This window comes from Athene noctua, chromosome 4 (assembly GCF_965140245.1).
Source record: "Athene noctua chromosome 4, bAthNoc1.hap1.1, whole genome shotgun sequence".
Taxonomy (NCBI): domain Eukaryota; kingdom Metazoa; phylum Chordata; class Aves; order Strigiformes; family Strigidae; genus Athene; species Athene noctua.
The window spans coordinates 32,960,700-33,032,604 of NC_134040.1; the positions used below are offsets into that span (position 1 = coordinate 32,960,700).

Consider the following 71,905-nt stretch of genomic DNA (forward strand, 5'->3'; position numbering starts at 1 on the left):
TTCTTCCATAATATTAATCTTCTTCTTAAATTATCATTTCGGTTTTACTTCTAGTGCAAAATACAATACAGTTTTGAAGTATCATAAAACTCAAAATATTTTCAATATTGAAATTTCAATTTTGAAAGGCTGGCCAGTGTTCTAGTTTGAAAACAAACTAGTGGGAGACACCAAGTCAGAATAACAATTTAATAAGGAAAAAAAAAATTATAAAGGCAGATAACACTGGGTTAAACTAACAGAGTCAGGATACAACCTGACACCATGTTAATCAGGGTGGTGGTAGCAGTCTGGTAGAAAGGTGGCTGCAGTCCCCCCGAAGCAGTGATCCCGTAGAGAAAAAAAAAAAAAAAATCTGCTCTTCCTCAGAAAAGTCCAGTGGTGGCTAAGTAGCTCCTGTCCTCTGGAAATCCAGTGGAAAAGAGAGCGTCTGGTATTCAGAATCTCAGGTTATATCCAGGATGGAATGCTGGTTTTCTCCCTCTGGGTGGAGCATCTCACAATGGGATAATGAGTCATGCTGCATGGCATTGATGGGCCATTAACAGAAAGATAGTCGGGAGGGGGGGGAGGCAAGGAAACACTGCCCCACCTGATTTCAACAGCTCATGAGGATGGTAATAGAATACACTGCAACCCAGGACAGCCAGGGATAGAAATTAGTAGCTTTTACCTCCTGACAGACATTAAGAACACAGAAAATGCCATTTCGCTATAGCACCACAGAAGAATTTTTAGTTCAGTGTCCCTGTTAATGAGAGGTGTTTAATAGGAACCTAAAACTTGCCCATTGAGCTAAACAGCACAGCGCAGTAACACCACGGGCTATGCCCACACTCCTGATCCCAGCTGGATGATCAGCTTGCTTGTGCAGCTATGAGAACTTGGTGCCTTTCTTCAGCTTGCCTTAATACTGCACAGGCAGTTGAGCTCCATGGCTCTTTCGTTGTTTTTGTTATTTTTTAACTTACCCATTTGTCTCAAATGCATGACTTGACATGAAGAAGAACTTGATAATTTGATTTGATGTAAAAAGGAGACTTGGGACAAAACTAGAAAAGGTATGTATGTAAAAAGTAACAACAAAAGCAGGATGCTTCAGAATGTGATAGTTGAACCAGAAAAAATGTGTGCCTTTTCATATGTGCTATCTTGGTTGCATCCTAATAATAAACAGGTACTGTATCTCTTTCCATTAAAAGCCTTTTGAGTTTGCCTGACTCTTGTTGCCATGAGTATATACAATTTGTACTCCTTTTTGCTTTTGAGATCGTTTTCATCTGTGGTGGGGAATGACAGCAAGTGGGAACTGATCTAGACTCAGTATGTAGAAGGCTGGCTCAAGGGGCTCTACACATATTATACATATAAATGGTGCAGATTGAAGTGGGTGATGCTGTTCCTGACAACTAATAGCACTATTTTTCAGCCTGAATAATTACATTATGGCCCCAAAAGAAGCTCTTCAACATACCAGCACAGGCCCTTTATGTTCTCTCTATTGCTTTGTGCAGGCTGCCCACATTCACAGTCCGTACTTAAGGGGGTAGCAGCTGACTTTGTGCCGATGCTCAAAGTCCTATGAAGATGGGCAAGGAGCAGTTCAGGAGTTTGGTACTGGCTCTCAATGCAATGAAAAAAGCAGAAGAGCCAGCAAAGGTAACAAAATGATCTGTGTCAGGTGGAGCTCGGTTGCAGTTCACTTTTTTCCTGGATCTTGCACTGCCCCAGCTTGCAGTATTCATCCTACACTAGTCAAACTGAGTGAGAGTGGTGGAACCTGAGGATTTGGGGCAAGAATATCATAGAAATGTTGTGGGATGTCTCACATGACAGGAGTGCCACAGTCGATGGCTACAAGTTCTTCAGGAGGTATAGACAGGGAAGGAGAAGTGGTGGAGTGACCCTGCATATTGGGGAATGCTATGATGGCTCAGAAATCAAGTATATTGATAACAGGGTTGAGACTGTTTGGATTAGGTTAAGGCCCAATAAAGAGGATCTCGCTGTGGGAGTCTGCTATGGACCTCCCAACCAAAGCGGTGAGGTGGATGAAGCTTTCTATAAACAGCTGGGGGAAATCTCGTGGTCACTTGCTGTTGTTCTTGTGGGGGACTTCAACCTCCCAGGTATCTGCTGGGAATACAACACAGCAGAGAGAGAACAATCCAGGAGGTTCCTGGAATGCGTGGAGGATAACTTCCTCACACAGCTGGTGAGTGAAGCAACCAGGGAAGGTGCCCTCCTGGACCTGATTCTTGTGAACAGGGAAGAGCTTGTGCGGGAAGTAAAAGTTGGAGGCCATCTAGGGTGCAGTGATCATGAGGTGATTGAATTTTCAATCCTTGGAGAAACAAAGAGAGGCATTAGTAAAACTGCCACCTTAGACTTCTGGAGGGCTAACTTTGAGCTGTTCAAAAGACTGATTGACATAATCCCTTGGGAGGCTGCCCTGAAGGATATGGGAGTCCAGGAAGACTGGACATACTTCAAGAGAGAAGTCTGAAAGGCACAGGAGCAGGCAGTTCCCCTGTGCTGGGAAACGAGCAGGCGGGGAAGGAGACTGGCCTGGCTAAACAGGGACCTTTGGCTGGATCTCAAGAACAAAAGGAGAATCTATTGCCTTTGGAAGAGGATCCAGATCTCTCATGAAGACTATAAAGACGTAGTGAAGCTATGCAGGGAGAACATTAGGAGAGCCAAAGCAGAGCTAGAGGTAAACCTGGCTACAGCTGTTAAAGATAATAAAAAATGTTTCTATAAATTCATTAACAACAAAAGGAGGATTAGGGAAAATCTCCCTCCTTTATTAGATGCAGAGGGAAACATGGTAACAAAGGATAAGGAAAAGGCTGAGGTGCTCAACGCCTACTTTGCCTCAGTCTGTAGCAGTGGAACTGGCTGTTCCCAGGACACCCAGCCTCAAGAGCTGGGAGATGGGGAGGGAAAGCAGACTGAGGGCAGCACAATTAAAGAGAAACTGGTCAGAGACCTGCTACACCATTTGGATGCACACAAGTCTGTGGGACTTGATGGGTTACACCCAAGGCTGCTGAAAGAACTGGCAGATGTGGTTGCCAAGCTGCTTTTCATGATTTACCTGAAGTCATGGCTAACTGGGGAGGTCCCATTGGACTGGAAGGTGGCAAATATAATACCCATCTACAAGAGAGGCAGAAAGGAGGATCCAGGAAACTATAGACCTGTCAGTCTGACCTCGGTGCCAGGGAAGGTCATGGAGCAGGTCATCTTGAGTGCAAATAAAAGTCATTTAATGGGCAACCAGGGGACAAGGCCCAGTCAGCATGGGTTTATGAAAGAAAGGTCCTGCCTGACAAACCTGATCTCCTTCTATGGCAAAATGACCCGATCATTGGACAAGGGAAAGGCTGTGGATATTGTCTACCTGGATTTTTGAAAAGCATTTGACACAGTTTCCAATAGAATTCTCACAGAAAAACTGGCTGCCCATGGCCTGGGTGAGCGAACGGTCTGTGGGTCAAGCACTGGCTGGCTGGACAATCCCAGAGAGTGGTGGTCAGTGGAGCTAAATCCAGTTGGCAGCCGGTGACAAGTGGTGACCTCAGGGCTCAGTGTTGGGACCATTTCTGTTCAACGTCTTTATTGATGATCTTGATAAGGACATAAGTGTATCATCACAGCAAATTCTCAGATGACACCAAGTTAAGCAGGAGTGTCGATCTGCATGAAGATAGGGAGGCACTTCAGAGAGACCTGGATAGATTGGATCGGTGGCCAGCGTTAATGGGATGAGTTTCAACAAGGCCAAGTGCCAGGTCCCGCACTTGGGCCACAACAACCCCCTGCATGGCTACAGGCTCATGGAGGTGTGGCTGGAGCTGTCTGGAAGAAAAGTATCTGGGGGTTCTAATTTACAAGCAGCTGAACATGAGCCAGCAGAGTGCCTGGGTGGCCAAGAAAGCCAACGGCATCCTGGCTTGTATTAGGAATAGTGTGACCAGCAGGAGTAGGGAGGTGACAGTCCCCCTGTGCTCTGCACTGGTGAAGCCACACCTGGAGGGTTGTGTCCAGGTTTGGGCAGCTCAATCCGAGAGAGATCTCGAGGGGCTGGAGCGAGGGCAGAGGAGGGCAGTGAAGCTGGGGAAGGGCCTGGAGAATAAATCCTGTGAGGAGCCATTGAAGGAGCTGGGGCTGTTCAGTTTGAGGAGGAGGAGGCTGAGGGGAGACCTCATCACTCTCTACAGTTCCCTGAAAGGACACTGTAGAGAGGTTGGTGCTGGTCTCTTCTCACAGGGGATTAGTGACAGAACAAGAGGGAATGGCTTTAAACTGCAACAGGGGAGGGTCAGACTGGACATTAGGAAAAAATTTTTCACAGAAATAGTGGTCAAAGAGTGGAATAGGCTGCCCAGGGAGGGGTGGAGTCCCCATCCCTGGGTGTGTTTAAGGGTCATTTGGATGAGCTGCTGGGCAATGTGGGGTAGGGGAGAACTTTGTAGAGTCAGGCTGAGGGTTGGACTTGATGATCCCAAGGGTCTTTTCCAACCTGAATGATTCTGTGATTCCGTAATTTTCCTGTACAGACATCCTATCAAACTGCTGCCAGATGTGCCTTTGCTGTGCTTTTGTTTCCAAGGACAGGAGAATTATTGGCTAGAGTAAGTTATGGCCCAGTAGAAGATAGCCTGGTGAGTGAACTGACAGTGAATAAGGCAGTGTTCAAATGCTTGTTTATTATTTGAGGAAAAGATGGCAAATAAATATCCATTATTTCATGTAATTAAATGATTGGTTTCTGTTTGGGAATTAAGAAACAATGCCATTTCCCTTGTACAGTCCCTTTTGTATGCCACAAACTTTATTATCATATCCACAGAAAGAGACTGCTCAAGATGCATTAGCATCATTCAGTCTGTTAATTAATTATAAAGGGGGGTGGTAAAATTGTAGTGAGCTCTGCCTGGTGATTTTTTTATGGGGATGAGAAGTTGCCTTTCTTACAAGGCAAAACAGGAGGATTTTTCTGGCAAATGGTGACAGAAAGAAAAGCAGGATCTCTCTTGGTACTTGCTGCACTCTGAACAACTGCTACTGTGAGCACGGCCTCAAGCCAGGACTGCAGCACCATCTCTCTCCAAGGAGAGGCGTGGGACGTGGTGTGTGTGGTGGTGGGACCGTGAGGGTGTCTGGCAATCAGGCCATGGGTGCTACACCTGGACTGTCGCTGATCTGCCAGACAGCCATGGCCAAAAGACTACTTTTCTGCCCTTTCCTTTGTCCCCACCAGCACTGGTGTGTCCTGGTTGCATAGACTGCAGGATCATTGAGGAGGAGGCATCTCTCTTGAATTTTTGTACACAGATAAAACTTTGGCCATATTTACAAAGCTGCAAGCAGAAGTGGGGCTGTAAATGCTCTAGGTCTTGTGGGAGGCTACTATAAGACAGATTAATAATTAGTGTCAATTGCCTTTTCAGGACTCCATCCCTGCCCATGTCTTCCAGTTTAGAGTGATCCCTGTAACAGAATTAATGTATTTTTTGTCTCACTTGGCTGAATTTGGTTGAAGGATGTTTGGTTGATATAGTTGAAGTGGAGAAAGCACCCATACATTAGGTTGTCTCCCTTCCACTTGCTTTCTTGCTGCTCTTTGTGCACCTACCTCTTTCAGCCCATGGATTTTGGCAGAACAGCATGGACCAGTCCATCCATGCACAGTACACACCCTGGGGAGCCTGGCAGCCTGAGGGCTCTCGAGTATGCTGGGGACAGTGTCTTGGAGCATATCCGTGATGGTAAAGCACTGGGGCTTCTAAATAAAAACTCAAAATTTTTATTTACTACAAATTTCCCATTGCCCACTTGGGTTATTTGCTGCTTTCAAGAGACTAAAGTATATCCTGAAGTTGCTGATAATTAATGTGGCTGTGCTCCCTATTCACATGTCAGGTACCAGACCTTTTATTATTTCAGATGTGGGGGTTATGACTTTGCCTTTATTTCTAGCCAAGAGAGAGAACAGCTGTGCTGTCTGAAATTCTGATCTCAGGTCTCTGACAAGTTCTGGTTTGAAAGCAAACAAATAGGAAAATGGACTTTTGAGTGTGGTACGACCTCAGGAAAGCTTAAGCGTCATTTGACCATTTCACTTGACAAAGTTTTTATGCTTAAGGAAATGAGGCAGACCATTAAAGCCAGACAGCCCCTGAAATCAGTGATGATACAGTACGTATAAATTTAATCCTTCCAATCATATTTTCTTTTTTTTTTTCTTCACAGCAGTAGAACTTAGATGATATATATGCTTTAGCTTTCAAACAATGTTTCTTTGTTTGGTTGGGTTTTAATTATGGGTCTGCTCCAAAGATGGTCAGTGCCCTGAGGTTCTAGATGAGTCAAAATCACAAAAATATCCCCACAAAAAACCTTTAATATGGGGGGGAGAAGGGACCAACCCAAAATAAAACACTCTTCCTGGGATTACAGTGGGCAAGTGAGTGTGTCATGTTTCAGATAGAAGTGAATCTTCTAGATTACTGATTCAACAGGCACAAAATAAAGAGCAAAACTCTTAGAATACAGAAATATTTCCCAAAGCATAAAAGAAGCAGCCTTGTTATTTTGTAATCCCTACCTATTTGATTCCCTTCTACAAGAAAACCAAAACCATTTAATACCATCAATTTTGCTCAGCTTCAAAACATGAACTCTGCAGCAGCAAGGCATAATCTAAAGCCCCATGTTTTCAAGATCCTGCTCCTTGATACTTCATGGCAATGTATGTCTCATCTATTTCTTGTTAAGAGACAGCAATATAAATGGAAACAGTTACCAACAGGACACTCCTGTTGTTCTTTGTAGGTTTATTGCTGCCCCTGCAGTTTTCAGAGAAGACCATGGGAATTAGAGACTACAGGGCTTGTGCAATATGATTCTACAGCTTTTTCTTTCAATACATACTGTCCAGGAAAGAACAGAAAGCAAGAGCTGAGTTACTTCAGAGCGGTTTTGGCTCCTTCATGTTTTTATTGTGAGAAGGCATGGCAATGCTTCTTGACTCTGTATGCTGATGCTTCCCTCCTGCACCCTTTGCTTCTCCAGGCTGTCTGTCAGCACATATCCCTGCTGGAGATTCAGAGGTTTTGTGCAGCTTAGAGGAACTCTATGAATGCCCTAGGACAACTAGAAACAGTGGAGGGATTTGCTATGTCCATGTTCTCCTCTTTAGGTCCTCAGGGGAGGCTGACAGATCACTACCTGCTTCATTACAAAGGCCCACTGACATCTGCAGGTCTGGTTAAAGTCTCTTTTTCTCCTTTCCCCCACACATATGCACTTCCCATGGTGGCCATTCCCTTTGCCTTCTCAGTTTCCTCCAACAGGTCTTCCAGCTGATTCCCATGCATCACTGCTGTCACAGTTAGCCAGGAGCACCTTTGGGTGGGGTGCAGCCCTCCACCTTACCTTTTAAGAAATCACAGCCTCTTAAGTCAGATGTAAGACATTTATTTGGACCCAGGACTCATACTGCACATTGCACAGCTGCTCATTCAGCACATTAGAGTTGCAGAAAATATATGATGCTGTAGTATATTTAAATTTGTGAGGTTGCTTGATATTCCTGTGCTGAAGGGAAAGAAATCCCTCTGTTAGAAGAAAAATCTTCTTTCTTCATTCTCCATGAAAACATGTTTGAGCCATGAATGCAGTTACAGTTTTTCTGAAAGGACCCACCTCCTGGTAAACCAGCTTCCACTAACATAGCTGCAAAAGGCTCTGTTCAGTTTCTTCAGCTTCATGCTGGCCCAAAATCTTTTTGTGACTGCTGAACTCGACAGCCTGGAGTGCTGATTTCAAGCTCCAGCTTTTTCATCAGTTTCCATCTGTTCTGGCATAGAAAGCTGTGTGTTCCTTGGTGGCTTTCAGGGGAGGCAAATCACCTACGAGCAGGTGATGCCACAGTACAGCATCTACCAAAAAATCCTGGGCTGTAGTGCACTCATACTAACCTGCTCAAAGAGAAAAAAGACCAATACAAACCAAACCACAATAAAACCAGAACAAGTACCAAGTTTTCCAGGTTTTTAACCTAACTAGTATCCAATGAAGTTCTAGTCTAGATTGACCAAAGCATCCCTAACTGTAACCCAGACACATTGCTACCCTGAAACAAGTTCTGAGAAAAACATCTCTAATATATCTAAGGAATTTTTAGAATAGGGCAGCTTAGGATTTCTGGGGCCAGCTCTGTGATCTCTGAAGGATTTTTTTTTTACCAGATTAGTTCTCTGTACCACCCATCCTCCATCTTTGTCTTCATAATATCTTTTTACTTTATAGGTTTTGAAACTGGTAGTAAGCTCCTTCCAGTATTACATGGAAATATTAGTAGACAGTTCAGACAAAGTTGTTCTTGGATAACTGATTTCTGGCTTCTACAGGTGGCTGCAGTTATGTATAAAACAGAAGACTATAGTCTAATGTAGTCTGATGCATTAAAGAACAGCAAAAGAAAGGCTGTTAAGGAAAGTTGAACCAGGAGGGTAAAACAGGCACAGAAATCACACAGCTAGCAAGGCAAGGGCCTTGTTGACCAGGGCCCACTCCCACAGTACCTGAGTGAGATAGCAGAGCCAGAGATCATAGCCAGCCCAACCAAGAGTCAAGATCATAAAGAAACATCATGGTGATGCAGTCCAAGGTTAAGCTAGAAACTAATTTCACAAGTTAGAATTAAGATCAAGTTTCATCACAGAAGCACCTAGGTTGGAAAAGACCTTGAAGATTATCTAGTCCAACCATTGACCTACCACTGACAGTTCCCAACTCCACCAGATCCCTCAGCGCTGGGTCAGCCCAACTCTTCAACCCCTCCAGGGATGGGGACTCCCCCCCTGTCCTGGGCAGCCCATTCCAACACCCAACAACCCCTTCTGCAAAGAAATACCTCCTAACATCCAGTTTAAACCTTCCCTAGCACAGCTTGAGATCATTACCTCTTGTCCTAAAATATCCTTGTCACATTGCCACACATGTTTCTACTCAGATAGCAAGGCCTAAGATCAAGCCAGACTGAAGTCTGGATCAAGGACCTTAATAGCTGGTTATAGCTAAACTAAGCTAAACTAAAATGAAGACCACTACTGCTACACCACTATACCTGAAATAAGAATAAAACCCTCTGGGTTGAGTTTAAATAGAGCTCCTGGCAAGTGGGTGTAGGTGCAGACCCCAGGTGGGGCTGATCAAGGCCATTAAGGCTTATTAGTGCCCTCAGGGCCCTGACAGCCTGTCTCTTTCAGAGATTTGCAAGTTGTTTCTGTGTGACCTTGAGCAACTTTTTTCTTTCTCTGTACAGAACTGTCCTTCCACCCTCCTTGTTCATCTTGTCTATTGTAATTGCAAACTCTTAAAATAGGAACTGTTGTTTATTCTACGCCTGTGCAGCAACAAGCACAGGAGCGTTGCCCTAAATCTGGATTCTTCACCTGGTGTGCAAGGTGTCAATCAACCCACTGAGTTGAGATATTTGTCTTTCATTGCTATTCTGCAGAATAGGCTGCTAGGCATCTAATGCAGACAGCACAGACTCTGGGGTGCAAATGTAGTCTTTTATATAAAATTATGACAATGGAAAAATTACATGAAAAGACAGAATTAGTTACTGGTGCTTATTTCTTCAATGCTTTCTTAAACATCCATCTCATACTAAGGTGGTCCTGTATTTACATGTAAGGTCCTCTCCTGGAGGTGTGTTTTTTTAGTATTATAATTATCAAAGGTAACTAGAGGTTAGACCTTCATCCTATCAGCTACCACTAAGTTACCATTTAGTCTTATATCCTGTTGCAGTCCCTGCTTGAACAATAGCTAGCTTTAAGGAATGTACTTGCAGAAATTAATTTTAAGAACTACCTATTCTCATGGTAATGATCTTAGACCCATCATGGTTGTCCAGTTTTGCAGATTTTTAACTTCTTGACATCAGGAGGGCCTTCCTCTTGACTGAGTCTGCTGATAATGAAGTATATAGTAGCTGTACACAAGTGTGTTCCCTGTCAAATTCCTACAAAAGCTTATGTGCTGTGCAAACAGGAGAAATTCCTACCTCCTGGTTCAACAGAGCACCAAGACCATTTCTTTCATGGTCCTGCCTTGGGTAGGTTTTGCCATGGTGTTGAAAGTATGTGACACTGTGAAATCAATGTGCCTGTGCCCAACACTCCAGCTGCAGCATGTGTAGAAGTGTGTTGAGGATTGCTCTGAGGCTGTCACTGCAGCTGATAGATGACATAGGTCTCAATTTATTATGAGCTCAATTTTTGCCACTCACTTTTAAAAATCCTAGAGCAGGGCTGTTTCTTTGGGCATTTGAGATGAAAGTAGAGGAGAGAGTGCTGAGTGTTACATCATTGGTTTTTTTGGTTAGTTGATTTTTCCATAAACCCCAGTTTAACTCTCTTAGTTGTGCTTTGTTATCTGTGTTTTCCTTACCAGAAATCTTGGTTGATAACATCCTTAATGTGTGTGCTGCTCACATCTCTTGGGTTGTAATTTGCACACCATGAACAGTACCAAAAAAACTGTAACAAGTTAAATGAAAATTCACCCTTTGACTTCAGCAGAAATGAGACTTGCCCTTAAACCCACATCAGCAATAGCTCAGTTGTGGTGCTTATTATCCAGGAGTTTAAATGAGAGGATATATCAACTGTAGCTGTGTACTTTCTGATTATCGAGCTGCTAGTGAGAAAATAATTTCTGAAGGCTTCTGGTAGGTGAACTGGGGGTACCCGTTATCTTTTTCACTTCATGAACAAAGACCAAGACCCTGTACAGCCTTGGTGTACCACAATTAGGGAGCAGTCTCCAGACTCCTGACTGCATTTCTTATGTAAAACAGGGTGCTGACAAACTGCCTTATGCCTCAGGAAATCTGACTGAAATGTCGCTTCCAAGAGCATAAGCAGTTGCTGGGACATGTTCTCTGATCACTGTAACATTTGTGTTTTGAGGTATTAAGTAGTCAGTGGAACATATGTGGCCAACATTTATTTATACTTTTGTCCTTTGTAATTGAGAACTCCATTGTAAGTAAAAGAATGCACAGCCCTTCTCAGGCTGTCCCTGTTGAGCTGCGTCACAGGCATAGGCAGCGATTACAGAAGCCACGCTGAACACTGAGGTCTGTTGAAGCCAAAAGAAGATTTATAGGCAGGCAAACTGACAGTGGTGCGTGGGATGGAGCTGCCTGAATTATTTCACAGATACACCTGTGAAAATTTTTGATGATAGAGATTTTTCACTAGTGGTGCTGCCAGGAATTGCACATAGGAGGGATACCAGCAAAGACCTCAGAGGCCAACTTTGCTATTTGTCCTCCCGTGCTGGCACTTTTGATCAGCAATTTTAAGTTTGTGAGTGGGACAAGAAAGGATTTGAGGTGCATGTAAAGACAGTCTCAAAAGGAGAGGATAAGTGTAGAGGAGAAAATTGGAGAGCCAGCATCCTAAAGGCTATGGGTTGGGGTTAGACCAAATGTGCTTGACAGTATCAGCAGGAGACTTGTACATGCAGCTCTTTGGCTGTTGTACTGTCATTTCACTCGTGGTCTGGCAGGCCGTTTAGGTCTTGATTTGAAGACAGCTGTTTTGGATCACTGTTAGATATGTGCCAGGAGAGAACAGTCCTTGCAAAACCTGTACTCTACCAAGAGCCCACGTTGAACAGAGGGGCAATGCTCCGTTCTGGAGCGATCCACGGCGCTCCAGGCGGAATGGGGACGGGCCCTGGGACACAAGAAAGTGCCTTGCAGGAGCCGGGAGGTCAGTCTGAGAGAGCAAGGGCTACAGGATCTCTGCCGCAGTTCAGCTGTAGGCCCGAGAGTCCAGCCAGGATCTCTCCGAAGCGCAGGGCAAGGCGAGCAGTAGGAACGCTTGTCTGCGTGGCCCGAGCCGGGCTCTGCATTTACCTCTCCGCGAAGTGTCGCGGGGCTGCGGCATCCGCATCCCCGCCGAGCCCGGGCACCGCACCGGCGGCTCCCCGCGCCCAACATCGCCCGCCTATCCCCGGGCGGGGGACAGCGCGGCGCCCCCACAGCACGGAGCGGGGCGGGGGCAGGGAGGGGCGGCCGCGGACTCTGCCCCTCCGCCTCTCCCGGCCGCGGCGTTCCAGCCCGCCCCGGGTCCGCAGCGAGTGCGGGAGCGTCGGTCTGTTCCTGCCGCCGCCCTACCCCGTCCTACCTCGGGGCCCCGGGTGAGTCCAGCGCGGTGCAGGTGAGGGCGGACACGGACCGGAGAGGAGGAGGAGGAGGAGGCGGCGGCATGTGGGGACCTGGGGAAGCCGAGACCGGGGCGCTGCGCCCGGGGAGGCTGGAGGAGCTGCAGGGCTCCGATGGGGCGGGGGCCTCGGCGGAAGCGCTGGCCCGGCAGCGCCGGCACCCCGCGCCCCTGCGGTCCACCCAGTTTGTGAGGGGCGCGGCCTGGGCCCGCAGCTCCGGCGTGCGCGGAATCCCCGGAACAACCCCCGGGGGCATCCCCTTCTCTCCGGGGGGGTGGGTCCGCCCGGTGCCTGCTGGCGGCAGACCCCTCGGAGGGAGCGTGTGGAGTGCCCTGTAGTAAACACAGAGCATGCTCTGATCTTGCTTTTCGTCTCATTACTAACGGGTAACGCTCGGTCAGACCTTGGAGGCAGAAGGTTTTACGTTTTCTGTTAGAATTAGCTACTGTAATGCTGAATTACCTGTCAGTCTTTTCTTGATTCCTGCTCTATTCTTGGCCATGAGTTTCCCACACTATAAGCCAGTAAAGGGCACACGTGTGGAAACGGGATCTGTCAGATCCCACAGCCTCTTATGCTGGTGATTTACTGTTCATATACAGTGGGAAGACAGAAGTTCCTAACGTTTTCACTCTAGTGCAGTTGTTATATTATGAACTTTAATCATTGTCTCTTTATACAGTAAACCTGTTCTGTAACTGGGTACAATCTAAAAAGTAGGTTTTTCTATGCCCTGGGGTAGTCGCCCTATCCTTCCATAAAGGTCATTTTAAAATATCAGTGATACCTTTTTTTTTTTTTTTTTGAAATGCAGTGACTGCCGCTGCATCTAGTAGCAGATGTTGCCACCGTGTTGTGTGTGATGACATATTTCCTGTAATCTCTGTTTTTACCCTGCATAGTACAGATTCATCTCAGTTGGAAAAGACCCTGAAGATCATCCAGTCCAACCATTAACCTCAAGCTGACCATCCTCAACTCCACCAGATCCCTCAGTGCTGGGTCAGCTTGTAACATTTAGTTTAGGTTGATTGTTGTTTCATGGTTTTGTTTTTTTTAAATATGGTTGCATGCTGATCTAAAATCTTTGGTTTAGCCATATGCAGTGATACATAGGTCCCTCTTCAGAGTTACTTGATTTAGTACCTTGATGTGCAATTAGTTTAAATTCTCCTATGCAGTATAGGTTTACCTTTATTTCTGACATACTACCCTGTTATTGATCTGAAGCACCACCTGTCAAAATGCACCCAGGAAATTGCAGGAAAAAAAAATAAAATATGCAAAGTCACAATAAGTGAGACAGAGTTGAGAAGAAAGACTGTTTTAAGAAAAACTAGATTTACAATGTGAGCTACCTTGTCAAGTATTTCAATTCTAACCCATTGAAGGCTGCAAACCAGAACAGAATTGTGCATCTGTTAAAAGTATGGTTGTACTAGCCAGTAAAAGCAAATTACTGAAGCTTCCCAATTTATTTCTTACTGTCTTGTGTACTTTGTCAGGGGCATGTTTTTACCAAGTGCCCATGAAATGGAAGAGATTAGATTAAACCACATCACTTGGGGCTCAACCTGAAAAAATTGTACTCCATTCCTGAGGCAGACCAACAGCTGTTTTGGACCTACAGATGATTGATCACAATAGCAGCATGATTGCCTGGTTAGTGCAACAGTACTTTTATAAAATGTATTAAAATAGTTTATTGATGAGGCAAAATCAGAGTCCGAGGAAGCAATTTTTTCTTTATTTCATCTAAGGCAAGTATTTCCTGTGCTGTGGTCTTCTCCAATAGCAGAATACAATTGAGCAAGATTCTTCAAGAGCCTGAGCAGGGATTTTGGGAAAAGCCCTGTGTGGTGCTAAGGCCTGGATCACACAGCCCTAAGCTCATTCCTTTTCTCTTGATGGAGGTCCCTTTAGGCTTCAACTAAACAAAACTGTAACCTGATACTGTTGTGGCTGACAGATGGGATTTATAGGCGGCATTGCTCCCCAAGATTAGTTCTGGGGTACAGTGATTGTTGAACACTAGGCTCACAAAAGCAACACGTTAGGTTTTTTTCTGCCCTCAACTTTTTCATTTAATATAGTCTGACCTAAGCAGCAGGCACTTCTTCCTTGCTCTTCTTCAAATGATACAATAAAATATGCCAAAGATAGTGTTAAGGGAAGAAGGTGAGTCACTGCAAATCTACTGAAGGCTGCTAGTTGCAACAAGTGCTTGGAACATAGGTGTTCTAACAGGAGTCCAAGCTCTTTTTTTTTTTTTTTTTTCCTGGTCACTTTTCATGAACAGACAGCGGACAGGGCTAATTTCCCATAAAAGGTGATTCCTTAATGTAGGTTCTGTTACACTAACAAATATTTTAAAGGATTAAGAGAGATGCAGAAACAGTGCCAGCTACCTGCTTTTGGTAGGAGTAAATTAGGCCTAACTCTGTGCTGCCCTGAATCAGCAAAAGACTGCAAGGTTGGTCAAACTTTTGGAGTGATGTCTGTATAAGGACCAAGTAAGCTAGGACTTGTCATTCTGGAAAGAATTCAGGTGCACGTTCAAGGCAGAGAGGTAGGACAAAAATTTACAAAATAGTATAGAAAAGATTAATAGAGATAAATCTTTCTGAAACTAGCTTTTCCTAACTTTGATATCCCTGGCTTTGTATTTGTTTCTTCCAATAAAAGGAGGTAATTATCAAGCAAGAAGCAGTCCTGTGCAACTCCTCATTAGGGTCCTGCCAGGGTCAGCAGATACAAAGTTTACAGGGGTTAAAGATCTCTAGGATTAGAGATCCATCGAGGATTCAATAAAGCATATCAGGCTCAGGAAATCTGAATTTTAGTCAAGCAGCCTATATGCTCATTTTGTTGATAACCTTTCCTGGGCATCTCCTTATGGCCGTGGTTGGAGACAGTTTACAAGCTAGCCAGACCCCTGTTCTGATCAGTATGACTGTTCTTTTATGATCATAACCCTTAAAGCTGTTTGGGGTGGTTTGTTTTTTTTTTTTTTTAAATTAGTATTAACACATATGTTTGATAACCACATATGCTTTATGACAGGGAGATATGCACCCACTGGTTAAATTAATCTGTGTACTCAGTAATTATTCCTCAATGGGGAAGTGACTCAACTTTTTTTTTTGCTTCTAACAATTTTCTTGCTTCAGCAGTACATCATAAGCTTTTCTCCTTCCTGCTGTTGGTTCTGTCTTCGTTAAGCTGATAGAAACTTACATAACCCTTTTTCAACTCACATCGGACCTTTTGCTTTGTATCCATCAACCTACCTACCTCTTCTTTTTGCCCTTTACTCTTCTGACTTTCAGGACTAGAAAGGATGGAGCAATCAACTATATTTACTATAGTTGTATATCTCAAATGCAGATGCACATTAAATACTAAGTTCATTACTTACCATTCAATGAATTATTTTTTTTCTTCTTGCTGGGGAATGCAATAAAACTGCAAATTTATTTTCCCACCTAGGTGTCTGGACAAAATGGGGAATGGGTCAATGAAACCCAAGCATCTGAAGCGGCTGGATAGACATGTAGCAAACCTCTCTATTGGCTGTGCTGGCAACCATAACTTTTTGAAGTACCCAGGTCCAGGCATCAGTATGATCAATGGGCAAGCTGATGTCCTTTGCAGCAGGTTGCTTGAACTGGAAAAGGAGCTGAAGAGGAAAGATCAAGAGTTGCAAGAGGGTCAAAGTCATGTTGCTGAGCTTCAGGAACAGCTGGCTATGCGGACTAAGGTCATAGCAGAACTCACCAAGGAACTTCAGAACAAGTGTATACAGTTGAACAAGCTGCAGGATGTTGTTAGCACTCAAGGAGAGCACTCTCTTCAGCCTTCTCCACTTAAAGAGGCTTCAAGGATACAAGACACTGCCAATAGGCGGAGAAGAGCCAAGGAAGGTGTGTCCGCAGAGCCCACAACATGGCTGTATGATCTGAACAGGCAAGCTACGTTTTCCTTTGAAAAAGCAAGAGTTCGAAAGGATTCCAGGTGAGCTCATTTCAAGGGGATTATATGCTCTGTTACAAGGATATTACTTTTATCACAATTATATCCTCTCCTCATGAAAATGATTTAGTAAAGATTTAGTAAAGATTAAAGTCTCCATCTTTTTTATATGGGTTTGTCACTGTGGTTGTTAGATGATGGTTGAGTTTGTATGTAACTTTAACCAAGAATCATCTGTGTCCCACAGACTTCAGATGAAGAATGGTGGGTAGCCTCTGTATTTTGGTTGAGAAGACTCTTAGAGTCTTTTTGGGATTTATCTTGTACTGCCAGCTAAGCAGAACCTAAGCCTCTTCTCAGGTCTAGGTTTGCATAGTGCTTGCAGCTTAAGCTATACTGTGGAGCACTGATGAGCAGAAGGCCGGATGCCTTCCCATGCATTCAGATTCATTTTCCTGTATCGTGAAAGGCTTGGGAAGGAGCAAGTGGCCCCAGCTCAGCTCTCTCAGATGTAATGTGGACACTGATTCTGAGCTATGTACAAAGTTTGTTAGCCCAGTTTCAACTCAGTCTGGTGCAAAATATAATTAAATGTTTTTGATTATCCTCTTAGCAGCTTCCTCCTGCTCTCCAGCTTCTGATAGTCATGGTGTAGAAACCTTATTTTATTTGTTCCTCTTGGAATCCAATTATACTTCTAGTCACTGCAAAAGCCAGAAATATCTGTGGTCACAGCTGACCTTGTAGACAGAGGTATCAGACTGGTATCCTTGAACATATCTTAGACCCTCTTTTATCTTGCAGTGTAGACATAACCTTAGTATCTGTTAACATGGTGGTAGCCAGAATCTATCTGGACTTCAGCCAGCAGCTTAAGTGCTTCAGATTTGTGGGGAGCTTTATTATTCTCCTAAGAATTCATGATGTATTTGAGTCTGTACTGTAGTAGACCTGAGAGTTATCAGACTTGATTTCTCATCCATCATGTCCAGCATTGCACATTAGAGGCAGTTTTGTGAACCAGAAAGGCTGCCTGAGTCACTATAAGGAGCAGAAATCTTTGGCTAGCAGTGTTTTTCCAGAGTGAGGGAACTGTATTTTATCACAAGTACCTGGGCAGTTTAAATACCTGTTTTCTTTAGGAGTGTTCCTTTTGTAATTACTTATCTTCTCCTTGGCATGATCCTTGTACTGCAATCTACCAGATGGATTTCTAGGGTGCTTTCAGAGAAAGAATTGTAGCAGCACTGAGGAGCGAACCGAAAAGAAGAGCCAGCTGATGCAACACAGACTTTGTTTTTCAGAACAAAACCAAATATTGCAGCTTAAGTAACCCAAATGTAATGCTGATCATGTGATAGAGACAGAGCTGGAACTTTTCCTTCTTGATTCAGTGGCTCAGCACTTCTAAAAACATTTTTGTTTTTGTTGTATGCCATGTTTTCTTGTCTTTCTAAAAGATTTAGTGTAACATAATGGGATACAGGAGAAGTTCTCTTACTTTTCCCTCCTGTCATCTCTTAAAATCTGCTTCAGAGATTGTCACTATTACTGCTAAGGCTCCCGTAGATTCATAACAATTTAGAACACACCATTCCTAAATTTGTTTTTATATTTACTCCTATGGAAACAACTGACTGCTTAAGTATGCACTGTACTGGCTGTAAGACACGCCATCCTCTGCTCTTCTTCCCACCATTTCCAGCTTTTCTATGATTCTGTTTGTAACTTTTTTTTTCTTCTCTTTGGTACTTGCAGAGTCTTGAATTTTCATTTAAATTCTTGTCTGCAACAAGGGCCATTAAACTTGGATTTGTCTGATAATTATTGTCCTTAGAGTAAGTAGCTTGAGAGTGAAGTGGAACTCATAATTTGTTTGATTATCTAGTGCTAGGAAGTGTACTAACTTGGACAGAGCAATTAGCATTAGAGAGTTTGCCACATGTTCTATACAAGAAAAGAAGTTGCTCTTCAAGCTTCAGTGTGAAACTAAGTAAAACCAATTTTGGACATGTAACCAGATCTTCAACTTTTAATAGTAAAATATTAATTTAACATGTGTATGAGTTTCAACTGACTGAAGAGCTCATGTAAACATCTTTCATAGGAGTCAGGATTATGATAGAAGAAAAATGCTGCAGCCCTGTGGGAAAAGATTTGAGGGTACTGGTGGATGTTAAATTGAACATGAGGTGGCAACGTGTGCTTGCAGCCCAGAAAGCCAACCGTATCCTGGGCTGCATAAAAAGAATAGCCAGCAGGTTGAGGGAGGTGATCTTCCCCCTCTGTGCCGCTCTGGAGACCCCACCTGCAGTGCTGTGTCCAGCTCTGGGGTCCACAGCACAAGAAAGACATAGACCTGTTAGAGTAGGTCCATAAGAGGGCCACGAAAATCATCAGAGGCCTGGAGCATCTCTCCTATGAAGAAAGGCTGAGAGAGTTGGTGGTGTTCAGCCTGGAGAAGAGAAGCCTCTAGGGACACCTTATTGCAGTCTTTCAATATATAAAGAGGGCTTATAAGAAAGACTTTTTACCTAGGCCTGTAGTGACAGGACCAGGGGCAACAGTTTTAAACTGAAAGAGGGTAGGTTAGACTCAATATAAGGAAGAAGCTTTTTTTACAATGAGTGTGGTGAGACACTGGCACAAGCTGCCCAGAGAATCTGTGGCTGTCCCCTCCATGAAAGGGTTCAAGGTCAGGTTGGACAGGGCTTTGAGCAACCTGGGCTAGTAGTGAAAGATATCCCTGCCTATGGCAGGAACACTGTATTAGATGATCTTTTAAGTTCCCTTCCAATCCAAATTATTCCATTCCCCCATCCTTTCCTCCATCATCTTACAGTCCTCTTGAATAGCAGTACATCATCAGAGGGGCTAGAATTAAGAAAAAGTGATTTATAGGGTATCCTAAGTATTCAGTAGATCGTTCCAGACATTGAAAGTTTATTTTCTTAGAATAATTAATTTATCTTCAACTTCATATTTTACCTAGCGTTTTAAAACTTAATTTTCTGCAATTAACCGTTTTCCAGCTTTAGTAGGAAATAAAATGGCAGTCTTCCTGTGTTTTACATGTAGGTCCAAGAGCATGTAGTCAGGGAGACAATTAAATAGCAGAACATGGTCTTTTATTTGCATTACAGTAGGTGGGGTTTGTTGTTGTTGTTCATTTATTTTTAGTGATGCTTTGTATTAATGTTCTTTTTAAGCTAACTAGTCATGTAAAAGACAGGTCAGACTAGTTTTGGATTTGCACATAGCTTAGACCATGTCCAAGAGTTCATGTCTTTGAACCTTTAGCTAAGTTTCTGAAACTTAAATCTGTCTTATTAACGGGTACTTGTCATCTGCTTTGAAGTGATCAAAGTGACTTTGTTCAAAGTCTTAAGTCTTTGAAAGACTACAGTACAGCATGTATGGGTGACTTGGGTTAATACGTATGAAAGATACTAATGAAACCTCAATTCCTATGGCATAATCAATTGATAAATTCTTGAAGATCATACTCAAAGTATTTGTCACTTGCAAGTTAACATTTTTTTCCTGCCACAGCCAGTTCAACATTAGATACTGCTCTATTACAACTCAGACCTGGACAGAATACTTTTTAAAATTACCCTTATAGAAAATGTATTTTATAAGCTAACATACGTTATAGTCACAGCGGGAAGAACTTATGCTTTCTCCAACAAATCAAGTAATAGTGAAAGATCTTGCTCAGACTTGGCGGGGGGGGAGGGCAGATACATGTTTTAATGTGATAGTGGCCAAAGTATTGTTTGATCTTCCAAATACTTTGGAAGCAAACAGATGCAAAAAAACCACCACAAAACTGTTTTAGACATAGCACTACTATGCATCTCAGTTAGATAAGCCTGTGATACACATGCGGTTGTTTAAGGCACCATCACCTTGCTCTTGAGACAACCAACTGCTGGAAGGTGCAAACATTTAGTTTCCTTATGTGGGCTGTAAATACTGTAGCAGGTCAAAATCAAACAGTTGGCATACATGTAAGGACAAAGTCTGACCTTTACTGTTTACAGAATTCTGTCCCCTGTGATTAAAAAGTACTGATCCTTTAGCCTCACAGTGTCTCCAGAAGTGTTTAGAGTTGCTGATATAAGTAGTAACTAGCTGCCTCCCCTTTACAGAGAGAGGACTTAATGCAGCCAGCTCCACTTCTGTGTAAGACAACTGCACAGTGTTGCTATGTACTTGCAAAAGGAGCTATTTTGAAAGGAGCTATTCCAGAAGGAAGGGAAGCTCCATGCTTTGTTCTGGAATTTGCATTGAGTCCAGAGTGTTACCAGTCCCTTTTAGAAACATTTGTAAAACCAATTTTATGCACAATTTTATGCCATTCTTTTAAGCAGGGTTTTAAGTGCCATGCTTTTGTTTGGGGTATCTCAGCATGAATGATTTTAATAAAAGTTGAGAAGCTTTCAGTGGTTTTTGATCTGTCCCATAGGAGTGGATGTTTTCTCATGTATATATTTCATCTCTTAAGCTGGTTGGATAAATCCATCTCAGTTTCCAAAAATATGAGTTTTTCCTAAATGGAAGTTCAAACATTGAAAATTTAACTAAAGGCTGAAGATTTTAGAATTTGAACATGGTATATGAGAGCAGATCTCTCAAACAAGTCTTTCAAATGGAAAACTTTTGAATCTCTTACCCTTTGCAGGGTTAAGAATCTGGGTGTCTCAATACCTATAGGACTTGGTTCTCCATTTTCCTGTGTCCTTCCAGAGCATGCTATCACCATCAGCAGCATTTAAGCTGCCTATATCAAGTCCCTTCCTGTTATGGGCTCAGGATCATGACCCAGTTGTTATCAGCCATTATTGGTTGGCTGAGAACTATCTTGACATTTGCCATTGATTACCAGTCAATGCCAGCAGATAACCAAAAATCTCTCATTAGTAGCAGAAAGGTATATTAAAGAGAATGTATTGCTCTGCAAAGTATATGTTCTACCCTTGTACCTGTGAGTTGACATCTTCTATCTTATGATGGGAATAAATTCCCAATCCTTTTCACAAAAGCCCTTCTTAGAGTGTCAAGTGCTATTTCTAGGGGTTGACTGGGAATGTATTGAAAGGGGTAGGGGGAACATTTCCACAACAGTTAATAGCAGGGAGGGAAACAAAGCCTGGAGAAGGATGCTATGGCAAAGCTGGCCCCAGGCAGTGAAGAAAAGTCCTACCAGTGTGGGGACCAAGAAATACCACAACACAGAACAGTTGTGTGGAGCTGCGCACCCACTTTTCAGCCTTTTATTAATATTCCTGACTGACACAATTACAGCATTAGATGACTTTTGTCCTTTCAGGACATCTAGTTGCTTCCAGCAGCAGTTCTCAAAAGTGGGGCTGTTATAGGAGAGGCTGAAGAAAACAATGGAGAGAAAACTGTTAGATATTGTGCTGGATGCCCATGAAATGAGCAACTGATTCAAGAGCCTGCACCGTGGTTATGATACTCATGTGTCCTTTGCTCTGTGGTAAACTGCGCTTTCTGAGGACAGCATACACTCCTATTCTGTAGTTCTGGAAGCTTTAGTGCATATTTTAAGTATCAGTTTATGAGCCATTACTGTATTTTATTGCAGTGTTGTATGCATGATGCAGGCCAGGGCGAACTAAATAAGCAGGGTTGTTTTTAGTAGAAAACAGTTAGAGCTTATATTCTAATAACCCTGTTGCCTTCAGCAGAAGCTAATTTATGATATCTATTTCTAAACACAATCCTCACCATAGCTACTTGATTTAATTTTTCTTGCCTCATCTCATTACCTTTACTTATTTTCAGTCATTATATGGCTAGTAACATTGTAAGTCTGCTTACTTGCCTTAACTGTTCATTCCTAGATTTTCCTTCAGGAGATTTTCCCACATAACCTAGTTTTGATGATAACCTTGCATTGTTTTATGAATACAAGCAAGCGTGGACCTTAAATACCTTAGAAAGCTGTTAAGGTGTTTATTTTGTTATGCAGCTTCCTTGCAGGTGCACGTTAGGAACATGGGGACTTAAAGGCAGACTTCATCTTTCACTTCAGCAATAAAAGAAGACTTCTCAGTAGGTGCATTAAAGCTCCATCAGTGCAGCAGTTAATTGCATTCATTTCTGACATGGATCCAAGGCACTACTTTATAGGAAGCCCTTGACCCAGAACATATGCAAGTCAATCAAAACTGATTGTTCAGTCTGTATGCATAGCCACTTTGTCTCAGTTGGTTAATCATTATTACTGAATTCAAGTCGTTGTTACTGGATTCATCCACTGTTGATTTTTCTTCATTTTCTCAAAATCCAACCACGGGACTCTTCCACCAGCAGCTATGCTTGTCTTTACAATTCTTTACAACTCACTCACTTATATGCATTTAATACTGCAGGAAATGATGCAGAGGCTCTGTCTCAGGGAGCAGCAAGAACAGGGCTGCTCCACTTAAGTGACTGATGGGTCACTACAGCACAGACTAACTAACCAGGGCACCATCCCACAAGGTCTGGACAGGGTAGGTAGAGCAGGGTGGTGGTAGCAGGGTCCACCAGGAATCCCACAGAAGAAGAGATCAATGAGATGTAAGCTTTCACCAAGAGGTACAAACAAAGTAGTTATAATATTGGGCCAATACCCATCCAGAAGACAAAACCAGCATCAACTATTTACATAACATCGCTCTGGCAAGCTGTCCAGACCTGAGCTTAAATAGAGTATGCAGGCCAATGGGCAGAGGATGCATGGGTGGTGGGTCTCAAGTGAGGCTGGTCACGGTAGTTAAGGCCCATTACTGCACCCAGGGCCCTGACAGACTAGTCCTTGATCACTGACGTGCCTACTTTACTTGCCTTTTTCTGACTTTTACAGATGCCCTGAAGCTTTTCTGAAGACTTTTTAACAAAACAATGGTATGATGGCCGTAGTTTGCTATAGCATCATCAAAGTGCAGGATAATATACGTTTTATTTCCCTGAATGCTGAATTTCAGAAAGCAAAGAGGTCAGCACTAATGGCTGCATACCTATATCCACAAGCTTTTGTGCTATATTTTTACTTCTGATTATACCTTAAACATTCCTAAAAGCAGTAGAGGAAAGGCCTGCTTTGGGAAGATTCTCTTATGTCTGGTCATTCTTAAAGAGACAGATTATATTGGGCATCCCACATGAGCAGACTGGTACTAGCAGAGGATTTTTACTCAGGTAGGGGCATTTATGCTGCTGTTGTCATCTGTGCAAAGGACATGGGCACAGCAGAGGTCAGAGGAGTTTTGTGGGGAGGTGGATGGCAGGCAAAGAGCAGTGTGGGAGGGATCAGCAGTAACCCTCCACCTCCACACACACCTCTCCTGAAAACTGGACTTGTTTTGTGAATTTTGGGACAATCGTCCAACAGGTACTTTGCAAGCTGACCTTGTGATTGTGTCCTGATCATGCTGTTATAATCAGACCAAGCCAATTTTTATAAAAATATATATATTTTTATTTGGGTTCAATCTATTTAGGGTGGGAAGCAATAGGCAAAGCAGCGCTGGGTGCATGGAGAGCTGCAACTCTGCCACACGCACACCGAGTTCAAAAAAACAGCGTTTTTTTTATACTTCTGTGCCACCGTCTTTAACCAATCCTCTCTCGTCAGATGATTGTCCTGCTTTTTATTCATTGGGTCCTTTGAGATGCTTGGGTCTTTGTCCTCCTCCTATGGGGTCTTTTGGAAGTCTCGAAGCCTTGGTCTCTTGGTGCGCTTTTCTCCTGTTGGATCTTTTAAAAGCCTCATGATTCCATCTTTTGGCGGGCTTTTCTTCAAGCAGCAGTTACAGGTTATCTCTAGGTGGGGGGGGGGGGTTTCCGAGAAGCAGTTACATATTATCTCTAGGTGATGGGGTTTCTGAGAAGCGGTTTACCTATCAGCTCTAGGTGATGGGGTTTCTGAGAAGCGGTTTACCTATCAGCTCTAGGTGATGGGGTTTCCGAGTAGTTACATTTTTCCAACCGAATGGCATACTTTATATTTTATCCATATATATTCAAACATTCATTGTAATATAGGTTATAGTAACTGCAAATCATTTCAAAACCCACACAGGGTACCATATTCTATTTTTACAACACTTTAGACAGCAGGATAGTGTGGTTTAACATTTACAGATCATTCAAACCTATCACACCCGCCTTGCTTAACTTAGCAAATCAGTTACAATAGTTTATTACAATGCTTAGTAGCTATGAACAGGGAATGCCACGGGATCAATGTTACTTTGCAAGTGGAAGAGAAGTTCTCTGGAATAATTTAAAAAATCACATTCATTTATAACTTGTTTCATTTTTCCCACCACCAATGTCTTCTAACATTCTCCTAAGAAATAGCAGCACCTGTTATTTCTGGTTTTGCATATCTTTCCTTGCATCTTTTCTCACTACAAAGAAAAAACTCTTGATGGAGTCTTAGTGACATCAGTGTTGACTTTAACCTTATTGCTATCATCAGTGTTATGTTTTTGCTGGGTATTAGAAAAAATGTTAGAAAAGTGGACCTGATTTTATAACAAGTTGCCATTCCTGTACAGGCAGTGAAGACATACTTTCACATTTCTTTCCTTCAGATAAGCAAGGCTATAGAACTTAGTTGTGTAATGGGGAAAGAATATGGTAAGAAACAGTGCAAAACTGTCTGGGAAAACATGTCTTCTACTGGGAGCCTTTTTACATCTAGCCTGATGCTTTCTGCAGACAGGGTCACACAGGAGAAGAGAGGGCATAGTGTGGCACAGCTAATGGGGTGCATATTAATTGCAAGGATGGTAAAATTTGCCAGTGGAGTACCAGTAGCTCATGTGAGTGTTAGAAATGAGAGGAAGCATCTTGACAGGAATGAATGCCTGGTGAATAGCATACCCCAACCATGCTGGATCTTTTAAACTTTGTGTTTTTGTTTGAAACCAGTGAGAAGAAGCTTATCACAGATGCCCTGAACAAAAATCAGTTCTTGAAGAGACTAGAGCCTCACCAAATCCAAGATATGGTGGAATGTATGTATGAAAGGACTTTCCAGCAAGAAAGCTACGTCATCAGGCAGGGAGAGCCGGGCAATCAAATTTTTGTGCTCAAAGGTGAATATTGCTTACTTGTACAATGCACAAGTGCAAGAAACAGGCAAGTAATGTAGAAGTCTTTGCAGGAAACCACAACGATGATGTTTGTGCTCTTAAATTTATGCTGACTCTGCTGAGGGCAATGCAAGTTTTACCCATCACTTTTATGAAACAGACTGAGAGCAACAAAAAGAGTCTTAGGAACTTGAACCTTGATTTAATGCTATTTTATGACCTCTTTCATTTCTGAAAGCCTAGAGGACAGAAAATCCTTCCTGTTGTAGGTACAGTCAACCCTTTCTTCTCCAAAGGAAGAGCAGGTGTAATTTAAAATACAGAAAACTGGTCAATGGTGAAGCCCTTTCTGAAATAAACTTACTTTTCAACATTCATGAGAGCTTATACCAGTTTTCTGTGTATGGGAAACTGAGAGACGAGGTGTGAGTTTACTGTTGTCAAAGCATAGAATTTTTTTCAAAACAGCTGCTTGTTTTTTTCTGGGGAAAAAATCCAACAAAACAAAAAACAAGCTTTAAGATAAGAAAACTTTCCTAAAATACTGCCAACAGGTCTGAAGTAGTCTCACTGCAGTCAGCTGTGCTGATTGCTACCATACTTACACTCAGATCACAGGAAAGCCATAGTGGAGTCCAAATTTAACACCTGAAAGTTGCTTCTAGCAGCAATACTCTCTTTCATCATCTCACCATTAAAAATATTCAGTATTTGTGATTAACTTGCATACTTCATCAGTTCTGGACCAGTAGAAGGCCCAGAGGCTCATATGAATTAGGCTTCATGCTGTATGTTCTGTTGAGGTAGGAATATTTAAACCAGGAGCATACTGATATACGTTGGAAAGCACATTTTGTCTTCTGGCTTTGTATGGATGGGTTAGTTTGAAAAATTGATGGTAGCTGTATTAGGATAACATAGATGGTACAAGGGGCAAGAGGAGGTAGGATTTGTAATGGGGTAGTCATATTCTTACTAGAGAAAGTAATAACATTTTGAAAAACAGATGAAATACGAGGAAGAAGTTGTGCCTCTGGAAATTTTTCTGGCACATTAGACCTTTTTTGAGGAGTCAGTGGGTGTCTTGGAGAGAATAGGGCCAAACTCTTAGAATATGTTTAAGGAAAAGGTGTTTTGGGGCCATAACCTATGAATAAATTCAGACTTTGACTTTTGCTAGGTTTGTAGTAAGGCTCAAGCACGATTTCTTAAAGGAAGATTTGATGTTCTCTTTGTTTTTCTTCTCTCTCCTTTGCATTCTGCACATATTTACACATATGTGTGTATGAACAGACAAACCTCATGAATAATTTCTCCTGTGATCACTGTTTTAAGACTTATTTGTCTACACTGCACTAGACTATCTAAACCAGTACTGACTGTTTTGTTGTAGCAGATGTTTTTCCCATCAGGATTTTTTTTTTCCATGGCTTTTTTAGTGTTGAAAAGTTTTTATCTCAGCTTTTCCTCCCTTCCAGAGCAGATCTGTAGATTAGCAATACATTTTAGAAAATATCATTTCTACTGGTTTGTATGTGTGCTTCAAAGCACTATTTGTGCCGTTGCTGCCATTCTTGTGTTCCAGGGAGTGGCAAAGGCAGAAATATATTGATTTGTTTTCTCTTCACTCTGTGCAGCTGAGCTCAGTTTTAATGCCTATTATCTTGGTTATTTTTGACAGAGGGGAGTCTGGAAGTCTTTCAGCAGAATAAACTCCTCTCCTTGATACCTGAGTGGACAGCATTTGGTGAACTAGCCATTTTATACAACTGCACACGCACTGCCTCTGTGAAAGGTACCGAAGGTTTATTATGACAATGTTGCTCAAAATGAGAATTACGTACTTTTGTGAAGTCCCTGTTATAACTTTCTTTGAAGTTTTCATTTAATAAAAGTCCACATGTCCACATTATCTACAGGAAGCTCAAGTTAGCTTCCGTAAAATTTTTCTGCTTGGGAACTCTAATAATACTATGCCATGAATGTAATTCCATCTCCAGCATAACCTTTGATAAACAATTAGGCATCTCCAAAGTATGCTGGTTAGCCAGATTTGTACCAAACTAACTGCTGAGGAAGCATTATATTTTAATGTTGAGTGATTTTAGTAGCAGTAGTGGTCTTTTGCTCTTATCTTCTTGTGTCAAATGCAACTGTGAAGGTAAAATTATAGCGAGTTTGAGAAGATATTAGAACCATGGTGTTTTTATAGAGCAGATAAAGCCTAATTCAAGAGGAAATAAAATAAGTAGGAATTGGTTGCTTTTGTACTCCTTTTACTTCTGTATCATTAAGTTACTGTGTCTTGCCAAGATCTATTTGCACCTGGCATTTGTGACTAGAACTTGGGAGAAGATTTGAGTTTGATCTCAAATGTGGTAGCGAAAGAGATGAAACTTCTAGGTGAAACATGCTGCTTCTCTGAGGCGAATACGGGCTCTCGCTTTGTGTTTACTGGCTGACCAGGATGGAGTTGTTAAATGTTGCTTTGATACAAATATCCCTCTTCCTGAGTAAGATTGGGTATTCACCTATTAAGTACCCCTTGATTCCTTTTCTCACCTGACAGAATTATCTGTGACAGACCAGTAAGTGACCAAATATGATTAAATTTATTTCTTTTTTCCACTCTCCACCTTTCCATAAATATTACTAATTTCTGTTCTTGTCTAAATCTGCATGAATTTTGAACCACCAGTAAGTATGAAGAGCTCATGTTGACTTAAAAAGGAGGAAATGGAATAAAACAAGAAGTTGTTCACTTTAAAAGCTTCTGGTCTTTCTTCCTGCACCCAGTTTAAGCACTTAATCACTGGTGACTGCAGAAGGAAATTATGACATGTAATCTGTTTTTTTGCTGCCTGATGAACGGAACAGCGTAAATAATTATTTTTTTTCTTACTAGCACACTGTTGTACTTTAATATATTCTCTATTTTCCTTTTTTGCCTGCTGTATAGTATTACCATTATAAAGTACTGTTTCTGCATAGTAAGACGTCATGCTGCTTTAGACCTTTGTTAACATTAATTGGTTTTAAGGTAGGACAAGAATTGTCCAATTATGGACAAGAAAGGGTGTTTGAATATGTAAAATCACTGCAGGAATCCAACCTTCTCCAATAACTTTCCTATGTTTCTAGTTGTGGAGGAAGAACAGTACAATGACATAACTGAGCATGACTAGTAAATATGCATGTGAAAACTCTTTCAGTCTAGTGACACCCTTTACCTGCAGTCTTTGAAAGCTGACAAGTGAAGGAGTTTAGCCGACAGAATTTCAATGGCTGCTGCTACCCAGCAGCCTCTTTACATGCAGTGGCTGCATTTGAAACTGGGAACATGATTTACTCCTGTGTTTCTGCATTTCTTTCTCTATCTCATCTAAGAGATTACAGGCTTTTTTTCTAGCTATTATTTGCTTTAGGTGCGAGATACAGGAAATGCATTTGTGATAGCTTGGATACTTGCCATATTCTCTTCATGCAAAATAAACTGAAAGATGTTATTTAGGAGAAAAACAAAACCAAAGCAATATCATTATTCTCCCTATTTGAGCTATTTTGATAAATGTCAGTTAAGAGCACATGTGTCTATCAGGGTTAAGTACAAAGACCAAAGACAGATGACTGTGCATCACTTTAAATCTGGCATTTATTTCCTGTGAATATGATTCTATGTTTATGATAAATTGAAGAAATCAATTGCTCTAAATTTTTCTGTAGCTTTCCTTTATCCCAGAGAAAAGGTTTGTTCCTTTTTATGACAGAAGGAAAACTGCTGAATATGGTGTAGCATCTTTTAAAAGAAGAGATTAAATTAAACAGAATCACCTCATTTTGCTTTAAAAAAATAAAAAGTGCAGCGTGCTCTGTTCTGTCAATGATTGCACACAGAGGCCACTGAGTGGTTTGCATCTTTGTTGCTGGATCTTATGCATGCTTACTCTATTCATACTTTTATTACCTTTCAAAAGATAATAATTAATGTTTTGATTACCCTTTAATCACTTATAAAATGGCTATATTAGCGGAAAACTGTGGGGATCACAGGATTGAATGAAATGAAATGTATTTCTTGACTTCTGTTGTTTCTATCTTATCACATATCTCACTAGCATGTGATTTGAATTAGAGATGTATCCAAGCCATCAACCCTTAACTCGTAAGTTTTGAAAAACTTCAGCCAAGATTTTGTTTGTTTCATATCCACTCCCTGCAGATGACATTGCAGCTTTTGAGTGCAATGACTGTCTGTGATTAGGGGTAGATCTTCATAAGCATTTAGCCCTGTTTGTGCTCATAGTAAATGGCTGGTTTTTCAAAGTTACTCAGCCTGGGAAGTTGCATGGAAAGTGCTCTGTGAAGGAACCATTTGGAAATCTGTGCCTTACTTTTGTGAGCATTTTTTAAGTGGAAGCTGAACTCTTTTAAAAGTCTGCTTGCGGTAGGTGCTGGATATTTTAAAATTTGGCCTTGGGCATCTTGAAAAGCTAGTCTGTCTTGTACCATGACCTGATACTGTAGTATCTTCCATCAAATCCTTCAGAAACATTGTTGATTTTCTTGTTGGCTTTTGTTTTCTTAAAGCAATCACCAACGTTAAAACATGGGCATTGGACAGAGAAGTGTTTCAAAATATCATGAGAGTGACAGCACAAACAAGACAAGAGCAATACAGAAGCTTCCTTAGAAGGTAAATTAATGCCTTTCTATTTTTAATACTGGTTTGGGCTAATTCCTAAGGTGCACAACAATACTGCACTTGTCTTAAAGAGAGAAAGGGTCACTCTTAATGCAAAGGGCCTCAAAAACCTGAATATTTACCTCTCTTGATTTTTTTTAGGAATCATAAAACCATTTTTCTCATTTTGATTGTTTTTCTCCTGTGTTACATTAGGAAATAGCAGTAAGTGCTTGAACGCTTTTAAATAGTGGAACAATTGTATAGGAAGGTTACATGGCTATAAGTTAAAACTATATCAAATAAATAGAGCTAAATAAAGATTCCAACTAGAAGTTAATTTGCTATTGGGGTAGATTAAAGAATATTCCTCATCCACTGGAGACTTGAATATGAGAACTGCATGTCTCTATTAATTTATTTACTAATTCCAACATAAATTACTAGGAAATCTGCAGAGAGTAGGGTAATTGTCTCCCTTGCAGGGAACACTGAGAGTTGTACAGTGCTTTTCCTTAGGAAGGAGATGAAATTAGAGATTCCAAACCATAATTAGCTGATTTCATATTTTCTTTCTTTAACAAAGAATGACCATTCTGTTATGGTTTCAAATACAGATCTCAAGCCTAGCCATGCGTAGATTCTCCCGTGTGTTTTTGCGTCCATCTCCAAATTTGATTTCTATGAATACTTCTTTGCTGAGCCTGAGTAGCTGTAGAGTATATGATAGAGAGATATATCATATAGAGAATCTATATATCATATAGAGAATATGATTTCTGAACTTTTACAAGTCTGATGGGAAGTTTTTTTCATTCTTACAAACAAGTTCACTAAGTCATCACTATAGTTGGATTCTCTTTTAATAGTTGTCCAAGTAGTACTAAAGTTGTTACCTTTGTCTCATTTTGCAGTCTTTGCAGTACATTTGAAAATATATTATTGGATTACCACAATGTCTTGGTTTTGCAATTAATAGATTCTGTATAACTGAATTTTGAAATTAGTCCATGTGCCCACTAAAGTTTCTTTCCCTACTGAAATAAAAAGTTGATTTACAGACTGACCAATGTTTGCCACATTTCTAAGTTGTAAATTTTGTGAGTTCTGTTTAACTAAAAAACAAGATGAGAATGCTTGAAGCTCTAAATTTAAGTTTTAGCTGTAGATTATGTGTTTTGTATAGCACCACCAGTTTAGCTAGTTATAAAAATGTGGTTGTACAAATTGTGTAGATAAAAAGAGATCATGAAAAAAGTGTTAATGAAAAGTACTTCTGGGTTTTTTTTGCTTTGCATTTCTGTTTTCTGCAAGTGTATCCCTGCTGAAAAACTTACCTGAAGATAAATTAGCTAAGATCATGGACTGCCTCGAGGTGGTAAGATACTGTTAAGTTTTTCTAAATAGTAAGCTTTCAAAATAACAAAGAATAATTCATAAGTAAAAACAAAACCAAAAACCAACAGAGCTTTTTGTAATATTACAGTGGTTTTGCAGTGATCAGAGTAGAATTTCAGGTTGGAAAATAATAACATTTAGTGTCATAAAAGTAAGTTTTATCTTTGGCATCGAAGGAGTCAAGCAAGTAGATAAGAGGATGTATAATCTGGCCTTTATTAAGATTAAGCACAAAGTTGCTGTCTAGGTCTCTGACTTTTTTTTGGTAATCATGCTTTACTTGTTTGCAATATGCATATGTAATGATTTCGTATACCTTCAACCACATACACTGCAAAATATAAGGAGAAAAAGGCCCTAGGACTTCAGTGTATGAAACCAGCCAAATATCTGTGTGTCTTAGGGCTGCATCTGCCAGCAGCTTTTGGAGGTAAAGGCTTGATAGTCATAGCTGTGAAGTTTCCCAAGAGCAGTGGTAACTATTAATGCTTTCTGTGTAGGGAAAGTCTGTAGGAACCCCAGTCTTGGAACAATTGTGCAGATGGAGAACAGAAGTTCCTCAGGAAACTGAGAGCTTCAGTCCCAACAAGTCAGAGGAGGCAGCTAGCTAGTATGCATGGCCATAGCACAAGGGGGTGAGGAGATTGTGGTGTTGGTTATGTGAAACAGCAAAGGACCGTAGCACAGCAGTATCCTAAAAAGTGACTTTTTTTTTTTTCTTTTGTGGGATTCCTGGCAAAGGAGGATGTTTAGGAAACACTCAGAGGAGAAAAATATGTGGTGGTTGTTTATGAGCAACAGATCACAAAGCTGGAAGTTAGCATGGAAAAAATCCTTGATTAAAAGTTAAACAATTAGGTGATGAAGGCAGGGTTCCTTGGCAGAGACAGAAAAGCTGGTGCTTTGGTAGCTTGAAATACATGATTTAGGCATTCCTACTGAGGTGTCAAGCCCAAAATTACTTTTAGAAATGGGATTTTTTTTTTTTTACTCATTTTCTCCTGTTTCATAAGAATGATACCAGTGTTAATATTTTTTAAACAAATCACATTCTGGTGCATTATGTTACAGATTGTCCACAATGCTTTATATAGTGGAATACTTGCATATTATTATGGGATGCAACATATTCATGAGATAGGAAGTTAAACATCAGTGGAACATCCAGATGTATTAAGAACTCTGCATAGTAATCAGAATTTTCAAAGAGGTTAGTGATATATTATTGGACAATGTTTTCTCTCTCTTCTCCCCAACAGGAGTACTATGACAAGGGAGATTATGTTATTCGAGAAGGAGAAGAAGGAAATACGTTCTTTATTATAGCAAAAGGAAAGGTAATATATAATAAACCTAACTCATACAGCAATACATGTATTTCAAAAGCTACCTTGAGAGGTGTGGTCTTCAGTAAAATCTGTGCAGGGTTTTTACTGTAATTAAAGTATGTCCTGAAACCTCTCAACACTGTAGCAGAGATGTAAAGTCAATTTTTTGTAAATGAGATTTGATCCTCCTGTATGTTTCAATATCTGATGGGCATAAAATAGACTTGTGAAATAGCTAAGAAATTATGGAGTCCTAAGTTTAACAGAGAATGGCCTTCTAGGTGACTCAGGGCCTATTCCTTTCATTTAGGAATAGACCCAGAGGTGTAAGGCAGCAGCCTTTATCTGTCAGCTGTTACACTGGAGGTTGACACAGGACTCTGTAAAGAATCAAATCAGGAGAATTTTCATCCATAAACTTCCAGTAGGGGCTTCAAGATTCCAAAATGTGTCTCTGTTTGGAGATATTCTGGTTTGGTTTTTGCTAATGGGTGTGGGCATCAATAGAATGTGTACTACTGTGGAAGTGGAGTTTCATGATGGGGGAGCAGTTAGTTAATGTTTATGGAAGCTATATGTTTAGCTGAGAAGACAAAAAGCTCATACGATGACTGCCCACTCTGGGAACTGAAGTATTTTTCAGTTTTTCATTAAATTATTACTTACTTTGCTCTGTTTTAATAAATATGAGAAGAAAATATTAGGGGGTGGGCAATAATGAATATATTCATTTTTCCATCTCTCAGCAAAAATCAGAGAAGTGTCAGGGAATGTTTGATGGTTTTAATTTTCAAGAGGAAGGAGTAATTATATTTTTGCAGCATTACTGAGTTTAACACATTTATGAAACACACAGAAAAGAAGGGGAAACCATGCAATACTTTGAAACTTCCCTTTCTAAATTTTTTGTTCCTGTACTTTCTAGGTGATAGTTACCCAGAGTACTGCAAATCAGTCGCAGCCTCAGCTGATTAAAAATCTACATAAAGGAGATTACTTTGGAGAAAAGGCTCTCATTAGGTTAGTTCACATTATCTGATTCATGATGTATAGTATATTTCAATTGACTTATCACTGTGGGTCAGATTATACAACTCATGGCTGTTTTGAATATAAACTTTGCTTTGATTGTAAGCTCAGCTGATGAAGGCAATGCTTGAATATATCTTAATGTTTTGGGTTTTTGCAGAGAGAACTTGAAAGTATACCCTGTTATCTACCTGTGGTTTTCCCTGAAAAAGTCAAATGCTGGCCCCTTCTGCATTGTTGCTTATTGTTTATATTTCAGTAAAAGCTGTGATGAAAACTCATGCCAGGCTCTATATGACCCCTAGCATGGATAAGTTCCATCATTACTGGGCTGAGCTGTTGTTTCTGTGCTGGTGCTCATGATAGTAAGAAACAGAGAAAAGGAGTACAAGAAGATATGACCTGTGAGGCAAATAGCTCATATAGCATGTGTTTATGTGGGTGATTGAGTGTCCTGGTTCAGCTAGGATAGAGTCAAGTTTTTCCCCAGCAGAGAGAGAGGGGGAAGGGATCTTCAGCCATGTTATTCATAACATGCTGACGTCAGGTCCAGGGGCGGAGCCTTTTTACTTTCGCTTCTGGTTTTGGGGGTTGCCATACATGCGGCGGGCTTGCTCCTTGACCAGCTAGCGGTATTTCTCTGTATATCTTTTGTCTTGTTCACTGTTATTGCTGTTTATTGTTATTATCATTGACACTGTTGTTGTTCAGATTGTTCTATCACTCTGTTGTATTAAATTCCTTGTTACTTTAGCCCGGGTCTGTGCCTAACTTCCAGCCCGACCGGCCGTGGGTGGGGGAGGGGCAACGGCAACGTGCTCTCCGATCCCGGCAGGAGCTAAACCTGCACATTGAGTAGGGATCATTTGGTCTCTGGAATGTTTTATATCTGAGGATCATTTAAGAAATGAGTAGTAAATCCTGATGTAATACTAATTAAATTTCATGCTAATTACTTGGAAGGTTGCTGAAGGATGTCATGATCCAAACCCTGTTGAAACTGGAAAAATACTGTGCTAGACTATAATAATGACTACTAAAATGCTATAATTTTGTATTTAGTTCAGCAATATTAATCCAGATACAGGCTGCAGAGGCCTTTGAGAAGTTTCACCTATAGCAGCTGTGACCCTCCATGAGTACTGCGTGAGGTACTTTGAGGATTTTGATACACTTCTGAATTCTAATCTGTTTCACTTCTTAGTGATGATGTCAGATCAGCAAACGTTATTGCAGATGAACACAATGTGGAGTGCCTCGTTGTAGATAGAGAGTAAGTATCATGCTACATAATGAAAGATTTGCATCCTCTTTCAGTAGGTTAACAACAAGGTGTCACTGTAGGTACAATCACTATGTTTTCTTAAGTGAATACTGAATGATTGGTTATGGTTTTGGAATACTGAGCTGTGGCTGTGTTTTAGACAAAGACTTAATGAAGAGAGGCTGACAGCAGGTGCAGGAGCACAGAAAATTAAGAGTAGTTCAGAGTTATTCTTTCTCCCCTTGAGGTGGTGATGCTTCACATTTGTTAAGTGCACAATTGGCTCAGGGAACAACAAAAGCCTCTGCATGTCCCTGGTTTCAGGATGCCCTTTTGTCGAGGGCGACATGCAGCCAAATTTCTGATTTTGTCAGGTAGAGGTCAATTTTATACTTCCTAAAATGGAAAGGTGTAAGATATAAGGGAGCAAGCTCCCAGTGGAAAGTGAAACAGCAAACGTGCATTTCTAAGGGCTGACTGTTAAGGGTGCTTACTTGGAGTGTGGACAGCCATCATCCTTTTCCTTGCTGAATCCCAGAAGGTCTCCTACTGAGGTCTAAGATTCTTCTTTAGCTTGGATAAATAGGTTGCAGAGATAAATAGGTGTGTTCTAGGGAAAGGGGATATCAACAGGATTGCAGTAGGTAAACCAAGGGTTGGCATGGCATTGCTGGAGGGTGGCAATGCTGGTGGGAGCATTTACCCTCATCCTGGGAGCTTGAAAGGTTCAGGAGCCTCTTTGAAATGTTTGTACGACAATGCACACAGTATGAGAAACAAACAGGATGAACTGGAAACGTTGGTCAGCTCCCAGAGCTACGATATCATTGGTATTAGTGAGACTTGGTGGAAGGAGTCGCACAATTGGAGTGCTGGGATGGAGGGCTATGGGCTGTTCAGGAGGTGGAGGTGTTGCACTGTACGTAAGGGAGAGGCTTGATTGTACAGCCCTTACAGTTAGGGGTGATGTGGGTGAGAACCTCTGGGTGAGTATTAGGGAGATGGAAAACAAAGAAGATGTTGTAGTGGGTGTCTACTACCAATTAACCAGCCAGGATGTAAGCACTGATGAGTTATTCCATAGGCAATTAGGAGAACTTTCTAGATCGGTAGCCCTTGTCCTTATGGAAGTTTTCAACTTCCCAGACACCAGTGACAAGCAGATCTTAGAAATTTTTGTAGGAGAGAAGTTCTTATCAGTTACTCAGTGAGCCAATTAGGAAAGATGCCCTCCTAGACTTGCTATTTGTGAATAGAGAAGGACTCATGGGAGATGTGATGGTAGGTGGCTGTCTTGGCCACAGTGATCATGGAATGGTTGAGTTTAAAGTTTTTGGTGTAATCAGAAAAAAAGGAAGCAGAGTTTCTACGCTTGATTTCAAGAAAGAAAACTTGAAGCTATTTAGGGAGCTATTTAGCAGAGTACCCTGAGAATCTGTTATTGAGAGGAGTCCACAGTTGCTGGTCAGTCATTAAGAACCATTTTCAGAAGCTCCGGAGCAGGCGATCCCACTGTCAAGAAAGTGGAACAGAAGACCAGCTTGGCTGAACAGGGAGCTACTCATGAAGCTCAAGAGGAAAAAGAAGTTGCATGATCTTTGGAAGCAAGGTCAAGCTTTGCAGGAAGATTATAGAGCTGTGGTTCATATATGCAGGGAGAAGACATGAAAGGCCAAAGCTCATTAGAGTTGAAACTGGCCAGTGTTGTTTCAGAAAACAAGAAGGGCTTTTTAAAGTATGCAAAAGGAGGTCTAAAGAAAACGTTGAACCAATACTTGTTTAAGACTGTCATCTGACTAATAGGGATGAAGAAGAAGCAGAGCTATTCAAGTGCATTTTTTGCCTCAGTCTTTAGTAATACTGATAGACCTTGGGCTGCCCAGTCACCTGTGTGAGAGTACCACAAGTGTGGGAACAGTGACTCCATTTCTGGTCACTGAAATTGTAAGAGATCATCTGAATTTTCACAAGTCCCTGAGGCCTGATGGGATTCACCCCAGAGTACTCAAGGAGCTAGTGGATGTTACATAAGGACCCCTCTGCATCATCTACCGAAGGTCTTGGGAGTCTGGGGAGGTCCCTGGTGACTAGAAGCTGGCCAATGTTATTCCAGCCTACAAAAAGGGTGTGAGAGAAGACCCAGGGAACTACACACCTGAGAATCTAACCTCAGTTCCTGGACAAAGTATGGAAAAGGTCATACTAGGTACTATTGAAAGGCACTTAAAGAATAATGCAATCATCAGGCACAGTCAACATGGGTTCACAAAGGGAGAATCCTGTTTAACTAATTTGATATCCTTCTAAGGATACCAAATAAGGATAATGATAAGGCTACCAGCCTAGCAGGTGAAGGGAAGGTAGTGGATATAGTTTTTCTGGATTTTAGTAACGCTTTTGATACTGTCCCTCGCAGCATCCTTCTGGACAAGTTGTCCACCTGTGGGCTGAGTGGGTTCATGGTGTGCTGGATGAAGAAGGGCAGGGTTTAGAGGGTTGCAGTGAATGGGGCTACATCTGGCTTGTGAGCAGCCACCAGCAGTGTTCCTCGGGGTTCAGTTCTAGGGCCAGTTCTGTTCAATATGTTATCAACAGTCTGGATGCAGGAGTTGAATGCACCATTAGCAAGTTGGTTGATCATACCGAACTGGGAGGTGCTGTTGACTCTTTTGAGGGATGAGAGGCCTTGCAGCGGGACCTAGATTCATTTGGAGCATTGGGCAGTCATGAACTTTAACAAGTGCAAGTGCTGGATTCTGCACCTGGGATGGGGTAACGCTGGGCACAAGTATACATTGGGGGAGGAGTGGCTGGAGAGCAGCCCCGCAGAAAGGGCTTTGGGGGTGCTGGTGGGCAGCAGCTCAGTAGCAGTCGGCAGTGTGCCCCAGTAGCCAGGAGACAAACCACCTCTGGGGGAGCATCCAACACGGCAGAACCAGCCGGGCAAAAGAGGCGTTCAGTGCTGGTGTGGCCTCACCCTGGATACTGTGTGCAGTTCTGGGCCCCATAATTTAAGAGGGATGTGAAGGTCCTTGAATGTCCAGAGGAGGACAACAAAGCTGGTGAAAGGGCTGGAAGGCGTGTCCTGTGGGGAGTGGCTGAGGACTTTTGGTTTGTGTAGTTCAGAAAAAAGGAGGCTGAGGGGTGATCTCACTGCTCTCTACAGCTTCCTGAGGAGGGGAGGTGGAGAGGGAGGTGCTGAGCTCTTCTCCCTGGTATCCATGGATAGGACATGTGGGAATGGTTCAGAGGTGCTCCAGGGGAGGTTTAGACTGGACACTAGGAAGTATTTCTTTACCAAGAGGGTGCTCAAACACTGGGACAGGCTTCCGAGAGAGGTGGTAGATGCCCCAAGCCTGTCAGTGTTCAAGAGGCATTTGGACAATGCCCTTAATAATATGCTTTAACTTTTGGTCAGCCCTGAAGTGGTCAGGCAGTTGGACTAGATGATCGTTGTAGGACCTTTCCAACTGAAATAGTCAATTATAAGTCTGTTCTTCCCACAGAGCTGTTACTCACCTGTGAAGTGGGAGAGGTGATCTTAATTGCTTTGGCACTGTGTACCAGGAGCTCTATCCTTTACTGATAGCCTGGACTCACACCAAGCTAGTTCCTGTGGTAATGTTGGTGGAACCACACATAATCATAGTGAGCATGGGAGGCAAAGTACCCCCCAGCCTGCTCCAAATTACTTAAACATAACATGAAATGACCTGAGATAAGGCATTCTGTCTCCCTACCCTCTGGCAAACCAAGTTTAGTACTTTAGCTGGTTACTGCTTCTTCAAAGCTCTTAAAATTTGTACTCCCAATCTGGGTCATGACTTAAAGGCAATGTGAAGCCTTGGTGCAGCAGCACAGATACTAATTTCTTTGTCTTTCCACTGTATGTTCAGTAGTTTAGACTGTTTTATTCATGTGTTTAGGACATTTAATCAAACTGTTGGAACCTACGAGGAGCTTCAGACTTACCTTGAAGGTTATGTGGCTAATCTGGCTCAGGCTGATGAAAAGCGACATGCAAAGTAAGTCATATCATTTGTTACGCATATCTTTGTAGGTAATCATAAAAAAGAGTGATAGATATGTAAGTAAAATCATGGTGGTAGTTGATGGAGATGGGCCCCTAGGAATGATAGCAATCACTATAATAAAATTGTCTGAATATGCTTATAGAGTCAAAGACATTTTTTCTGAAAGAAAAAATACATAGAATCTCAGTATATTGACTTCCAACCAAGAATTCACTCTATCTCAAGAAAACTGAGCATAGAAAGGAAGCGAAAGCGTGCTCAAATAATTTTTTGCATTCTGGTGGTAAATTCTTTGACTGGTAGAACCCCTAAAGGTCAACTTTAACTCCCAGTTGAGTTAATGAAACTGTATTACTGTAGAAAAGACTAATTGCCATTTCAAATAGAAATAAGCAGATATAAAAGAAACCGTTTATATTTAATGTTTCAGTTTAGCTCTAGTGGTATTAAAGAGTCCTTTTAGCTGTGGACCACACTTCTAGTTTATCTGCCTCTGATTTCAACCTGAGCACTACTGGAAGTTTAGCAGAATATGTTTTTCTTTTGTTTAAAAATATAGCTGCATTTTTATTTCTGATCATTCTACTGGAACTGGTACACAGTCCTTCAGAAATTAGTTCTCCAGCTTGGAGTGTCCAAGGTTTTGCAGCTGACTGCATAATTTGGAACCTCACCATGGATCAGCTCTTGGAAAAAATACTGTTGATTGTACTCAGTGAACTTCAGTAGAATTTCACTTCTATTTTACTTCTGAGGATGTCCAGAAAGAAAGTGCTTCTGCACAAAATAAAGATTCTGTTAGGAAATAAGAAGGCTTTTCTTTTATTTTTTTTTATAGGAGTATTAGAGTACTGTGATACAGTTTGCTGGTAATGAAAGCACTAACCTATGTTAATTTTCTTAATGCAGACGAAGATCTTTCTGTGGACAGTTGACCAAAGAGGTGTCTTTGGAGATGATAGAGCTGAAGGAGAAAGTAGCCCAGTTCCCTCCTTCCCCATTCCAGAATTTAGAAGTTGTCACAACTCTGGGTGTTGGTGGGTTCGGAAGGGTTGAGCTTGTAAGAGTTTGTTTTAAACATATTCAAGTAGTTCTCTGGTTTAGATGATTGATTTAACTGCTGAAAAATGTGAAGGATTATAATCTGCATGCTTGTGCCTCTCAGCAGAGGTAATTCTATGTAAAGCAATGCATAGTTAAAAGAATATTTTCAGGACTTCAATGTTCAAAGAAACAAATCCATTCCTGTGTGTCTTCATCTCCTGATGTTAGAAGATATATATTTATCAGTTTGTGTGTGTGTAGTTTACTGATGTGCCTACCTGCATTGTGTTCCCTGAATTGCATGCCTTTTCCCAAGATTCTGCCTGGACCTGAACTAATCTTCAGCATTACATAGTCTGTGTTGTTTGAATTGCTTTGGTGTGCCCCACAGCAACTATAACCAGTGTGATCTAGCTCTGAGCTGTGTTGACTTCGAAATTTCCAACAATCTGTAATGGCTCTTTTGAATTGTATTCAGTAGCCTGAACAGCTGTGTTTCTGGGATGCAAAGAGCCTCGTTAGACTAAGGTCTTAAATTCCAATCTTCTCTGTCTGAATAGTAAACATCCTAAAAAACAATGAATGCTTCTCATGCAGGCTGCTGAAGCTAATGGTAAATTAAAGGAGACTATGTGATTTTAGTGAAGTCAATAATCCTTTACAGTAGCTAGACCATCAGTTGTTTTATTCCAGCTCATGCTTCACAAAACAAATTTCCACACAGGTTAACTTCCATCTTGGAAATTCTACAGCATCACAAGAATAATAAGCTAACAATTTAATTCTCAGCCAGGTGTAGAACACCGATAGCTGCTGCTTTGGCTTTCTGGAAACCCTGTTTTAACTTCCACGGTTTTATTGCATGTTGGATAATATTTCAGTGTAATGCCAAATGATCTGTATATATCCTTCATTAACTGCCTCTGCCTTTTGTGGTTTTGTATCATGCTAGTGTTTAGAAATCTTACATTGAAATGTAAGATTTATACCCATTGTGGTATAAACCCACTGTAAAATATAGTACCTATCCAAACTGCTACTGTTTTGTATACATACAATGAACACAGGGAACATTTATTTTAATTTTACAAGTGGGGAGTGAGACACTAAAAAGATCTGATGTGTGACTTAAAATCATACAGAACAGTTCTTCAGAAAATCTGGAATTTGTCCCTCGTTACAGTCATCAATTTCAGTCCTGTACTGTGTTGAAAAAGGTGGATATAGGTGTACCTATAGAGAACAGATTGGTAAAACATCCTTTCTTTCCTTCACATGTACTTATCATTTCTATTCACAGGTTAAAGTGAAAAATGAGAACATGGCTTTTGCTATGAAGTGTATAAAGAAGAAACATGTAGTGGACACCAAACAAGAAGCGCATATATATTCTGAGAAGAAAATCCTCGAGCAGATATGTTCTCCATTCATTGTAAAGTAAGTTGACCATAACATTTCCTTGAAAGTTGACCCACATTTGACCCACTGGACAGCATTATTAAGAATGAGGTTTGGTGTATATGCATTCTAGAGAAAAGACATTTTAAGTCTCATGTTTTATTTTGCTTTTCCTAAATTGCTACTGTTTGTCTCCACAGACTATATCGTACATTCAAAGATAGTAAGTATGTATACATGCTACTGGAGGCTTGCCTTGGAGGGGAATTGTGGAGTTTGCTGAGAGACAGGTAACAGCAAGTGAAGTGGAACCTTGTCTTTTAAAGTCACCAGTCAGCTCCATATGTCTGCTGAGTAGGTTGTCTTCTCATTGGACAGCCCTTGAATAGAAGTTTGATTCAGTTTTCACCTGCATGAGTGATGTACTGAATGTCAGTGCAAAAAAGCTTGTTAATATTCTGGGTGTTATATGGTATCTGGTAATGAGCAAGACATTTTTAGAAGTTAACTGTCTGCAAGGATGGTGATTATTTCTGTTCTAGAGGCAGCTTTGATGAAGCCACTACCAAGTTCTGTGTTGGGTGTGTGACAGAGGCTTTTGACTATCTACATCACATTGGAATTATCTACAGAGATCTGAAGCCAGAAAATTTAATTTTGGATGCTGAAGGATATATAAAACTGGTAAGATGTAATCCTTTTGTAATGTTATTCTTTTGTGCCTGTATCCTGTTTCCCTGCAGGGGGGATATAAATAGCATGTAATTATAGTACCAGGATCCCAGAGCTTAATAACCCTTACGCTTCAGTAGAAAAGAGGGCAAGCTACTCATTGCACAGTGAGAAACAAAGGCATTGCAAAGCCCTTGCAAGCCACAGACAAACTGGGGATTTGCAGTCTCTGAGAACTCTTGCTACAACATAAACAGCAAAAATAATTTCTCCCAGCAGCCAATCTTAATGTAAAGGTGGGAATATGTTTCCCACGTGCAGAATTAACTCCCTGTCCAGACTCAAGCAACTGTACGTTCTACATTATCTCTTTAGAGAGCTCCTGCCATATTTGACTGTGACCGTGAAAAGTGTAAAGAGAATACCCTTCAAAGAGCTTGTAATATCCACTCTGAGGACAATGAGCAACTCACCATTTTCCATGGGCTGTAAATCTCATGTCCTCAAGGAAAGCATGTGTTGTTCTATCCAAAAGGAAAATAATTCAAGAAACTACTTGTGAGAATAGATGGATCTGTTCTATAACATTTTGTAATCCAGTGGAATTACTTTTTTCTCCTTCACAACACCACCATGTAATTGTTTTATCTGTAAACTGGCAACTCTCAGATCTTTGCAGAAAGTGAGGAAGCAATTAAGACCTTAAGGCTTCTCAGTGCAAAATGCCTCTGCATATGCAGCATATGTTGGTTTTCATCAGGTTGATTTTGGATTTGCGAAGAAGATTGGATCAGGGCAGAAAACATGGACGTTTTGTGGAACCCCTGAGTATGTTGCCCCTGAAGTCATTCTGAGTAAAGGCCATGACTTCAGTGTGGATTTCTGGTCCCTTGGGATTCTTGTGTATGAACTCCTTGCTGGCAGGTAAGTGCCTTCTACTCCAAGTTCTTACCTTCTTTGTTTGTTTGTTTTTTTCTTATAAGTGTTTTCAAGGTTTTGTTTTTTTCCCCATCAGTAAACAGGAATAACTTGCAAAATGATACTTCTTTTTGCCTCCTATACATGTCTTAACTTCTATCATTTCAGAAACACCATGCACAAAGTGTGGGACATATTCACAGTTCTGGTTTATCCATCCAAGGAAAGAGTCAGAACAGGCTATAAGTGCCTGGTGTAGAGCTCCTTTAACTGATGATGTTTTCTGTGAGGAACAGACTGTTCTTTTCACCTTTAGTGGGTGACAGGGTACAGTAGGGTGAATGAACTGTAAGCAGGACTTGTTCTTTGTCTCCATGCACACTACCATGACAACTCTTTGTGAATGTTCAATTATATACAACGACTGAAATAAAATACAACATGGAAGCTTCTCTGAGTTAGACTGGAGGCAGAGCTAGCTTAGAGGGGCACATACAGTCATGCATTTTCCCTGGTACCTGCAGGCACCTCCTCAGCTTCAAACCTTTCTAATATCTTAAACAGACTGAAAGGCTGAGGGTTGTAAAACTAGGAAGGTGGGGGTTTTATTCCATATTCTCAAATATTTGCTTTGATGAGAAATGGCCACATCTGCTCTTGCCAGCTATTCCATTTTTCACTATTGCTTTCTTTTTCTAGTCCACCATTCTCTGGGGTTGATCAAATGATGACATATAATTTGATTCTCAAAGGCATTGAAAAGCTGGATTTTCCTAAAATAATAAGGCGGCGACCTGAGGATTTGATCCGCAGACTCTGCAGGTAGGAGAAGCACTTTGTGGCAGAGCCTGGGTATGGACAGATTGAGCTATTTAAGATTCCAACTAGAGTGTTGAATTCCTGACAACTTTAAAATTAAATTTAATCTTAAATTTAAAATTGTTATGCCTGGCAAGGTCTATTCTCATTATATTCAGTACACATGCATGCCTCTGAGCATGTATCACACCTCTTAGTCTGCACAGGTATCATTTACAAATGTAGGCTCTGGGCTTTCTCTGTAGCTGTGAATGTTTTTCTGAAACATATCTCAGGGAAAACTTAATTGTGGGCTGAGGAAAGAGCTAAAGATTTTAATTGTATTATCAAGTGCTTCCAGAATTACTTAGACATATAGATCCTTAAAGATAGAAAGCATAGGGCCCTTAAAGACTAGCTTTAGCCCACTTGAAAATGTGCAAAAAGGTGGTATTTTAAAAGGGCCAGCATAACTCAGAAGCTTTAGTCATAGTGGCGTGCCCAACCTGTGGCTAGTGCCACTGCAGACTGAACTCCCGGCTCCAGTGGGATTTCATCCACAGCACTGGGAACAGTATACACCATGTTTGTGCAGCAGGATTGAAAGGACTTCTGTGGCTGCAAATTTTGGTCTGCCTTCTTTTGTAACTCATGGCCAGACCTGCTGGCCAAGGGAAAAAAAAAAAAAAAAAGGTGTGCAACTAAAATTCAACCAGTTGGTTTCCCTCTGCTACTTCTCACGGCAGAGTACCACTGTTTTGACGTCCTGGAAGGTTTCTCTGCCTCAAAAGAAAGGAGCAGTGAGCAACACCTCATTATGTCTCCTTATGAGACCACATGTTGTGTGCAAGCTCCATCGCTCTGTAACTGTTAAATGCAAGAAGTTAGGACCTATAAATGCTCTTTTTAAAAAATAACATTTTAAAAATTCTTACCTTTATTCTTTTTCTCTTTTTTTTAAGGCAAAACCCTACAGAAAGATTAGGCAATCTGAGGAATGGAATTAATGACATCAGGAAGCACAGGTAAGTGAGACTGCCAAGAAGAAAATCTGTTTTTTAATTTGAAAATGTTTTTAATATTTTAGAACCCAGTCCAGTAAACCCATAAAGCTCCAGGCACTTCCAGGCAGATTGTGTGAGAGATTTCTGTTGCTATAGAGTATATTTGCGACCTTGGCAAGCAATGATATAAACATTGCTTGATTACCTAGAAACATCTTCTTGTTTACTGTTTTTGTCACAGGTTGCTGATGCAGGAGTTTAATTTAGTTCTCAGAGAAATTGATGCCAGTTCAGCGTCTGCCTTCCAGACCTCCTGACCCTTAAATAGTTGGTTTTTTAGAATGTTAGCAATATTAGGTTTTGTCCTCTTTCTTCTAATGAAAGTCCTCTGTGATTTAAACATTTCTGCCTTTTTTAATGGGTTGTTTCTAAGCCCTGCAGTTCGTGCTTGGGTAAAGAAGTGCTTTGACTTTTCTGCTTGTCTTCCTGTCCTGGTTTCAGGGGGATAGAGTTAGTTTTCTTCTAGTAGCTGATATAGTACCATCTTTTGAGTTTAGGATGAGAATAATGTTGGTATCACACTAATGTTTTAGTTTCTAATGAGCAGTGCTTACACGAAGTCAAGGACTTTTCAGTTTCTCATGCTGCCCTGCCAGCAAGGAGGCTGGGGGTGCACAAGAATCTGGGAGGGGACACAGCTAGGACAGCTGACCCCAACGTAGCCAAAGGGCTATTCCATACCATATGATGTCATGCTCAGCATAGCAACTAGGGGGAAAGCTGGCCAGGGGGCTACTGCTCAGGAACAGGCTGGACATTGTATTGGTTGGTTGGTGGTGAGCAATTGTTTTTCATTTGCATCACTTATTTTTCTTGGGTTTTATTTCCCTCTCTTTTTGTTATTTTCCTTTTCATTACAATTTTTAAAAATTTTTTGTTTGGTTTATTTCAATTATTAAACTGATCTCATTTCAACACACAAGTTTTCTTACTTCTACTGTTCTGATTCTTTCCTCCATCCCACCAGGGGAGGGGTAGTGAGCAAGCAGCTGTGTGGTGCTTAGTTGCTGGCTGGGGTTAAACCACAACAGTCCTTTATGGCACCCAGTATGGGGCTTGAAAGGGTTGAGGTAACAACAGATCTGACCAGAGGGTGTTAGAACAAATTTGTCATAAGCATTCATTATAGTAGTTTAATAGTCACTGGTCATAGTATTGATTTATTTGCTCTCAGAGTTGTCATGTTTGTTCTCAGAGCTGTGTTATGTAACACCTTACTTGCTGTGTATGTTCCCTGTTGTGCTGTTCATCACCTCTGGGGGCTGGATTAAGGCTATCATTTTGATGTGCTGTGTAACACTCTCTTATGATATGATAAAATTACGGGTCGTGAAACTAGTACTGGTATTTGGTACTCATCATTTCTATCATCTCTCTACTTGGAGAACCATGTCTTGGAAGCTGTTAGTATTAACTTGTGGAGTCCCCATCCCTGGAGGGGTTGAAGAGTCGGGTTGACCCAGCGCTGAGGGATCTGGTGGAGTTGGAAATAGTCAGGGTGAGGTTAATGGTTGGACTGGATGATCTTCAGGGTCTTTTCCAACCTCGATGATTCTGTGAATAATTACACCCTTTACATTTTCTCCTAGGAGAGCCAATCTATGGGGGATACAAGGGGAGACACTTTGCCCCACTCCTTCACTTTCCGCCTCTCCTTCACCTTTCCCTTCTCCTCCAGGCTAGTTACAATAGCTCTTGAGAATTTTATCTATCCTTGGGATATTCAAACCAGCATGTTCCTGTTGCTATGTCTCCTGAACATGTTTCAGGTCTTGTTTGAGGTTAAACAACTATTTAAGAATACCACCCAGAGATCTGCTCCAAGGCTGGATAGTTGAGTGGCAGGGTGTGTGGGATAGTATGGGCAAGTACCTAGGACAGTGGGCACCACCAGCGTTTTGGAACTCCACCCCTGCATAACTGCAGAATCCTGAAAAACTAGTAAAATACTCGGAAAAAGTATACTGTCACCCTAGCAATTCCAGAGACACAAACCGCTGCCACAGGCTGGGGCTGGCCTGTGCCTGCCAAGTTCTGGTCTACACTACCCAGTACTCTCAAGGGGAAGAGGACATCTCTGGATTTGACAATAAAACAACAGGCACTGGACCTACTCCAACCCCTGCAACAGTAATTGCAGCTAAACCAGAGAACCAACCAGTATCAGTTGCCCCTATATACAAAAAGAAATACCAGATACAAAAGTCACATTTAGTGAGGGAAGAAACTTCTACTAAGAAGGGGAAGGACGAAGAAGTGGACGAGGCAAACTACTCCAAAGCAGGGCCATCATGCAAAGAGGAGGATGAAGAGGCAGAACTCATAAATGAGGCAGTAACCACCCAATCCCTATCCCTGAGTGAGATGGGAGGTATGCAAAAATATTTCAGCCGTCATCCAGGTGAGCACATGGTTGCCTGGCTGCTCTGATGCTGGGGTAACAGGGCCAGCAGCCAGCAATTAGAGGGTAGGGAAGCCAGGCAGCTGATATCCCTGTCTAGGGAAGGGGGCATCCACAAAGCAACTGGAAGAGAGGCACAAGCCCTCAGCCTGTGGAGGTGACTCCTGTCAGGCATGAAGGAAAGAGAGATGTTATATCCAGCTGAGTGGACCACCATGGAGAGAAGTATTCAGTACCTGAGGGAATTAGCCATGCAGGATTTATGATGACCTGGACAACAAGCAGTTATCCAGAGATCCAGATCAAGTCCAGTGCACGTGCACCATGTGGTGGAAGTTTCTACAGGGCACACCATTGTTGTATGTCAACTCGTTGGTAGTAATGGAAAGATGGAGACAGACAAATGGTGGATGAATTGGCTGGCCAACTCCAGTAATACGAAGAAAGTCTCTCTCCCTCCCTATGGGCTGGTGTCTCGACTGTGGAAAAGCTTTCCTGGGAGTTCCAGGAATTCAAAGAGGCTATGCCCTAATACCGCCTTGTACGGACCAGTATCTCGGCTATTAGGAGTAATCATTCCTCGGCTATTAGGAGTAATCATTCCTCTGCTCAAGAGAGAGGATATAGTGGGTACACACCCTATGGTTTTACTTGCATGACCACAAAGAGGACATGAGGAAGTGGAATGGAAAATCTACCTTGACCCTCAAGGCACAGGTACATGAGTTGCAAGGAAAACGAAAATGGGGTTCTTCCAGGAAAATTGCTGCTTCAGTTAGCAGTGGGCTGTTTCCCAGACAGAGTAGAAGAGCTAATCTTACTTCTGATATTAATAAAGGAATTTCTGATTTGTATTTACAAGAAGTGAGTAATGAATACTATGACCAATACTAGGGGGGGCCCTGCCTCTAGCCAGGTGAAGGAAGGGGACACCTGGGTTTACTGGACTGCATGGATTCGATGGGCTGGCACATCAGACCCCCCAGGAGTATAAGGTTCTGGTGGACACCAGTGCACGGCGTACCCTAATGCCATCAAGCTATAAAGGGGCAGAACCCATCTGTATTTCTGGATTGACAGGGGGATCCCAACAGCTGACTGTATTGGAGGCCAAAGTGAGCATAACTGAGAATGAGTGTCAAAAGCACCCCGTTGTGACTGGTCCAGAGGCCCTGTGCATCCTTGACATAGGCTACCCCAGGAGAGGATATTTCAAGGACCCAAAAGGCTACTGGTGGGCCTTTGGTGTAGCTGCCTTGGAGACAGAGGAAATTAAACAGCTGTCCACCTTGCCCAGTGTCTTGGAGAATCCTTCTGCTGGGGGGTTGCTGAGGGTCAAAGAACAGTGGGTGCTGATTGCTACCACGGCCTTGTGCTGGCAGCAATATCGCACCAACCAAGACTCCCATCCATAAGCTAATTCATCAACTGGAGAGCCAAGGAGTGATCAGCAACACTCACTCTTTAACAGCCCCATATGGCCAGTGCAAAAGTCTAATGGAGAGTGGAGACCAACAGTAGACTATTGTGGCTTGAATGAAGTCACACCGCCGCCAAGTGCTGCCATGCTGGACATGCTAGAGCTTCAATGTGAACTAGTCAAAGGCAGCCAACTGATATTGTTAACACGTTCTTTTCAATCCCTTTGGCAGCAGAGTACAGGCCACAGCCCTCTCATTCTCTCCTCCATCCCACACAGGAGGAAGGGGAGTGAGCAAGCCGTGGTGTGGTGCTTAGTTGCCAGCTGGGGGTAAGCCACAACACTCTTCTCATGCTGTTAAAAGAGGGTGGAATTTGAAGGGGATGCATACATCTTTGTATGACAGTGTTTATGTATATATTAACCTGCCTGTCACTTTGGGACTTGTATACAGAGGAGATGCAATGTATCTGGTGGCCCTGAAGCTCCTCTGCTACCACTCCCATGTGTGGCAATGACAGTGTTCACATGCGGGAGAGCTGAGCACGCACACGACCAATGTGATCAAGCAATGCCCGTTTATTACAACTAAGAAAGCCCTTTTATAATGTTCTCCCGCACATGTGAGTAACATGCAGTACAAGTCCTCAAGATTGGACAGTTAACTTAGCCCGCGCTTTAAACCTTCTTATGATTGGATAAAAAGTGCCACATCGGCGTTGCCAGGCTTCCTGCCTTGTGTAACTTCCTCTTCCGTCCCAACCCCTTCCAGGGGTTGTTTGTCTCGTTGAGTTTCTCCCCCCTCATTCAGGGTCACATCCTTATCGCATTCTTGCTCGGCTGAGGCTCTTATCAGTCTTGTTCTCACGCAGGATTGCTCACATGTCCATTCTCTCGCAGAAAGTCCTCTTGAACCCCAACACTCATGTTTCCTCCGTCTAACAACTGTGTTGTCACATGGCAGAAGTTGTTATGAAAAAATGTCTTATAGTCCTTGTTCACATGGTTTTTAGCTGTTAATAGTATAATGACAGAAAACAATCTGTCTTTCTCTCTTGGTCTCTCTCTGTCTGTCATTTCTTTTTAATCAGGTGGTTGAGTGGTTTTAACTGGGATGGTCTGAAAGTGAGGAAATTAACATCGCCTTTAAAAAGAGAGGTATTGGCTTTGACTTTCAATATCAAACTGCTTTACTAATATAAAGGAGCTTGGCTACAAGCCAAGAGATTTCCCAAAGATGAATTGAATTATTATAGCTCACCATTTTTAGTCAAAACTAAATGAGAGACAGCAAGCGATACATAATTTAAATTCATTTTAATAATGTAAATATTATTCTGCCTGTGTACTTTGCACTAGATTGTCACCATTACTAGAATAAATGGTGTTTGGTCAGAAACAAATACTGAAAAAACATATTTTCCTCAGTAATGGGCACATTATTAAGATGTACTGTTCACATTACTTTGCAGAGTACAAATTCCTCTATTCTCTAACTATTGAGTTATAGCACATCCTTGAATCAGCTTCCTAGAGCGGTCCATTTCTCTTTGCCCTAAAATGAAAAAAGATTGATGGTAAAGAACTTGAAATTCACTTTGAACTCAGTCTGAAACAAAAAATAATTCTGAGATCTGCCCATGAGTGTAGATTAGGCCTTAAATTTGAATCAAAATTGTACGCAGTGTGGCCCAGTTTTCTTAATGGCTTTGTAGGGATTTGGGTGAAATCTAGGATTTGATAGAATTTGGTGAGTGTTTTTGTTTAAGGAGGCTAATGCCATTGTTCTGTTGTACAATTTACTTACTGGAGGTTTATCTTTTAAAGAACAAGGATGACTTCTTTCAAAGTGCAATTTCATATAATGCTACTCTTTCATTTCTCCACTGATAGCAATAAAAATTATGCATAATCAATGGAGAATATTTTCAAAAGTTACCTTCTGAAACAACTGTTTGTTTGTGTTTTTAATATCCTAGTTGTCTGGACCGACTGATTACAGCTACTTCGACAGCTATCCACCAGAAGAGGGAACCCCTCCCGATGAACTTTCAGGCTGGGACAAGGATTTCTGATTTTTTTTTTTCTTCCAGAACATTTATAAAGAATTATAGGCATCAATTCTAAACCTGCTCTCTTGTTTCTTGCTTTAAAATCAAATTACATAATGTTTGTGACAAATACAATGTTTCCTGAAGGATAAAACACAGTACAGCAACCAGAACTTGTTTGGATAATGCACCAAAATCTGCGTGCATCTCCTTATAACAAGGGCATTGCATTCAGTCAGCAGATGTAACCTGAAGGTTTTTGGATGCACGATGTCTCTATAAATATTTTCAGACGCTGTGGATCAGATGTATGCTTTTGCCATTGGAAATATCACTAGATAACATTTTGATATTAACAAGGTTACCATATGTCTTTATTTTGAACAGAGTGGATGAGTATTTGTGGCATTTATCAACAGCTGACACTATAGGCATTTATTTTATCTGCTGCATGTTTCATTTTTTCCCATAATGGCCAGTATTGCGTTGATCCAGAAGCATGTAGAAAAGAGACTTTTACTTGAAGGTTGATTTGATTTGATTTGATCTGATGCTGCAGCTACAAGAGTATCACTGTGGAAGCTGCCTCTCTGTCAGTTTAGTTTTGCATCAGGTTGAATATGTGAGACAGGGTATAACAGGTCAAAATAAAATGCAGTAGGAAATAAGGTGTATAAATAATAGCAATTGCCTGGAGAAGCAGACTGTGGTATGTATTTCCCTTACTGCTTCAAAGAGCTGTGTCCATTTCTTAAAATGTTTTGCTTTTATGTAGTGTGAAGATAAAATAGATGGAAAAAAAGCAGGAAAATTTCTGTAGGTAAAGAATCATATTTTTTCCTTCAAATATATTTTTAGATTGTTTCCCCTAATACTTTGCTGAAATACTACATCTGTTCACATCAGTGCTAAAACTCCCACCCATTTCAGTGTTCCAGTTGATGTCACTAGATGTGAACTATCATTTCAAATCATATTTCATTAGATGTCTTATTAACATGTAATTATTCTGAGTTCCACTTGTATAGGAGGGGAGAATAAGAGAGCAAAAACTTGATTTTTTTTCTCTTGTAAGGAATTCTATTCACGAATCAGTTTAAATATTTTGTTTTCTTTTGACTGCCTTCCCTTCTCTCTAACAGCTTACATAGAAAGGCAAGGAATTCCAAGCTCCTCTCACAAACCGTATAAAACTGTAATTGTGATTTTCAGCGCAATTTTTCAAGCTCTGTCTTTGACCACTTTGGAACAAGTAAACAAATTGCTAACCAGAACCCTCAAACAACCTGAGCAAGGGAGTCCAGCAAACAGCTAAAATAGTCAGGAGGCTGGAGCACATGCCCTGTGAGGAAAGGCTGAGGGACCTGGGCTTCTTCAGCATGGAGGAGGGAAGGCTTTGCAGGGACCTCACAGCAGCCTGCCAGTCCCTGCAGGAAGGTTATTGAGAAGACAGAGTGAGGCCCCTTATGGAGGTGCTCAGGAAAGAGGGAGTCATAAGTTGGAACAGGAGAGGTGCTGACCTGACAAAAGGGAAAAAGTGTTTCTCTAGTGAAGCAGGATCCCAGACAGGTTCTGCAGTCCCCTTCCTTGCAGTTCTTTAAGACCAGACAGACTGGAGCAATCCAATCTGAATTCAGTGTTGACCCTGCTTTGAGCAGGAGATTGGACTAGAGACCTCCTGAGGTCCCTTCCAGCCTGAGTGATTCTAGGAATTAGTTCTATCTGTCAGCTATTTGTTTAATCAGAATATAGCACAATGTATGTTCCCATATGAGTTTATATATGCCTGGGCTTTGGCACTTAACCTTTAAATTGTTAGAACTGGGAAACTGGTTTGAAATGTTGATTGAATAATAAATGCAGCTGGATGTCATGTATTCATGGTTTATACAGAAAAATTCTGTTGCTCTCTGTTATGAATCGCAACTGCTGTAGAAACAGGGATGTTCCTGGATGTCATGCTGGGCTTATGGGATCGATGCATCTGCAACCCCTTCTAGGGTCTGTTTCAGCTCCCACTGAGGCAAAGTCCAATCTAAATTTCAGTACTGAAGCTGCCACAGCACACTGCATTTCACGTGCTGGATGGAAAACCTCCCAGGCAACATGTAATGTGTGCTCAGGGTTTAGTTACCCTGACTGCTGGCTGGAATTCCTAGCTGCTGGTCATGATTTACCCCAACTGGGTGAAGGAGGGATGCCCATAGGGTCATTTCCATGGTTACAATTATTTTTTACTGCTGACTGGCCTTCACTTTGATAACAAATCAATTTAAGTATTTTGTATAACATTCAGTCCAAATAAAAGCAGTAAAATATTTTCAGTTGAATTTAATGAAGGTTAGATTGAGCCCTTGGAGGAAGACACTCCATGTTTAGCTGTTTTTGTTACAACCAACTGCCTGGTCGTAAACTATTGTGGAAACTTGCAGCCAGCAAAGCCTGGGCAGAATGGTGGTAAGCATACACAGTGAGAGAGGATGGAGCAGAGGCTGTAAGGTGGGCCTGTGATGCTTTAGACACTTGCAACTAACTCCATTGAACAATACCAAAGACCAGATTTTCTTTTCAAGATTTAGACAAGCACTATATATTAGGTGTGTGTGTTTCACTGTGTGTCTGTTTGTCTTTCTCTCAAATATTTTTATTACAGACAAAATAATATTGCGCCAAGTTTTATAAAAAGCTTTTGAATGTATTTTTCCATTGTATTTATAGGTAGTTTTCTTATTTATATATATATATAAATAAGTATATATATATGTTTTTAAGTGAAGAAATAGCTGTATGATTAGTGCAGTTAGCATTGAATCTGTGTAGCTGTAGGATACATTTTCTTTATAAAACTTGTTTAACTTGCAGTGTTTGCAAATAAAGTAAGCTTCCAGTGCAATGGGCAGGACATTCATCTTTTATAATTGCAGTTGGGATTCTTAGCCCTGAATTATGCTTCTTGTCCACATGATTCAGAAGAGACAGAGGCAGAAAAGACTACCCTGGAGACAGTCACTGATGTCATTTCTTGCAGTATGTCCCCGACTCAGACTGTGTTTTCCCACAAAATGCGTGTGGATTTTGAGAAAATTAATGCATAAGAAGCTACAATAAATGAGGTCACAGATATTTTTGTATTCATGTAGAGTTCCCATGTACATTTGTTTCCTTTTATTTGTAGCATGTATGCAGTTGACTCAGCTGAAGTTTTTCAGAAACAGAAGCTGATATGGTACAGGCTAAACATTGAACTGACCCAAACTGTTTTTGACAGACAGATGTACTTCAGGCTTCAACTCAGCTTCAGCACAGTTATGCTGTTGTAAAACAAGAGGATAAATAAGCGATTCAGGCTCAAGCGGTTTCACAGTGCAGCAGGTCATGGGAGAATTGAATGGACATTGATGGTGATGATGATCAAATTATGCTTATTGTTGCATTTTCTAATTTAAGGCCAGTGAAAAACAGATTTTGACATTCAGGTTTGGGGCATGCTGTTAGCAACTGAGTTCTGTCCTTATCTGTGTTTTGCCATTTTGTCTTCACAGAATCACAGAATCATCTAGGTTGGAAAAGACCCTGGAGATCATCTAGTCCAACCGTTTGCCTAGCACAGTTCCCACCTACAGCATATCCTTAAGCTCCAAATCGACCCTACTCTTGAACACCTCCAGGGATGGGGACTCCACCACCTCCTTGGCAGCCCATTCCAATGCCTAACAACCCGTTCTGTAAAGAAATGCCTCCTAATATCTAGTCTGAACTTTCCCTGGTGCAACTTGAGGCCATTCCCTCTTGTCCTGTCGCTTTCTACTAGGCTAAAGAGGCTCAAACCCAGCTCTCTGCAGCTTCCTTTCAGGTAGTTGTAGAGGGTGATGAGGTCTCCCCTCAGCCTCCTCTTCTCCAGACTAAACAATCCCAGTTCCTTCAGCCGCTCCTCATAGGACATGTGTTCCAGACCCTTGACCAGCTTTGTAGCCCTTTTCTGGACATGTTCGAGTAACTCAATGTCCTTTTTGTGATGAGGGGCCCAAAACTGAACACAGTAATCAAGGTGCAGCCTCACCAGTGCCAAGTACAGGAGTCAGATCCCTTCCCTGTCCCTGCTGGCCACGCTATTGCTGACACAAGCCAGGATGCCATTGGCCACCTGGGCACACTGCTGGCTCCTGTTCAGCCAGCTGTCAATCACCCCCCCAGGTCCCTCTCTGACTGGCAGCTCTCCAGCCACTCCTCCCCAAGCCTGTAGCACTGCTGGGGGTTGTTGTGGCCCAAGGGCAGCACCTGGCATTTGGCCTTATTGAAGCTCATGCAGTTGGCCTCAGCCCATTGCTCCAGCTTGTCCAGGTCTCTCTGCAGAGCCTCCCTACCCTCGAGCAGATCAACACTCCCACCCAACTTGTTGTCGTCTGTAAACTGACTGAGGGTGCACTCGATCCCCTCGCCTAGATCATCAATAAAGATGTTAAACAGGAGTGGCCCCAACACCGAGCCCTGGGGAACATCACTCATGACCAGCCGCCAGCTGGATTTAACTCCATTTACCACAACTCTCTGGGCCCGGTCGTCCAGCCAGTTTTTTTTACCCAGTGAAGTGTGCGATTGTCCCAACCTCAAGCAGTCATTTTTGCCAGGAGAATGCTGTGGGAAATGGTGTCAAAAACCTTGCTAAAGTCAAAGTAAATTACATCCACAGCCTTTCCCTCATCCAATAAGCAGGTCGCTCTGTTGTAGAAGGAGATCAGGTTTGTCAAGCAGGACCTGCCTTTCATAAACCCATGCTGACTGGGCCTGAGCATCTGGTTGTCCTGAATGTGTTGCATGATGGTGTTTAGGATGAGCTGCTCCATCAGCTTCCCGGGCACTGAAGTCAAGCTGACAGGCCTGTAATTTCCCGGATCTTCCTTCCAACCCTTCTTATATATGGGTGTCACATTGGCCAATTTCCAATCAGTCAGGACCTCCACGGTCAGTCAGGACTGCTCGTAAATGATAGAAAGTGGCCTGACGAGCACCCCAGCCAGCTCCTTCAGCACTCTCGGGTGTATCCCGTCTGCTCCCATAGACTTGTGTATGTCTATGTGATGCGGTAGGTCACTGACTGTCTCCTGGATTGCAGGGGGGTTGTTCTCCCAGTCTCTGTATTCTGGCTGTGGAGGCTGGATTTCATCAATACAACTAACCTTGTTATTAAAGACTGAGGCAAAGAAGGCATTAAGCACCTCAGCCTTCTCCTCGTCACTTGTTACCAAATTTCCTCATGCATCTAGCAGGAGATGGAGATTCACCCTGGACTTTCTTTTGCTCCTGACATAGAAACTTCTCTTGTTATACTTGATTGCAGAGGCCAAATTAATTTCCAGTTGGGCTTTAGCCCTTCTGATTTCCACCCTGCACAGCCTCACAGCATCTTTGTAATCACTGTGACTGGCTAGCCCCTTCTTCCAAAGGCTGTAAACTCTCCTTTTCTCCCTGAGTTGCAGCCAAAGCTCCATGTTCAGCCAGGGTGGTCTTCTCTGGCGTCGGCTTCTCTTAGAGCACCTGGGGACTGCCTGCTCCTGAGGCATTAACACTTCCTTCTTAAAGAGTGCCCAGCCTTCCTGGGCCCTTGTACCCTTCAGGACAGTCTCCCAGGGTCCTTTCAAGCAGGTGCCTAAACAAGACAAAGTCAACCCTTCTGAAGTCCAGGATGTCAGTCCTGCTTAGCTCTCTCATGACCTCTCTAAGAATAGAGAACTATTATTTCATGATTGCTGTGCCCTAGCTGGCCTCCAACCTCCACATCGTCCACCAGGCCTTCTCTTTTTACAAAGAGGAGATCCAGCAGGGCACCTTCTCTGGTCAGTTCACTCACCAGCTGCATCAGGAAGTTGTCTCCCACACATTCTAGGAATCTCCGGGACTGGTCTCATTCTGCCGTGTTGTATTTCCAGCAGATATCTGGGAAGTTGAAGTTGCCCACAAGAACAAGGGCAAGCAATCGTGAGATTTCACCTAAGTGCCTATAAAATATCTCGTCCATCTCTTTGTCAGCTTTGCTTTTATTGTGTGGCTCCCTGAAAAACCCAGCTATAGCTGTGCTTTTTTCCCCTTACTTCTACCTCAAGAGAACATGCCTCAGAAGACAGGGAGTCCCTCCTGACGATTCTTCCTGACAGGACAGAGATGAGGAACAGTTAGCCTGGGCTGAGTGACGTATCAGAGTGAAGATGCAGGTGAGCACTTCAGAGACACGCATAGGCAGGAGCAGCAGCAGAGTGATAGAGAAAACTATCAGATGTGTGATAATTCCATGCAGTTTTTAGTGCAAGTGATGAATTTTCATCATGCCCTCACAGCTGCCCCTTCAGGCTTTACGAAGGGTGAGGTTGGCCACCCCCATGCCTGAATGCATCATCTGTTAATAGAAGGGGGAAGGAATAACCTCAGTGCCCAAAATGTTTGAATTCATACATAAAAAGATGTGGGGTGGATGTTAGATTTTTGCATTGAAACAGCTGTCCTGACGTTTAGAGAATTTTTGTGATTTCAGGCAGGATTTAACAGGTCTCACTTGCAATGAAAAGCATCTGAGATCCCTTTCTCCTCCCACTACTCAACAGTGTATCTCTGAACAGACACAGCTTTCTCTGCTCTTGTCCCTAAAGACTTTATGGTGTAGTGGTGAGAAGAATTTGGATCTTTATTTGACAAAGTGGAAGCCGAAGTCCTGAGAGATTTCAGCCCCTTGGTGATTTTTGAAGTCTCTCTAGAGAGCTGTAGTAGCTTTGGGTTTAGACACCTTTGACAATTTGGCTTGTTCAAGATTATGTAGAAAGTGTGGGAAAGAGGAGACATCAAAGGCAGCCTCGTCAACTGTAACATAGCACACTGCCCTAAATTCATCCTCCCTTCCTGTGGTTTTTTTTTTCAAGGCAGCACAAGACTGGTGCTCTGTATCTCTTGAGTTTCTTGTGCTTGAATGTTGTAGTGCAGTTATTTTGTTTCCTGTTGTGGGTTTGAGCATTTCCGATTGACTTCTTTACCTCTTGATCTAGAGCTGAACAAGGAGTAAATCAAGAGATACAGACAGGTGCACAGACCTGAATATGCCCATTACAGAACATTGTCTCCCAGTTATATTTCTCACCACTGAAGTGGTGAGTGTGAAGTCCACACTCAGGTAAGTGGTTCTCATGGATGTTGTGCTCGTTAAGTGTTTAAGATCTCTTGAGGTGAAAGGTCAAGGAAAATGGATTTGCACCATATCATGATTAACATATTTTGCGTGTGGTACAGTTTTAGGGAGAGAGAGGAGATGGTGCTAAAGAGGTAGAATGCAGCATCAAAACCAGATAATTCCTTCCAAAGATGGAAAGCAAGGAGGATGTTGTGCAGAGGGCAGATGTGAAGTTAAACACATCCATTGTCATGCACAGCCATGACCAGTCTTCCTTGAACCTTTATGTCCCTCTAGCTTGTGAACTTCGATCACCTCCAGGCAAGAGGGCAGGGTGTTACTCTGAACCCAACATAAATTTAGCTGGTAGGTTGGGCCGGCAGGGAACAATCGAGCAGTCAGAAGCATCTTTTCCCCTCGGGAGTTAGACTCTCCACTCTTGTCACTCTCTTGTAATCAGAGGCAAGAGATGAGGGCCTAGTTCTTCCATACATTGTGTGCAAGATGATGGTAGATGGGGAGTTACAGGTTCAAAGCAAGTTGGCTTGCACACCAGCAACAGAAAAAGTGAGTAGTTATTTTCTTGCAAATCCATGATCTGTTGTTTGCCTCACAGATATTGCCTGGTGGTTTATTTTGGGAATAGCAGCAAGACAGCAGCAAGATTTACATCAGTGTTCAGGTGCATCCTTTGGTAGAACTGCCAGATGTGAGCTTGATGTGAAATAAGGTGAACTCCTGATCCACAGAAGTCAGAGGTATACTGTGGCTGACCTCCACCTATCCAGCAATTCATTGATGTGTGGCAGCTGAGAAGTTGCAAATGTAATTTTAAATCTCATCTGATACACCTGCACAACCAAAAGGTATTACCTATACCAAGCTGCAGGCTGTGCAAAAGACAGAATTAATATTCCAATTAAATTACTGAGCTAATAGCAGGAGACATGGCTGGTGAATAGTCTGGCTAGTCATCAGGGAAGCAAAGTCCATCCTTGGGTAGAATGTCTTCCATGCTGTCTTCCTAAGCAAAAAGCATTCCAGAAAAAGAAAGATGAAACCCACCCTAATGGGACTCAAAAGGGCACCCAGCAACATTGTACAGTTACACTGCTGCAGTGCGTGGCTGCCAAGAGCTGATGTTAGAGGTGTTTCTGATCAGCTTCCCTGACTGAGAGGAAGAGCAACAGAAACACATTGGACCTCTGTGCAGGTTTAAGCCCTGCCGGGATCGGAGAGCACATTGCCGTTGCCCCTCCCCCACCCGCGGCTGGTCGGGCTGGAAGTTAGGCACAGACCCGGGCTAGAGTAACAAGGAATTTAATACAACAGAGTGATAGAACAATCTGAACAACAACAGTAGCAATGATAACAACAATAAACAGCAATAACAGTGAACAAGACAAAAGATATACAGAGAAATACCGCTAAATGGTCAAGGAGCAAGCCCGCCACGTGTATGGCAACCCCCAAAACCAGAAGCGAAAGTAAAAAGGCTCCGCCCCTGGACCTGACGTCAGCATGTTATGAATAACATGGCTGAAGATCCCTTCCCCCTCTCTCTCTGCTGGGGAAAAACTTGACTCTATCCTAGCTGAACCAGGACAACCTCATCCTGAACTATGTCCTTTGTGGCGTATCACCCTGCTGGGGACAAAGTGAGAGGGACCAGTGTCCTAGTTCCTTCAGCTTGTCCCTCACCCGTCACTCAAAAGGGACATTGTATTTGGGTGCCAGAAGCAGATATTTTGCTGGCGGTCTAACTGCAACTGCCCTTCTGTCAGTGTTGTGGTTTAACCCCAGCTGGCAACTAAACACCACGCAGCCACTTGATCACACCTTTCCCCCTGCTCCTCCCACCTGATGGGGTGGGGAGGAGAATTGGAAAGGAAAAAAAGTAAAACTCGTGAGTTAAGAATAGTTTAATAATTGAAATAAAATATAGTATAATAATAGTAATAGTAAGGAAAAGGAAGATAACAAAAAGGAAGATAAATAAACCCCAAGAAAGACAAGTGATGCTCATTGCAATTGCTCACCACCTGCTGACCAATGCCCAGCCAGTCCCTGTGCAATGATCAGCACCTCCCAGCCAACTCTCCTGTTTATATACTGGGCATGATGTCCTATGGTATAGAATATCCCTTCAGCTGGTTCAGGCCAGCTGCCCTGGCCATGCTTCCTCCCAGTTTCCTGTGCACCTTCTCACTTGCAGAGCATTGGAAACTGAAAAATCCTTGACTTGGGATAAACATGACTTAGCAACAACTAAAACATCAGTGTGTTATCAAGATTATTCTCACACTAAATCCAAAATACAGCACTGTACCTGCTACTAGGAAGAAAATTTGTCAAGCTCTGTAGAACCTATTTTGCAACAAGATCTACAAATTAAAGATTAGGTTCAGTTAAGTTTATTGTTTGAGCTTGTGTGTTTTTTAACAGTAGCCATTGTCATACTGAGTTTTATAAACCATGGATTTATTTATGCGACTGTTACAAAAGACAGCTATTGGGAACTACTGCATCTGTTTTCACTTGCAGGGTCTGGTGTCTACTGAAAAGCCGAGCCTGCCTCTGGATTAGCAGGTGGCATCCCCGATGTCCTAATGACACTAGGCCCAGCAGTGGACCAACGAATTCACAGATGAAACCTACAGTACAGTCAGCCTGTGCACATTACTACTTGTGATGGTCCTTGAGGTCAAGACATGAGCCCACCCAGCTCCCCACCAGAGAGAAAGGCTCTTTTTCATTACCAAGGCACACCAGTGAAAAGCTCTTTGTTGTCTGCAACTATCTGTCTTTTCAGCCAGGAGAAAAGCACAGCTTTTGTCTTCAGTTTTTAAGTCCATCTGATTTGCATAGTGCCTGACATTTCTCCTGCCCGTTTGCCTTAGAGAGGGCTTGCAGATTTGGGCTCAGCCTGCCCAAATAATAGCTTAATGATTTTCAAGTTCCCTCTGCCCAAAAGCTATCAGGATGATGCTGTTTGCATTTTATTTATAGAGGCATACAACCAAAAAACAAAACCCAAAAACCCCACGTTCTCACCATCTCCTGCCTGAATGTTTTAAAGCTCTCATTACAAAAGACCCTTAATGTTGTTAGAGCTCAAAGAGGCTATAATTTGGCCTGTACTGGTTTTCACAGGGTGGTGACTAACTGATTTCCCTGGCCAGTACTTGCTTTCCCCTGTTTGCATGGACATTTCATACCACAACAAGGAAAAGAAAGGCATTTTGAAAAGGAAGGGAACATAGTTCTTAAACCACAAGAACTGGCCTAGGACCAGATGTAATACCTAAAATTACTTGAAATTCAGTCAATAGAAGAGAGTTTAAAGTAATTTCTGACTGCATTTCTTTACTATAACATCATTAGAGGCACCCTTCAATTAAAGTCAAGGGTTTTTTTAAACAACTCATTTCTCAAGGCATATTCCTTTAGCAACACTATGATTAAAAGTGCTTTCAGAAGCAAACTGATAGTCCTGAGTTTGAGGCTTTTATCTTCCCAGTCTCTTTTATTTATTCCAGCTTATATCTTTTCTCCAGATCCAAAGCCTCCGAAGTTGCCAATCAGCATACCTCTACAGGAAGCACTGAAGATAAGTAGATATACTTTATTTAAGCTGGAGATCTGGTCATTCAGCAGTTTCACTAACTGGCAGTAAAAAAGAACAGTCATCTGCAGAAACTGAGGCACAGAGTCGGCCGTAGTTTAAGAGTACACTTGCCAGAATTGTCAGTGTTTGGCTGTAACTCACATCATATGACCTTCTTCCTAGCTTTCTCTTTAGAGTCCCGAGGACTGGAAAAACCACTCACTGTTGTGGTACCCACAGGCAAAGAACCGGAAAAGGCTTTGTCTTAGGACTTTTGTTGAAGCAGAGCTCACTGTGAAGCCTGGCCTAAGCAAGACAAGGGCTGCTAGTGTCATGTCAAAAACATCCCACAACAGTGACAGAGTTGTCACAGAAATCACCGGCTAAACACCCTTTGACTTGAATATGTAGAAATACATCAGAGTGGTTAAGTCAGTGAGGGAGAACAGTGCTAGAATGTAACTAGATATACTGTGAATGATGTGCATCTTCACTTGTAATGGATTTGGGGTCTGGAGTTTCTTTCAGCGTTGTCATGGGCATCAAAGGTTACTTTCAGTGACTCAGACTAAACAATTATGTTTTGAGATAATTTAGCAAGATTAGTGGAAAACAAATTTGCCTGAATAGAAGATCACGTGAATGTTCATCAAAATGAAAGGCCAAAAACCCCAGTCCAGACAACAAATGACTAATAATCCAGCCTAGTCATGAAATCTGGTGCTTCTGATTAGACCTCTCATCCTATCCCCTCGGAGGACTGAGCCATGGAAGGAGAGACTTGTGTTTAACAGTTAGGATGCTTCTTTCAATTAATCATGTCCTAGTTTTTTCTAGTTGGCTGTCCACTGCAAGACTGCAGCTGTCATACCTTCTCTTTTCTTGAATTAGAAAGAAGGGAGTTTCAACAAATCCTACCAATTCTTGGTCTCATTACACAATACTGTATCTTGCAGGGTCCCAAAAATTTGTCTTCTGGGTTACCTGGCAGATCTAGGAAAGACTTTTCGCATGTGCTGCAGAAGAGCCCAGAAGCCCTCCAGGGAAAAGTGAGGACAGAAAGGTTTCACAGATGTGTTTTGAGAGTTGTATTTCAGACAGAAACAGTTTATTTCCTGAAAATACAGTTATGTTGGAAAATACATTGTTAAACTGCAAATGAGATCAGATTTCCTTAAAGGCCTCTTGCTGTAGGTGCAGGAGCAATGGGTGGATTTTTGTCTAAGTTTTGCTCGTTGCAGACAAAAAGCTGTCTCCTGAAGGGGCTGGTAGATGGATTAGTATAATGTGCTAAAGAAGTAACAATAACATAACTGATTAATTTAACTGATGCAGCCAAAAGGACATCAAGGGACAAAGTGAAGCCTGTGGGAGACTGAAATATGCAGCCAAGAAGCACAGCAGTCAGAGCGGAAGATCTGGAAACAAACCACCTCAAAAGGGACATACTGTGGTTGTATTGTTTCCATTGCAAGGCTGGCCAGTCAGTCAGGTGCAAGGAAGAAGTCAGAAACCAGAAAAAGCCTTTTCACTTCCCCTCATCACTCAAGAATGTTCAAATAAATGAGGAACATTTAATCTAAGAGTTTTATGGAAATACACTTTTCTGCCATCAAGAGGAGAGAAAGACAACAGCTAACTGGTTAAAGACTTTGTGTAAATACTTATAAAAGTGTCAAACTAATAACCACTTCCAATTTATTGCTTTGGCACTTGAACTTGAAAATACTGGAGGAGGAGGAGGAAAGGGATTAGTTAATAGTGTGTTTATAGGACTGCTGCCACCCACTGTCAAGTGGGAGTATAAATGTAATCAGAAAGACCACAGAGACAGGATTTCAACCAGGTTTAGAACAATAAATATCTTTAATCAGAGATGCTTAAAAGAGCAAATATCACTCTGCTGGGATTGTACCTTCTCCTCTTTCAGTGAGGGCACTTATTATTTCAGAACAAAGCAACATTTATTTGTCATCATAGCTCATGGTTTGAAGAGGGATAACAGCAGCAAGTCTCAGCCATGACCTGCTGATTTATGTCCCCACCTAGGTGCCTGAAGTCCTGGGCTGGGGCTGCCCCCAGTTCCATCCCCTGGTCTCCCTTATTCCCTGACTGGGACAGTAGGATATGGAGCGGGTCCCTGAGGTGAACTTGACTCTTTCTGTGGCAGTGTAACTGGCACTGTTACAATGCCTGTTACCAGAGAAACAAGGGATGCATTTGTGGTGAGAGAACACAACCCAGCATTTACTCTTCTGGATTGGTCTCAGCAGTGAATGGCTGGGTTTGATAGAAGCTGTATCAATACTAGTGATAGTGTTCAAAAAATACGTAAATGCTGGAGCACGACTGGCCTGGCTGATGTTAAAAGTCTCCTCTGTCACAGAATCATTCAGGTTGGAAAAGGCCCCTTGGGATCATCGAGTCCAACCCTCAGCCTGACTCTACAAAGTTCTCCCCTACACCACATCCCCCCACAGCTCATCCAAACTACCCTTAAACACACCCAGGGATGGGGACTCCACCCCTCCCTGGGCAGCCTATTCCACTCTTTGACCACTATTTCTGTGAAAAATTTTTTCCTAATGTCCAGTCTGACCCTCCCCTGTTGCAGTTTAAAGCCATTCCCTCTTGTTCTGTCACTAATCCCCTGTGAGAAGAGACCAGCACCAACCTCTCTGCAGTGTCCTTTCAGGGAGCTGCAGAGAGTGATGAGGTCTCCCCTCAGCCTCCTCCTCCTCACACTGAACAGCCCCAGCTCCTTCAATGGCTCCTCACAGGATTTATTCTCCAGGCCCTTCACCAGCTTTGTTGGTGAGTGAGGTTCTATGATGCAAAAAAGCTCTATTTTAAATCATGTCAGAATTTATTTCCCCTTAAACTGCTTATACCCGTGCCCATCCCACTGGAGGGAGACAGGTCAGGTCAGGATCCTTTCTCTCCAACACCAGGCAAGAGGCTGTGAGGTCAGAAACATCATTAGAGACACACCGCTAAGTGTGGCAACACAAATACTCTTCATGACTTGTTCTGAAATTTGCCTATAAATTTGCCTGTCCTCTTGGGGGGAAGCGGATGCACTCATTATGTTTGTAATCACAAGGGCTAACAGGAGGTTTACTGTCCCTCATCAAGATAAATAAGTTTTCACCCATAATAGGATTCACTGGTTGTTAATTTGCTTTACCCATAATTTCCTCTTATTTTTACCTTAACCTTTCAGCCATGGTAATTCACCTGTAAAAGTTTTGGTGTTTTTTAACAAGAACAAGGTGTTCTGTCTTTCCTTTTCATGTATATGGTAATGAAAACAGGTGAATCAAAGAAAAGCATCATATAGCTAAAGATACCCTTTGTGCTGCAAGGGATCACTGAAACCTCTGTGCTACTGAGGGCACACAATACCCATGCAGTAAATCTCTCTTGTTAGGTACTTAGATACTTTGGCTGATGTTAAGGGCCATATTAACTGCTTTCTGGATGCTAAGCCACATTCCAGTGTTGACTCTTGGTTTGCCACAGTGTCGACTGGGCATCAGGGCCAGTTGTGTCCTCCCAGCTGCGATGCTGTGGCTGCTTCCTCGCTAGGGGGTTTTTTTAAGTGCAGGTAATGTTGCAGGGGAGCAGCTGAGCAGCAGAAAGGCTCAGCCTGGGCCTGGGCAAGGAGCACAGCCCTGATGTGGGCAGCACTGGGGGATGCTGACACGATAGGAAGTGTCAGATGAGTGCTCTGAAGCAGGCAGGGGGGAGTGCTGTGCTTTGGGGCTGCCTAGCAGGGTCAGGTATGTGGGAAGACCCCCCAAATGCACGTGAGCTGTGGAAGCTGCGCCTGGCCATGGTTGACGAGGAAAACATGCCTTTCTTGTGGCTTCTGGTGCTGGTGCCAGCCCTGGTCCTGTTGTGGAGTGGTTGGGGCTGGCATCGCTCCCAGGAAAGGGCCCTGGCTGCAGCAGGGTCAGGGCTGTGACTGCACCTTGCATCTCTGTTGTGACTGGCTGTTGTTTGAGAGGAAAATTATTTGGTTTCTGATTACGGTGTGTATCCTGCTGTGGGGTAGTTTAGGGCTGCATCAGCAGCACTCCTGGGCAGGGCTCCCAGCTGCAGTGGGGCCAGGCCAGGGGTCAGGGCTGGTCTCTGTGGAGGAAGCTGAGGGAAGCTCTGGTGTTGGAGCTGCCCCAGGGTAGCTTCTCCCCATGCCATCAGCAACTGCCCAGCGTGTCCCAAGCAAGTTCCTGGCTATGGCTGGGCTGGCTACAGCCCTGTCCTCCCCTGTGGGGCTCCTGGTTGTTCAGGCCCCTCCTGAAATCCACTTGGCTTGGTTCAGCTTTATTTGATGTTTAGCACCTGGCTTGGCACAGCCTGTGGCTCCCCAACTCCTGCTTCGGGGCAGGGGCAGGGTGAAGCTGACAGCTGGGGGAGCGAGTGCTCTGCCAAGCCAAGCCCTGGATGGGAACAGCCCCTCCTTGGTCCCAGTATTGCTCCATGTCATTTTGTGCCTGAAATACTCCTCACTGAGCACAGTGTTCATTCTCACCTGCTCTTCTGGGAAGAAATGTGGTTTTTCAGGCTGAGCCCCAAGCTCTCCTGTTGTCATTTCTTCCTCCCTTCCCCATCACTGTGTGTGGTGCTGGGCAGCATCTGCTGAAAGTGAGGGGCAGGCAGGAGGGAAGAGTTGCCCTTGCCTGGGACAGGGGCAGGCATCTCCAGTGAGTTGTGTAGGGCCATGCTTTGCACCCTAGGAGCTCTGACCGACTGGTTTCTCTCCCCTTTCACGGGTGCAGAGGACACCACTGCCTCACCTGCACCCCCTTGTAGCATGGCTGCTCTGGGAGAGCTGGGGAGAAGAGGCCAGGCTCCCCACAACTTGGCTCCCTGCTGCTCCTGGCTGGGAAGAGCTCCTTGTTGGGGACAGCCCTGCCTGCGCCTGCCTCAGAGTATGGATCTAGTTGATGAACACCCCAGCTCCAGGTAATTTCATCTCCATCCAGGAGATATTCCTGCTCATAGACCCTCCTTCCTGTTGCAGCTGCAGGTTATCTCAGCTCTGGCTAATAGAGGCTATGGATAGCAGATACTCTGTTCAACCATGCTGGGAGTGCAGCCCCAGCTGACGGAGGCCTCAGCTTGTACAGCTCCAGCTAATGGACATTCCAGATGTATGGCAGCTCCAGCAGCTGGACACTCCAGATGACAGATGCTCTTGCTTCTTACAGCTCTTGCTGAGAGCTGGTCTAGCATGTTACTGCTCATGAAGCCCCAGCTAGTTTTAGTTCCTGCTTATAGCTCTGACTGTATTGTAGCTCCAGCCCTTTCACAGTTCCGATGATAGATACTACTGCTGCTCATTTCAGGTGCAGGAAATTTCAGTTCCATCTACAGGATGCTCCAGCTTCTTAGAGCTCTGGCTTGTTTCAGTTTAAGGTAATTTTAGGCTCAGCTTGAAGCTCCAGATTTTGCATGGCAGTTCTGTCTTCTTACAGTTCCAGCTGCTGGACACTCAGGCTTGGTTTAGTTTAAGCTCCAGCTCGTCCAGCTCTGGCTACTGGACCCTCCAGCTAAGAGATGCTTCTGCTTCATACAGTTCTGGGTGATGGATGCTCCAGCTTGTTTCAGTTTCAGGTAATTTCAGCTCCAGCTCTAGCTTGTTGAAGCTCCAGCTCTATATAGCAGCTCTGACCAGGAGATGGTCCAGCTCATTCCAGCTCAAGTTATTTGAAGCTCCAAGTTATTTCAGCTCCTGCTTTAGAGCTCCATCTTCTTGGAGCTTCAGCTACATTGCAGCTCAGATGCTACACAGCTGGGATAAGAGATGCCTCTGTTTCTTACTGTTGTTGCTTGTCCCAGCTCCAGCCAGTGGACACTTGGGCTTGTTTCAGTTTCAGGTAATTCCAGCTTCATCTCTAAACGACAGCTTCAGCTACAAGATGCTCCAGCTGAGATGCTTCAGCTTGTTCCAGCTCCGAATGATGGACTCAAATAATGTGAAGCTCTGAGTTAATTAAGTCAGCTCCTGCTTCTTACAGCTCTAGCTAATGGTTATTCATCTTGTTTCAGTTGCAGCTCCACCTCATTCCAGCTTTACTTTGTTGAAGCTCCACCTCCAGCTACCGGACGTTGGGGACAGGAGATGCTCCCACTTCATGCAGTTTTGGCTGATGGACATTCCAGCACGTTACTGCTCAAGTTATTTGAGGCCCTAGGTTATTTCAGCTCCTGCTTCTTGAAACTCCAGCTCTACACAGCAACTCAGGCTATGGACACTCCAGAAAAGAGACGCTTCTTCTTCTTACAGCTCTGGTTGATGGGTACTTCAACTCAAGCTCATATATACACTTACTGCTGGATATTCTGGCATGTTAATTGATGCTCCTTCTTGCTACAAGCCAATTGCAGCAATCTGGGCTTTTGGCAAGGCTGTAATCATTCACTGTCACAACTTGATTAATATTAACTGTCATAATGGTATGTTATCTAAATACTAATTATTTAATAACTATTTCTGTCATTGTACAAACCTTGAATAAAGTGTTGGAAAAAAAGCATCTTTCCACCCAGAGACTAGCTCAGACATTGAGTTGGGCCTGGTGCATGCTGGCCTCCCTAACTTCAGGAACCACTGTGACTTGAACCCCCATGCACCCTGCCCACCTGGCCCCCAATGCCCTCCTACCACAACACCTCTGTCTCCCACCTACCCAAAGTACCCCCCAAACTTCCATTTTAGGGACTGAAAACAGTCCAGCCTCCATTTCCAAGTCTCAAAAATGCAGCACTTTTTTTCTGAGTCCCAGAAATGCCTGACTTAGTCTGCATTTTCAGCTGCTGAAACTGCACAACTTAGTCTTTCTCTGAGCTTCAGAAAGGCAGTGCTCACTGCTTCAGAAATGCAACGTTCTGGTTTTGAGCCCCCAAAACACAGCACTTAGTCTCTGTATTCAAGCACTGAAAATGCAGGACTTTTTGAGAGCATCAGAAACACGGGGATGTGCTTTTGAGACCCCCAAACTAGCCCCCAGAGCTTGTTTTAAGGCCCAAAACCACAGTATGCACTTAATCTCTGTTTTCAAAAGATGAAAATGCAGGACTTGGTCTGCATTTTTAGTCCCAAAAACACAGCACTTCATGTTTTGGATTTTTTCTGAGCCCCAAATCCATGGCATTTTATTGGGTACCCACAAACAACATGTCATGCTCACTCTTGCCTCACAGTTCCACATTATGCCTCTTCCATCCCCTGCACCAGCTGCTGTAAATGGAGGACACAGAGCTGAGGAGCTCAGTTCCTCTACTGGAAGGACAGAGAGACTCCAACCCCCAGACCAGTAACCCACAGCACTACCAGCCACCTTTCCACCCCCTACCCATCTGCTTTTATCACCACAGGGATGCCCAGCAGGACTCCAGACTGTGCTGGAGCTTGCTGGGCTTTAAGGTAGGCACCCTGGGCAAGGGGAGCTGGGCATGCAAAGCAGTGCCCAGAGGAGGCTGCACCCCTGCTTAGGGTGAGCTCAGTCTGCTGCCTGGACTACAAAGTGCCTGGGGCTGTGGGGCACTGGCCAGGCCCTGAGCTACTGGGCAGCCCTGGTCCCTAAAGCCAAAGGAGGCTCCTTCTCTCTAATTCAGGGACACCCTGACACTGTCACCCTGCATGAGCTGCCAGTGGAGCACCTAGGCTCCCGTGCCCTCAGCCTGCTTACAGGCAAAGAGCTAGTCCTACCCCCACAGCAAAGGAATAATGTTCAGCAGCCAGGCAGTGGAGCAGCACGGCCAAAGGCCAGGGACCTCAGCCCCAGTGACAGAGCCCCTCACCCAGCCCCACACATCTCAGCCTCACACCTCTGAAAGTCTGGGGCCAGAGGTACCTGCCCGATTGCATGGGATCTCTCAGGCAACCCCCGCCACACGCTCTGCCCTACCAGCGAGCCCCATGGAGCAGGAGGCTCCAGCCTAGGCTAGACTTACAGGCTAGCCCTCCCAGCTGCAGCATGCCACCACATCTTCAGGAGCCCAGGGAGCAACCTTGAGCCTAGCTGTGGGGAGGTCACCCCTGTCAAAAGTAGCACCAAAGGCAGGTTTCCCCCCCCTCCCTCCAGCACAACAATTTCTCAACCTGCACCCTCTGAAGGGCAAGGGAGGGGGTCATTCCTGCTCACTGACTAAAGCAGCAGCACTGCAGCCTCCCCAGATCTGCTTACAAGGGAGGAGATCAGGGCTGCTCCTGGGGTCAAAGGGCTTGTGGGTTCTGACACACACCTCGAGGATGGGGCTGTCATGCTGGCAGGTCACCAGAGACTCAGGCCCTGACTACAGGTGGGTCACCTTGCTTGCACTCTCAAGAGTGGCTTCCCTCTGCCCAGGGAAAGAAGAGGCAAGCCTGGACTCTCCTGCCATCTGCTTGAGAGGGGACCACCCCCTGCAGCTGCACAGAGCCTTCTTTCTCTCCTGCGAAACTCAAGCTCAGCTGCAGCAATTTGATCAAAGATCTAAAGGATGAGCTCACTCACTCACACCAGCATGAACAAGGACAGAGCAGGAACAAGCATGACTTTCCAAAGGAGAAAGAGAGCTCAGTGCAGCCAAGGTCTTGGGGATCCAGCCCTAGCTGCAAGCAGGGAAGAACACCCTCAGACCCGCTCCCAAGCTGCATGGAGGCCAAAGCACTCAACATGCCTGGGAACTTCATGGGTGACCAAAGGGAAAACGCCATGACATGCCCCAATGATAGATGGTCATGCTGGCCAGGCTGTCAGCAGGCAGAAAACTGACAAGGCTGGAAGAGTGGGACAGGGAAATGGCCCTCCTCTGCTTACTGGATGGCCTTGGGGTCCAGAGAGCTCAGTTTTCCCCTTGGGTGCAGAGACAATGACTGTCACATCCCGCTCAGTTGAGGGAGACAAGTGACTCAGATTCACAAATCCCCAGTGGAGTGGAAAACGGAGAGACAAGTCTCAAAGTCCAAACAATTATTAACTACCCACAGTGTACTGATTGGACACATGATAATTGGCTAAGTATGTAACAAGTTGTGGCAAGCAGTACAGTATGCCTTGCATTGCTTAACGGTAGTGAAGGAAAAGGGGAAAAAGGAAAGGAGGGAGATGGTGGGAATAGAGATCACCGGTCTGGGTTCCTGTGTTGATCCCACCAGTGAGGGTTCCAGAAGGCAGCCATCTTCGTCACTTCACTGCACTCTCCAGGCCCCCCAAGCCCACTCCCTTTCCTCCCCCTTGATTTATACCCACTTTCCTTGGGTCTATCTCCTGTGTCGACCCACATACCTACGTATCCCATGGATAGGGAGGGGTAAGGTGTTTCATGGGATGATGTAATTAGCATGTTCTTGTTAGTCTTCGTTAGAATAGTGAGGGGAGTTAACTTTAACATGCATTTTGTGGATAATGAAGCAAATGTCATTCACCAGACAGAGGCCCCTTGGAACTTGCCCAGGTGCCCCAGAGCAGAACCGTCCTGTCTCCACAGGGCTCCCCACTCCAGCTGCATCCTGTGTTATTGGGGCAGCCTCATCAGCTTCAACCTCCACACTATCCACCCTGGGACTCACAGTTTTGTCTTACAAGTGTTTGGGGCATTTCTCAGCTTGGAGGCCCTCAATTTTTCTCTCTTTCTCTGGCTGTTTTTCTCAGTCTACATTTCTCACAGACCTGGTTTTTGTCTCTGACAGTGATTCGCAGGGACCCTCCTTACAGGATTGTCATTCTCTCCAGGCAGCCAAAGGAGCAAGATGGCAAAAGGCCAACAAAAGTAAAGACTCAGGCCCTGGTTACAGGAGGTTGTCCAGGGCAAAGCCAGCCAGGGCACCAAAGGTGCCAGCAATGCTCTTGTGAGACCACAGCCCTGGTGATGGGGAGGTCCCTTTACCCAGGGTGCCCTTCTCATCCCCCTCTTCAGTGCACTACTCCTATTCGTGCTCACTCTTGACTCACAGTTCCACACCATGCCTCTTCTTTCTTCTCCACCAGCTGTGCAAGGGAAGGAAGATAGTAGGAATTGAGAAGCACAGGAGTTGCTACGCCCAGGGATGGACCGTCTCTCGGAGCAGCACTCCCTCAGTCAGGCCTGTGACCTACCCGCAGTCCACATCAAGGGCAATTTTGCATCCTGGCATCCTCCTCTCTTTTCTTCTCTGTCCTCTCTTTCCCACTCCCCACCCCACTGTCACACTGTTTGGATCTCTCAAATTTACAGAACAACATACTCTGTGATTTAAACTTTATTTCATTTTTTCTTATTGGGAAATATGACAAACAAACATTACAAATGGGCTCAGTCCCC

At 43.0% G+C, this 71,905-nt stretch overlaps 1 protein-coding gene across 3 annotated transcripts; it reads left to right on the top strand.

Annotated features, from left to right (window-relative positions):
• Positions 1-15,756: 15,756 nt before the first annotated feature.
• PRKG2 (protein kinase cGMP-dependent 2) lies at positions 15,757-53,533 on the top strand. Of its 3 annotated transcripts, none has more exons than XM_074903843.1 (19): positions 15,764-15,836; positions 15,900-16,275; positions 25,189-25,355; positions 27,034-27,147; positions 29,940-30,045; positions 31,348-31,411; positions 32,691-32,768; positions 33,685-33,779; positions 34,993-35,061; positions 38,979-39,077; positions 39,996-40,146; positions 41,431-41,567; positions 41,729-41,818; positions 42,071-42,212; positions 42,961-43,124; positions 43,818-43,940; positions 44,879-44,941; positions 49,893-49,959; positions 50,781-53,533. In XM_074903843.1, the coding sequence occupies exons 1-19, from the start codon at positions 15,764-15,766 to the stop codon at positions 50,874-50,876; spliced, it is 2,274 nt and encodes a 757-aa protein (XP_074759944.1). In that variant the 3' UTR covers positions 50,877-53,533. The 3 variants fall into 3 exon arrangements, with proteins under 3 accessions (XP_074759943.1, XP_074759944.1, XP_074759945.1); XM_074903844.1 differs by having other exon boundaries at positions 39,996-40,062; XM_074903842.1 differs by having other exon boundaries at positions 15,757-16,275.
• Positions 53,534-71,905: the final 18,372 nt, after the last annotated feature.

Coding starts and splice junctions, on each gene's coding strand:
- PRKG2 (XM_074903842.1), top strand. CDS start 15,764: ATGGGGAATGGGTCAATGAAACCCAAGCATCTGAAGCGGCTGGATAGA. Junction 31,412..32,690: donor TCATGGACTGCCTCGAGGTG/GTAAGATACTGT, acceptor TCTCCCCAACAG/GAGTACTATGACAAGGGAGA. Junction 40,147..41,430: donor GGTTCGGAAGGGTTGAGCTT/GTAAGAGTTTGT, acceptor TTCTATTCACAG/GTTAAAGTGAAAAATGAGAA.